Genomic DNA, 72089 nt, shown 5'->3' on the forward strand with positions numbered 1-72089 from the left:
TGTGTCTCAATTTTATTCAAGACATGGTATGGGGCAGCCCCGGTGGTGCAGTGGTTTAGCGCCGCCTGCAGCCTGGGGTGTGATCCTGGAGACCCGGGATCAAGTCCCACATCGGGCTTCCTGCATGGAGCCTGCTTCTCCGTCTGCCTGTGTCTCTGCCTCTCTCTTCGCTCTCTCTGAATGAATAAATAAATAAATCTTTAAAAAAAAAAAAAGACATGGTATGTGAAAGAACATTATAGACTAATATAAGTATTATTTAGCCCCCTCCCCCCCTCCAAAAAGCATGTCTTTTCTGTCTTGAAGCATCAATGTGGAGTGGATTGACCTAATGTGGAATTGGCTTTATTGCATTTATCACTATCTTCACATATTCTCTGACCAATACTTGTTTATCAAGGCTTAGGCTATGAGCACTGGCAACACCCCAGACTTCTCTTTGCTTTTTATACGGGCCTTTGGCCTTTGCTGTGTGCATATAAAGCAAAGTGAAGGAGGGAGAGGAGGAGGAAATCTCTCGGCCCTTCTGCCTTGACCCAGCCTGTGGAGGGTTATGTGTGGTTCTGTCTGTTGAGGACACAAGAAAAAATGGTGTGTTGAACAGACTCAGTCTTTGGCTGTAACTCCTCAGGATTCTAATCTCCCGTATCAGCCTACACCTGGATAGTACAAATTTATTAAAATTTAGGATACTTTAGCTTTACCTTTGTCTTGAGAATATTTTCCCACACCTGCCATTTCAGCAGGAAAGAAAGCATGTGTGGACTCTTCTCTCCTAGCAAAGCCTTCACACTTTCTGGAATTTGTTTTTATTATGTTTCTTGTTATCCTCAGCTCTGTGGTGGGTAGAAAAGGCTGGTGTTCCATCTGACTCTTGTTCTTAGGGTACGTAGGGCCACCGCTTGTGATGTCTAGATCTTAACTGAAGGCAGAGGGCTGTATGTTATTTTCTTAAAATCAAAATCTGAAAGATACGGAATTGTCAGCACCTAACAATTTTTTCTGTATTGTATCCCAATTTAAATTAGATACACAGACTTGTAACACATTTCCCTTTTTTTTTTTTTACACATTTCCCATTTGTAACTCTAGTTGCCATTCTTAAAAATCTGCATTGAATGACATACATGACACTTCTAGTCACCCTTATTTTATGCAAATGTCAATGACCTATCATCTGGTTCATCACTTGTGCCTGCCAGGATGTCTGAAATGGAGAAATAATGGGCTGTGCCCGGTAGAACTGAGAGAGCAGTGGCTGTTCACTGTGCTTCCATGAGTCTGCTTTTGAAATTAAAATCGTTGGTGCTCTCTTTTTTAAATCCCTGTTTGTGTGCCCATAAACTACTGAAATTAGAATTAAAAAACAAAATGTGAGCATTTAAATAGTTCACATCTCACCTGTTCTCTAGATAAACATTTTCCTTCAGTAAACAGCCAGTACACCGAAAATAATTAGACAGAGTCTATATTGTCTACTTCCTTGGAAAAAGAGGCTTTCTTTTTCTGTTTTGTTTTCATGAAAACCTTAAATGGAACTTCTTTGACAGCTTATCCACTGATACGTTTCTACGTGATTGTTTAAAGAGCGGTTACTGCAATTAGTGTCTTTGTGTACTTTGCAATTTGTGGGTAAGTCTATTGCTTCACAGGATCTGGTATTTTGGATTTTTAGCCAAGCAAATGTCAACACATTCATACTGAGGTTTTTTGTTTCTTGGTGGTTTTGTTGATGTTGTTGTTGTTTTGTTTGTTTTTGTTTTTGTTTTTTGCTTTGGAAAAGTTAACTTATTCAAATAATACCTTCATTAAAAGTAGAGTTTTTCACAGTTAACATTTCATATTTGACCTTGATTGCCTTATCCTTATAACTTTTATTTCCATTCTGGTAACAGTTAAAATTAACTATGGAGTTTCTTGAATATCAGCATATAAGAATATAACTATAAGATATTTTCCAACGAAGAATCTCAATTGTGGGCATCAAAATAGAATGAGTTATTTTTGTCTCTGCAAAACCCATCTCATATTAGGTCTGCATGAATAAACTGCTTAACTGCTATGTTAGCCAGAGAGAGTACTTAATGTTAATTTCTGTAACAATAAAAACAAAATCTCAGTGGCATAGCAAAGCAAAGATTTATTATTCAAATTGCCATCAATGTAAAGGGTGAGTCATTGCTTTAAACAATGTCTCAGTTGCTTCGGTTTTGTGGTAGTTCACAGCACCCCAGTTTACGTGGGATGAACAGAATGGCCTTTGAAGCTATTGGCATCTTTATTAGAGAAAAGCCAGAGATTTCTCTTTCATATTTGAGGGAACAGGTCTAGTTACATAATGATCCTACTGGCAAAGTAAGTTTAGGAATGGGAGAGGAGGATGTGGATGGTGATGTGTTTCTATAATTTCTGACACAAATTGGTAATCAAAGTAAAAGTGAAGTTTGAAAAGTTGCAGGGTATGGGGGTCATTCTATGATGAAATGATATTTTGTTTCATAAGAATTCAGGTGAAAATAGCACAGTCATTTTGTTCAACACCTGAAGTAGCAAGCTTTATTTCATTTTATAAATTGTCACAGGATGTCAACTATTACAAGTGGCTTCTATGCCATAAAGTAAATACTAGACAACATAGAAAAATTTACGTTCTTCTTTGATTATTGTATTGTTTTTCCAAGACTTCATGGTGCATCTAGAAAGTTCATTGTGAAACCTTATCAGATAATTCTATATTATTTTTTCACTTTTTAATATGGTCTTTTCAATATGGTTGTTAAAAATTCTTAGCAAGGGGTTTACATAAATCCATCACTCTAAATTAAAACCTACACTTTGACATTTAGTACATTCGTATATGAGAACTGCCATGATTCACTCCTATTTTAACATTATCTATGGGTGATAAGGAAGTGACACACTGCAAGAAATACTTTGAAAATTGATATGAGGGGATCCCTGGGTGGCTCAGTGAGTGGTTTGGCACCTGCCTTCAGCCCAGGGTGTGATCCTGGAATCCTGGGATCGAGTCCCACGTCGGGCTCCCTGCATGGATCGTGCTTCTCCCTCTGCCTGTGTCTCTGCCTCTCTCTCTCTCATGAATAAATAAAATCTTAAAAAAAAAAAAAAGAAAAGAAAATTGATATGAGCTGTTATTAAAACTGGAGATTTTTCTTTGTTTTATAAAATACTAAACAGAGCACAATTGCTATTAAATGATTTACCAATAACATAAACTTGCTAAAATATTATATAAAGGCATGAATAATATTGTGCATATATTTACTAGTAATATCCTCATTATTGTTATTGATCATGATTTTTGTTTTAAAATAGGTTGGAATTAACAATTCAGAGCTACTATAAGTGAAAGATGGAAAACTTTTACATTTCATGTAGAATCCTTCTCTTCAAATCATAAAGATAGATAGGATAGCACAAAGGAGAAAATTTACTATCACCTCCTTTGTGCCATAAAATAAATAAAATTTTTTACTGTTCTATATGTCAGTTTGCATCCTTGAGAGAGAGTTATATATTATTTTTCTTTTCTATATTATGCATTCATCAGTATCAGATATAGATTATTTCCTAACTTCTAAAAGTACTTGAGGATATTCTTTTGAATCAATGCATCTACATTAAAATGTATAAAAATAGATTATAATAAATATATTGTCTTAAATAGTCACTTTAGGAAAGATCAGAAAAAAATTAAGATGAAAAAGGGATATACTATGCAAATATTAAAATGCTGTAGAAAATGTTAAAAATTATGAAAGTTTAAAAAGTAGTTAAATTTAGTGGAAAGAAACAAATATTTATGAAGCAGATAAAATCTAAAAGATAGAAGTATCAATTAGAAATAAAGCAACTGAGAGTGAGGTTTAGTGTTGCTTTTAGACAAAAGGGAAAAACAGAATTTTGACTGACTACTCAGTCAATATTGAAATAGACGAGGGGCACCTGGATAGTGCAGTTGGCTGAACACATGACTCTTGGTTTTGCTTAGGTCATGATCTCAAGGTTGTGAGATCAAGCCCTGTCTCAGGCTCTGATTTCAGCACAGAGTCTGCTTGGGATTCTCTCTCTCTCCCTCTCTTTCTGCTCCCACCCACCCTCAAATAAATAAATAAACAAAATATTTAAAAATATAAAATATACTGGAATTTAAACCTTGTCTAGAACAATATTGGATCAAAATGGGAAGCCAAATTAGAGTTATGTCATGGAGATCCTGAAATATTTATTGAGTGCCTTGCATTTTCTAAGCACTGGGGTTGTCAGAGTTAACTCAAAGAGCAAAATCCTCTTTCTGTTGATGTATGTCAGAGGTTAGGGGAAATGTGGAAGAAGGATTAACAGAAAATAATTAAACAAGTAAAATGTATGCTTCTCAGGATGTAATGCTAATAATAAATCAGGAAAAGAAATGGTGATATTTGAGTCTAATGGTGAGAGGTTAGTAATTTAAAGTTGACTTGGGGATTAGGAAAGGTCTTGCTGCAGATGCTATATTTGAGCAAAGAACCAAAGGAAATGAAGTGAAACACGCAGCCATCTGTGAGTAGAGCATTGAGGTGACAGCATGCCTCCTATGGTGAACATACAACACAGGCCAACATGCCTGGGGTAGAGTGAGGGAGGAGAGAGGTAGAAGGACAGAGTAGTGGAAACTTTGGAAAAACATTGCAAGAAATTGACCTTTTATTTTACATGAAGTGAGAAAATATTGGAGTGTTTATAAAAAAGGAGTGTTGTGATCAGTTGTACAATAAAAACAACAACAACAACAACAACAACAACAACAACAACAACAACAAAAACACCTCCCTGGCTGGTGTGTATAGAGTAACTGGAGAGAAGAAACAGGGAGAAAAGGCAGGCAGAAGCAAAGAGACCATTTAGAAGGCATTTGAAATAATCAAGGTGAGAAGTATTGATAGTAGAATGGTGAAGGTCTGTGAGTATTATGGAAATAGAACTTCATATGGACTGGATGTGGATCAGAACAGAAAGAATTCTTTAGAGGTGAAGTTTCTTCATCTGAGCAGTTAATGAGGTGCAGCAGTCCTGGACTGAGATGGAGAAAATTAGAAAGCAAGACAAAAACTTGGCATGGTAGGTAGAGAATTTGATTTTGAAAGATCTTCTATATATCCAAGGGGTAATGTTAAAAGTGTATTGAAAATAGAGTCCAAGTAGTTTCAAGCTGGAGTTATAATTGGGAAACCTGTAGCACCTTTAAACTGATGGTAAGAGATGAACTCACAGAGGGAAGGAGTGGATAGAAGGTAAAGAAGATGGGTATAGATTGGCCTACTTATCTAACTTTAGAGCTTGCAGAGATGAGGTAGGAACACCAAAGGAAGTTGAACATGAATAAAAGCACAAAGAGAAGAAAATCAGGAAAATGTGTTAGCTTAGAATGCAAGTAAGGAAGGTATTTCTAGAGAAAAGAAATTAATTTGTTCAAATGCTTTTAGGGATGTTATGAAATGAAGATCACACAATTGCTATAGTTAGCAGTTCAGGCCATTGGTGGACTTTGAGAAGACCAAAGTCAGTAGAATGATGATGGTGAAAAACCAGTTGAGCAGGGTTCAAGAGAGAAGAGTAGGGAAGGGGCTGTAGACAAGGAGACCAGGGAACTCTCGAATCATATTTCTGTTTTATATGATGGAGAGGGGACAGCAAAAGAGAATTTCTCTTGCTGAGGCCACATGAAACAGTGTTTAGTACACAAGGGGAAGGTTATTATATAGGAACTGGGACCACTTTTCTAAATCAAGAGCAGTTAAAAGCAAAGGTACAGTTAGATGAGGATGTGTGGTGGTGGAAATGTGGCTTAGTCTATTTCTGAAAGCTTTTATTTTCCACATGGAAAATATAAAGCAGAGAATGCCAGGAGCAGAGGTCTTGAAATCTGGAGTAGAGAGAAGATAACAAAGTGATCTTCCATGAATGGAGAATAAATGGACTAGAGAAATGGAGTAGGATAGTGGGCAGCATTAAGAGGTCAATACAGAAAATTAGAGATTACAGATAATATGAACCTGTATTTTTCTGTGTGTTTTCTCTGAATATATTCAGCTGTGCTGTTTTAGGCACAGAGTTGGAGAAAAATTAGTCCCAACTACGGCTATTGCTTTGCTAGGCAAATAGGATGATAAAATTGGCAAGCAAGAGAGTGAATATATGCACTGCAGTCATTGACTTGGTGAACATGGAGTCTACACTGGGCTAGAAGGAAAGTGTGGTCATAAGAGTGGAGGAGAACTTTGAAAAGGAGGTAAAATGAATGGACTGCGGGTCTTACTTAAATTGAAAGGGTGTTGAAGGGTAGGAGGGGCACCTGGGTGGCTCAGTGGTTGAGCTTCTGTCTTCACCTTAGGTTGTGATCCTGGAATCCTGGGATTGAGTCCCACATCAGGCTCCCCACAAAGAGCCTGCTTCTCCCTCTGCCTGTGTCTCTGCCTCTCTCTGTGTCTCTCATGGATAAGCAAATAAAATCTTTTTTAAAATGAAGTGAAGGTCGGAGGTAGTCACCTGGAAAAACTGGAAATGGTGGTCATAGGGTGGAAGACATTACATTGTAATTATGGAGGGGACATGGCTTTCAGAAATGACTGAGGTCTAGGGCATGCCACTGGAGGTGGTGGTGAGGTATAATGGATGATACATCAACCCTCTGAGGGATGGTGATATTGGAAAATTGATGGTTAGATATTGAAATAACTACAATGGAGTAGTTCTAGACAAAAATAAATGCAGCCAGAAAATAGATTCCATTTTAATGGTCTAAAGAATTTAGTGCCTGAGTATGGGCCTTAGGAAGGACCATGAGAAGTGGCACTAGAATTTTAAAAAGAAAATAAAAACATTGCTTCCTGTTTTTCTTATACAATAGACCTTGATGACAAAAGACACAAACACGAAACTGTTGGTGATTTACTTTCTCCCTTTTCAATTCGTTCTTCCCATAGAGACCTGCAAGGTTTAGTTAATAGAACTTCGGGTTTCATTTGAGAAGAAATACACTACCCTAATGGAGTAGTTGGAATTGCCTAGTGTTTTATAAGAATCAAAGATTCTTTTGATGGTGAGATGCAGCACACTGACTCCCAGATGAAAGGCAGAGCTCTCTTATAGCTCCGAAGGAGAGGAGGCTGCTGCGCAGCATCCGTGGGGCTGGACGAGGACAAGAGAACAGCAAGCTGCAGCTCTAGGGGCATCCTAAGTGTGGCAAACAGCGTGGAGTTTGCTAGGTTTTAGTAATCTGAATAATTTTGAGGACTCCAAGAGCATAGGGGCTGCTGTCCCTAGTTGTGTGTTCCCTGGTCTCAGAGTGGCTTGGGGTGGTGTATGCAAGTTAAAGGACAGCAAGGAGGTGCTTGGATTGTAGATTTAATCAGCTATTTGAGGAGAGGAAGGGACCAGTCTCTAGCCTAGCCAGTGCCTCAAAAATTAGGTCAGTACAGCACTTAAAAAAAAAAAATGAGGAGCAGGTCATGTGGGTAGCTCAGTGGGTTGAACATCCGACTCTTGATTCTGGCTCAGATCATGATTTCAGAGTTGTGAGATCAAGCCCTGCAGCTGGCTCCTGCTCAGCCCACTCAGCAGACAGTCTGCTTGAGATTCTCTCTCCCTCTCCTTCTGCCCCTCCTCCTGCTCTCTCTGCCTCTCAAATAAATAAATCTTAAAAAAATGGAAAAAAAAAAAAACCAAAGCTAAAGTCCATACAGTTGAGACAATTGCCAATCAAAAGACTTAAGACACTTTAATCTTCAACCTCAAAAACTGACCTAGTTACATTGTTTGATACTCAAGTTAGACAGCATTATATATCTACTTTTATTATATGATCATACAGTTCCATTTAGGTAAAAATTTAGGATTACAATCTCTGCAAGTTTTTCTCAAGCTACATATCCTCCCTTAGAACTGACACAGCATAGTATTGGTACTAGATCAAAAAGCCCTGCTTTCTTCTAAGATCTCAACACTAGAGCATTACAATATTAAAGTTAAATATTTTTAGAAGATTATTTATTTCCATATTTTCATGCATCAAACTTCTAGAGCAGAAACCAAACATGAGAGATTGACTAGGCATATTTCAACACCGATCAAATGTAATTGGCAGCTACGATCGGTCACTATTTCTACAAAGTGAACATCAGAAACTGACATGTCTTTAGCTTGCTATGAAAAGTTCCTATGTGGAATAGTTGTGAATTATAATAAATCAAAAATCGTGCTTAAAAGTTAAAATGTTCAAATAGCATTTCATTTCAAATGCAACGTCTAACAGGTGTTCTTCAAAGTGATACCTGAGTACTGCTTTTTACAAGGCTCCTTAGATTGTAGCATCTGGCAATATATTATTTCTAATTTCAATTTCTCAGTGGCACACTTGGAAAGTACCAGAGTGACTGTCTTCAGATGAACATGGCCCTTGTGTCAAAATAAAAGTTCAGGCTTTAGAAAATTACAAAATTATGAAGCTCCTTATAGAAAACTGTGATCTGCCTTTTTTTGCAATGCAAATAAAGAAAGCAATCTTAGTGTAATTCATCAGCATTTGAAATCCCTTTGCATTGCAGTAAAGTGTTCTTTAATTGACTAGTAAATTATTCTATGATCAGTTTAGCAAATTGTTTCTCTCTCTCTCTCTCTTTCCTTTGCTGACTCCGAGGAGTATTGGGCTATTTTATGGCAACCAGGTTTATTATTATTATTATTTTTTTCAACCGAACTGCCATAACCCCTACATCAGATTAACAGGAAAACAATGCCTATGTGTGAGAAAACAGATGATCCTAGAATTAGTAAATATAACATCCCTACCACAGTATTATTGAATATGAGACTTATTAACAGCTGAAAAATTCAAGCTTTCAAAAAGGCTGATTCCCTCCAGAGAAATCTGAAAATAGAATGTTTGCAAATAACTAGATCTAGCTTTACAGTAATTGCTCAGACCAACCAGGGCCTACAATGTTACCAGTACAGCTGTGAAGTCAGTATTAGAAAAAACATATCAGTTACAGTACATTGATACAAAGATTTAAGAAGAGAATATTCTTTAAGCTTTTTATAATGCTACTGTGCCATTTGGTAGTTATAGCTATAGTTAATCTTATTCAGACACCTAGATCCAGGTATTATCAAGAAGTTTATCTTTGACTAATTTGCATCCTCTTCTCCCTTTGTTGATATTTTTACCAATTACCCATTCAGACATTTCCTGGGTGTGCTTTTGAGAGTGACTTTGCTTTCAATCTCTTCTGAATTGATTCTTCTAATTGTGTGATCAAAGATGATTTAGTTTCTATGAGATAATGGAAATTCCCCAAAGCCTTCCAGGCCCAAAGGGATTCCTCTTAGGGAACAACACCCTTCAGGGCTTTGCATTTGGGCAGAAAAGCTCTGATCTTATTATCCAAACAACTTTTGTGTGTACCATCTGAAAGAGTAATTCAAATCTTTTGTTTGTACTTTTTTTTTTCCCCTTCCTCTTGGTCACCTGCACATAGTTGTTTCCAAATCACTGAAAGTTTGCTTTTTCAAAGCTATTTTTAAAACACTAGTACTATAATTTTGCCAAAAGAATCAGATCTGGCATACCTTACTGCTTAATATGTTGAGCCTTTCACATCTTTTATATGCTACTTCCACAGATTCATTCTCTTTATTAATTTTATACTCACCATGTGAAGAACTCTGGCTGTGGGAGCCATTGGTATGAATGAAGCCTTATAAAATTTTATTATATTTTATTATTGCATATACTGTTATGCCAATAAACATATTGTAAGAAAACTATTGGTGTTTAACATGTAACAAATTCCCAGCATAATGTTATTTGAAACCTTCATTTAATGCATGACTAAACCTTGTTTCATAGACACAGTAGATTTGAATGAGAACCAGCTCAATTTTACTTATAATAACAAAGATGCTCTAATAAAAGAGAGACGTCCAATTTACTAGTTGGACTCATATCTGTCATTGAAATGGAAATAATAGCTCCACGCATAAAAACACAAGGAGGGAAAGCATAGCAGGGCTATAGAAATTTAATTGCATTAAAATTCATATTATTTTTGTATTTTTAAATAGATCATGTTAAATTTCTCATTTTTCTGCCTGATGTAATTCACCAAAATGAGAGAGAGAGTATTTACATGGTTCAGAGGCAAAGCTTAATTATCTAATATTTTCAATTGCTTTGAGATCACTGATCTCAGATCACTTTGATTATTGCGCTTTTGTGGTAGAAATGAATATGGAGCAATTCAATGATTCATGTCTGTGGTTAAAAAATCTTTAATCTCTTTATAGGGTTACTATAGAGAGAAGCATACAGAGATTTAATCATGTTGATCTTGCTAATATTAATGACCAAGAAAGAGTCAAACTCAAGGTAGGATAGCAAAAGATTGCTTATTAAAATGAACCAACTTCATATCAACTCACCATTTATAAACTATTACTGTGACTACTGTTTGTTTGGATGTTCCATTACAAATTGTGGGTTTTGAAATTTTGAAATACCAATTAGTTATAAGAACACTATGGATACATTATGAGAGGTTGTTATTTGCTCTGAAGGTAGTCTTTTAGCAGAGAGGAAAAGCAATTTCAATATATATTTGCATGTTTTTCTCCCTAGTTTTCTTAATTAAAAATTCCAGATTTTTACTTCCTAAGGAATGTATATGATTTCACTATAGTATCTTTATTCTTTGGGTGAACCATGGGTACAATGTACTTTACTATGATTTGAGGTATAGAAACTTTCCACAGGAAAGAAAGAACTCTATCAAAGCAGAGAATTCATAGGAGCACTCTAAAGAAAAAGGAGTTCTTGGCCTCCATGGCCAATTTAGTCTTTGAAAATGTATAGCTGTGGGGATCCCTGGGTGGCGCAGCGGTTTGGCGCCTGCCTTTGGCCCGGGGCGCGATCCTGGAGACCCGGGATCGAATCCCACGTCGGGCTCCGGGTGCATGGAGCCTGCTTCTCCCTCTGCCTATGTCTCTGTTTCTCTCTCTCTCACTGTGTGCCTATCATAAATAAATAAAATTAAAAAAAAAAATTTAAAAAAAAAAGAAAATGTATAGCTGTGAATAAGAATGGATATTTAAAAGGCCAGTGAATAATCTCCTTGGTCCTCCTGTGCCCATCTGAGGTCTGAGACATTTGGGATACAAGATACAGGAGTCAGACAAAATAAGTTAGCTATGTTGAAGATAAAACTAGATTGGAGGATATTGCTTGAATTTGATGCGATCACACAGATTTTCTAATAACTCGTCCACTGCATTAAACTCATTCACTTAATCACAGGAGATCCACGCAGACTCTGTCCTCCCTGCAGAGGCATTGCCTGTCCTGGTGAGTTTCCCTCATGCGTTAGCTGAGAATGCATTCAAAGGACACATTTACTGTGAGACACCCAGAATGGTTTGGTCAATCATGTTCCTTTCCTTCTCTGAGATTCACTTGCCAGAGTGGTGACAGTTCTTCTCTGAGAGTTGAGTAGTTGAAAGATGAAGAATGGAACTATATTTCAACTTCTTCCCATAGAAGAAGCATGAGGAAAGGGGAAAAGACACTTTTCCCTTAAAATGAGTTTTTCTTAGGCTGCATTTCTGGAACAGCCTGGGAGCGGACAATTATTAAACTATTCTTCTGACTTCAAAGCCCTCCTTCTAAAATTGGCTTTGTGATGTCAGACTTTGGCATCGCCAGTTGAGGGTATGGTCTGTCCATAGGATTTGATGAAAGGAGAAGCAAACTGAAGCAGAAAAGGAAATTGCTTCTGGCAGTTTGGTCTCCCTGACTTTCTTGCTGTCACCATCCAGTGCTCCTTTTCCGCCAAGGCAGCAAAGATTCAGGTGAAGGTATTGGAACCCACTCCATAATTTCTCCAGCATTCCCAGAGCCAGTATTTTCAGCACCAGTCTGGTCACTGGCAAACCCTCCTCAGTCCCACCTGCTTTACCTCCTCTACAGAGCCTCCTGTGTCAGCTGAGTAGCCCCCTTTTCAGAGTCCCTGTGAGTCCTTGATGCCTTATCTGAGCTCTAAGTTTTAACAGTTTCAACCTGACTCTAAGTGTGGTAGCTGTTTTCCCCTTTGCTCCTATGCTATTATCTTCATGTTCTCATTTCTCCTTCTTAGTTTCCTAGCTAATACATTTTATCCTTGATAATTCTTTAAGTTAAATTTTCTGTATTGTTTTAAAGATTTTATTTATTTATTCATGAGAGACACATAGAGAGAGGCAGAAACACAAGTAGAGGGAGAAGCAGGCTCCCCACAAGGAGCATGATGTGGGACTCATTCCTGGACCCCAGGATTACACCCTGAGCCAAAGATAGATACTCAACTGCTGAACCATCCAGGTGTCCCTAAATTTTCTCTGTTAACATAATTCTGTTTCCTGAGTAGATATAACATATATATATTGTGTGTGTGTGTGTATATATATATATATATAATTATATATCAAATATATATTATATTTCCAGTATTGAAGACAGCTATTTTTGGCTTCCTTTCCTCTAGGACTCACGTCTTGGTTTAGCATGACTATAATTTTGTGGTAAATGAATTCGTATTTGTTAATATACTTCCTTAAATGAGACGCTAACAATTGCAAACACATGGAAGGTTGGAATAATCATTGCAGAGAATTTTGGAAGCGTTGCATCCATTATATCAATCCCATACTGCCACAGGTTGGAGTCCCTAGAAGTAGAATTTGAAACACATTGATATATGTGTAAGATAGTATTAGGGAGGACCCTTGGGATCAGTATCTGGGCAAGGAAAGGGAAAGTAAGCAAGAGTGGGCAGTGGGGGAAGACAAGATGTCATGTAGGTTCTCTATCCTAGCCAGCTAGAGGAGCTCTGTATATAAATTGATCCCTTAAAATTATTCCAAATATAGGACATAGGATTTAGGACATTCCAAGAAGGGTGTGATTTTGAGAGTTGTCTCTCTGCAGCTGAGGCGATCCCTGGAGGAAGGTCAACTGAAGTTAAAGCAAATGGAAGGACGGGAGAATGGACCAGGCGGTGAAAATATTTTTTATCAGGGAACTGTCATCCTTAGGTTTTATATTTCTGAAAGTTCACTCCTATGATGGCTTAAATCATAGACTGGGTTGAACATGGGGGGTTGATGAAAGCAGAGACACTAGAGTTCCTGAGGGTTTAAATTAATGTGGGATAAAGAAGAAGGGTGGTTTTCAAAGAAGCTGTTCAGCATTTGGTGATGGATGGAGTGCATGAGAAGGGAAATTGAGACTATAAAGGTGATTGAGTTTATAGCATATGTGATATTAGCTGATGCTATATGACCAGAATAGAAATTAAAGAGGAGCAGATGTAGTTGACACTATTTGGATAGACATTTGGTATTTGAAGTGCCTGAAATAAACCCCACTGTAATCCTTAAGCATTTGTATGCTGAGGTCTGAAAATCAGATACAATTTCAAGCCATTATGTGTGGGACATATCAACATGCGATTAAGGTTGAAGGCAAGAACTAGATGACAATACTCCAAAAATATATGCAAGACAACATTAAAGATAGAATGTGATATATAATTTTATTGACTCATTTGACCAGGATGTTAGCTAAAATCTTCTTATATATTTTTCAAAAGAAGATCAATTTCACTTGACATATACTTTTTTTTTCTTTTGGGAGGAAAATGATGTGGGGGTAGAGGTAGGGATGGAATAAGAGTAATAACCAGACACTGATTCTTTTTAGCTTTCTTCTCATGAGATTCAACTTAACTATCCATCCTGTCAAAATATTTATTTATTTATTTGAAAGAGAGAGAACATGAGTGTAAGCTGTAGGGAGGGGCAGAAAGAGAGAAAGAGAGAATCCCGAAGCAGACTCCCACTGAGCACAGAGCACAGAGCCCAAGGCTCCACCCCAACCCTGAGATCATACCTGAGCTGACATCAAGAGTCAGACACCTAACTGATGGAACCACCCAGGTGCCCCTCAAAATATTTTTGAATTTTGATTTTTGTCATCTAGAATTTTCACAATCTCTTCAAGTTTGTAAAACCTAAATTTGATGGTATTCATCTCTCATTAAATACCTGATAAAAATATCATAGATAAATGCCAAGGTCAGAACCATGCAGATTGACATTCACTTTATATTATTATATTATTATTATTATTGTTATTATTATTATTATTTTATTATTACTGATGAAATGTTGGAATTGGAAATAATCACCTGTTATGAAACTTTCTTCCATCCAATATACACATAGCCATTTATCCCACAATCTATTATAGAAGGCTTTACTACATAAGGTATTAAAGTATAGCCACAAAATAGAAACAATATATCCTTATCTACAATTATTTGTTCCTTGTGAAAATATGTTGAAACCAATGATCTGAAAGCCTGCTACATTCTTTCCGCAATAAGCATACACTATACATATACACTTAACTAGAGCTCTGAATATTTGTTATGCTTGCTTTTTAGATAAGGCTTATTATGTTAAATGGCATGCACACTTGAACATTCTTTAACACAGTCAAATTTTAATCCAGAAAAGTACATTGATTGGTACTGAGAGTCCCAGTCTCATTACATGTGTGCATGCAATTTGGTTGTAAGGCATAGCAATTAAAAGCAAGGGCTCTAAAGTTAGACTTCCTGCATTCTTATCATATTTGTTAGTTTTATAACCTTAGAAAGTTGCTTAAGCACTGTATACCTTGATTTGGATTATGCATCAAACGGGGATAATATCACTTTCCTTTTATACTTGCTGTAGATCCCAATGAGCTAATAAATGCAAGTCCTTAGTAGGATACTTAGAAAGAACTCAGTAAATACTCTATATTATTAGCTACCTTAACATTTATAAAACAAGATTCTACTGTCTTGAATATGGCAAAATCTATTCTAATTTTGGTGAACATTTGAATAATTATCAATATGGGGTCTTTAAAAATCATGCAGCTCCATGCTCCTTTATACAAATTTCTCTAAAGTATGTATCTATAAACAAAATAAATTGGTTATAGGCTATAAATATCTTTGATTTTGTTTAAAATTATTTTCTGAACAAAAAAGAAAATAAAATTATTTTCTGAAGTAGTTTCATTTCACAGCAATAAGTGAGAATTTTTATTTACATCCTCAAAAACATTTCCTTTTTATTCAGACTCTTAAATTTTGCCAATCTACAGGGTGTGCAAAGATATATCCTTGGGGATTCACCACTCTGATTCTCAGAAAACTGAGCATCTGTTCATAATGTATTGCCCATTTGGATTTCTTCTTTTGTGAAGTATGTGTCTAAATATTTGTGTATATTTCTCTGAGGCTGTCTGTCATCTTGTTTTTGGATAGTAGGAGTTCTTTAAATATTCTGGATCCAAGTATTTTTGATTGTATATGTAGCAAATATCTTTTCTCAGTCTGCAGTTTGTATTGTGGGAGGCTGTCTTTTGATAAAAGATTTGCTTATTTTAGAGCTTAATAAATTTATTAAAGTTTATTCAAATAAATACGGGTTTCATATTTCACTCTATTATTCTAGGAAACGGGGTTTATATGTAGTTTGAAATAAAGGCCCAATACATTTTTTTCATATAACCAATTGTTCCAGGATCATTTATTGAAATGACCAAAGAAAATAAGCAGGCCACAGCTTCATGCAATAACTTGTGCTCCCAAGAGGAGCAAAAACATAAACAAAACTTATAATTTATACACTTAAGTTTGCTGTAGATAAATAAAGTTTCGAGTTTTAAAATTTAAGTTTTTACTTTTAAGTTTTAGAATTTGTATCTTGGGGCACTTGGGTGGTGCATTCTGTTAAGCGTGGGACTCTTGGTTTTGGCTCAGGTCAGGATCCTAGGGCCATGATGGGATCAAGCCGAGCATGGGGCTCTGAGCTCACAGAGTCTGCTTGAGACGTTTTCTCTTCGCTCTGCTTTGACCCCTGTGCTCCCCTGCACTGTCTCTCTAAAATAAATAAATCTTTTTTAAAAAAATTTAAAAAATAAAATTTACATTTGGTTTTGTTGGGGAGCAAAATAATGAGGTATAAAACCGACCATTAAAATCTCTAGTATTTTGAGATTTGAGTGCATTTTATAAAAGAATAAAATTTTGAATCTATTGTGATTTTAAGGGGGATTTTTTTGTTTTCATGTTTTATTTAAAGATATTTTTATATTAGTATGCAGGGAAAAATACTTTTTCTGTTTCTTGTGTATCCTTACACTTTACAGCACCTATAGTTCTCAAAGTTTGCATTTCTTTTCTTGAATTTTTCTGGGTATATTATCTTCAGATAATGACACTTTTTGGAGCCTACTTGTCTACTCTGTGACTTTTTTCATACCTGCCTTTATATTTTCATCAGTCAACTGTCTTCTTTGGACACCCATCTTTAAATCCTTGTATCATCTTTCATTGTGAAGAGAAGGAGAGTCAAACTCAGTTTTTTAAAGGCGCCTTATATGTATTTTTATTGACAAATGTTAGTTAGAATTAATATGTCTTTCAAGAAATTTTAAAAAGTTAGCATAGTCTCATATTCAGTTTTTCATTCATTTATATGCTAATATGTATTTTATTTAGCAACATTTAAATATGTATGGGATATTTATAGTATTTATTTTTAGAATTCACATGTAGTTGTAGAAACACTGTTTACACTGTAGAAATTCTAAAATCATCATCAAAAGCTAAAAAGTGCAGGTACTAATATTTATCTTTTAGATGCAAGTGTAACCAATTATTGTATGATCTAATTTGTATGAAAATTTTAAAAATTATCATATATTGCCTTTTCTTGAGGATGTTTTACATATCTTCATCCAATGTTAACATTTACTGATGAATAAATGAATATGAATAAAGTATTTTTTAAAGTATTTATTTATTTATTTATTTATTTATTTATTTATTTAAGAGAACAAGTCAGGAGGGTAAGGTAGAGGGAAAGGGAGAAGCAGATTTCCCACTGGGCAGAGAGCCTGATTTGGTGCTCAATCCCAGGACACTGAGATCATGATCTGAGCCCAAGGCAGACCCTTAACTGACTGAACCACCCAGTGCCTCACAAATAAAGTATTATTATTCAGACTAGATATATTTATGTTAGAAAAATAAGGTATTTAAATTATTTTTTGGAAAATTTGCATCTTTATATTATATATACATTTGGGGCCATAATTTCCACTTCTAGAGCTATTGTGAGCCCTGAGCCTTGAAAACTGTCAAGCTTTTCCTAACTATGCTGTCACACATACTGTTCTCTCTAATTGGAAAGTTATTCCCAGAAATCTTCATATAACTTAAACCTCTTCTGGTTTCAAATTTCCCATAATTTATATCTTTTCAGAAAAGCTTTTCTAACAAACATAGCTAGGCTTTCTGTCTCCACCCTGTTATTATCCTTTTATTATGTATTTATTAAAAAGAAAAACAGGTTTTGTATTAGATTTCCTGAGGTCCTCCTCTTCTTATCTTATAGCTCAAGCTTTTCTTTTGAAGTGCTTTCTAAAGTAAGAAAAACTCCCCTGTCTGAGAAAGGAACTGTAATGGTGACTGACCTTTATCCAGAATGGCCCGTGAGGTAATTACTAGGTACAGAGGGATAAATGAAAGGGGAGGATTTAAACGGGAGGTTGATTTCCAGGGTCAGCTGGTTCTGGAATCTTGGCTTTTACAGTGTTGTACTCTAACTGCAAGATAAACACAATACACATGTGCAAAATTTCCACTCAAACTTGTGATTTTTAACTCCTTAACTTAAAAGAGTAGACATCAAGAAGCTTTTCTCTGTTTTCTCCAGAAGTTTTACAGTTTAAGGGCTCATATTTAAGTCCTTCATATATTTTGAGGTAAGTTTTTGTGAATAGTGAAAGGTAGGGATCTGTTTTTATTTTTTTGCATGCGCATACCAAGACCAATTGTCAAAGAAATATGCTTTTTCTGTTGTGTATATTCTTGGCACCCTTGTCAAAGGTCTGTATATGAATGGTTTGTTTTTTGGCTTTCTTTCAGTTCCATTGCTCTCTCTCTTTAAGCCTGTACCATACTGTTTTAATTACTGAAGCTTTGTTACGTATTTTGAAATCAAGGGGTATGATGCTTCCAGCTTTGCTCTATCTCAAGATTGTATTAGCTATGAGGTCTTTTGTGGTTCCATATAAATTTTAGGGTTATATTCATACATATGTAAAAAATGCCATTGGGAATTTGATGAGGGTGACTTTGAATTTGTAGATGGCTTTGGGTAGTATGGACATTTTAACAATATTAGTTCCAATCCATGAAGACACATGCCTTTCAATTGGCCACATCTCTGCCCTGAAGTCTTCTTAGGCTTTCTATTTCACTCAGAATAGGGGTTAAGAATCTATGTCTTTTACAACACAGCTAGTCCAAATAGCAAAGTGTTGAAAATTTAGTGAAAAAAAATATAAAAAATATAAGAAGTATATAAAATATATATAAAGTATCTCATTAATAATATTTTGACTCAATTACATGTTGAAATTTTCTTTGTGCTACATTATGCTTAATAAAATGTATTATTAAAATTAATTGATCTTATTTTGATTACTTAATGTCAACACTAGAAGTTTAAACTTAATGCATATTACTCACATATCTACTGGACATCACTACTCTTCACAATTGCTCCCCATTCATATGTTACCACTTCCCTCCCTGTTTATTCTGCTATGCCCATATTGGCCTCCTTGCTGCTCCTCAGATATTTCAAGACTGCTATTCAGAGTCATCGAACATACTAGGGACTATCTTTAAAAAGCATTTAAAAATAAAAAAAACTAAAAAGTTTCTAAATATTTGTTAGACAAACAGTGCTATAGGAATTACGAAATTTAGTCTATAATCTAGGATTGATTGTTATGAATAATCCAAGAATTTCAGCATGTCTTTATTTATTTTTTTTTTAATTTTTATTTATTTATTTATTTATGATAGTCACAGAGAGAGAGAGAGAGGCAGAGACACAGGCAGAGGAAGAAGCAGGCTCCATGCACCGGGAGCCTGATGTGGGATTCGATCCCGGGTCTCCAGGATCGCGCCCTGGGCCAAAGGCAGGCGCCAAACCGCTGCGCCACCCAGGGATCCCTCAGCATGTCTTTAAACACTATAGTATTTTCACTTTTTTTTGAATTATGAAATATATTCCTGGGATTTCAGAACACTAAGTTTTATGAGGTATAATGCATTTTGCCCAAATATTGCTTAGAAAGTAATATCTGTTAGATGTGTGACCAATAAAACATACATGAACTATGTATCAACTGAAATAAATTCAAGGTCATTGTATAATTATAGACTTTTGAGCATGTTCTGTACCTAGGTCAAAATGAAAGCAAAATAAAGGGTATCTAAACAAGGCTTTTTTGCTTTGCCTCAAATAAATTCCTCTAAATACACTTTTAATGCAATGGTCAGAAAAATGTTGATTACATTCCATACTGAAAGATGAATTAAAACCTCCCATGGATGCACACTGATTTAGGAAAAAAGAAGAGGCTTCCAAAAATAATTTGATATGCAAATAATGAAGTCTTTCAAATTCCTTATTTATAAAATAAAGATTAAAAGAGCACTTCCAGGACACTTCTCAATTAATGAGTTCTTAAAAGTATTATTAAAATTATTATTATCAACAACATAATCCTCATTAAATTGAACTTTTCTTTCAATAAAAGCAAATAGAGAAATCATGCTAATTTGCAATGAGAAAAGTAAGTAGAACAACAAACCATTTAAAAAAACAAGATTCTTGGACTGCTTTGACTTGACTTTGAAGAAAGTAAAATCATTCTAGCAATTATAGAATTATTTTAAGTTAAATCCCCAAGGGTTTTATAGAATGTACCTAAATATTTTGCAAATTTGAACAATGGCAATTTTTGAAATTAATAATGGCATGACACATTAAATAAAATATGAAAATTAAATACTGTAATATAAGAAAGTAAATATTGTGTTTCATTTCTCACGATCTTTATGTGAAAATATGTACTTATTCATTGCACTTCTTAGGAAAATCATTTTAAATTTTTAATTCAAAAGATGTAGAATATTCACTTATATCACAATCTTAATACATATTATTTAATAATATAAAAGAAATGTATGTGTGGAAAGTTTAAAAAGCACAGTAGCAAATTTATTGAAGAACTTAAAACTCTACTATTTCACAAATCAAAAATAATCACTGTTAATATTCCAATTACTGAAAGAGACAGACACAGAGATTATATAGTGAAATATTTCATATTTGTATAATTTGGATGCATTGTATCCATAGATTTATGTAGAATTTATACTATATTCCTTTTTATTTCCACTATATAAATTTAAAAATCTATCTATATATAAAAACATTCAGGTATACCTCGTTTTATTGCTCTTTGTTGACTCTGCTTCACAGATACTTTATTTATTTATTTTTTTACAAACTGAAGGTTTGTAGCAACCCTGAGCGGAGAAAGTCTGTAAGTGTCATTTTTCTGGTAGCATTTGCTCACTTTGTGTCCCTGTCACATTTTGTTAATTCTTGAAATATTTCAGACTTTTTTATTGCTTTTATATTTGTTATGGTCATCTATGAATTTTGACGTCACTATTGTAATTATTTTGGGGCACCAGGAACAGCTCTCATATAGGACATAGAAGACAGCATAGAAGAACACAAATTTAATGGACAAGTGTTATGTGTGTTCTGACTGCTTCATCGACTGGCCTTGCCCCATCTATCTCTCTTCCCTCAGGTCTCCCTGTTCCCTGAAGTACAATATTGAAAATAGGCCAGCTAATAATCTTATTTTGGTTTCTAAGTGTTCATGTGAAAGGAAGAATCACATGTCTCTCACTTTAAATCAAAAGCTAGAAATGATTAAACTTAGTGAGAAAGGTATGTCAAAAGTGGAGATAGCCCCCAAATTAGACCTTTCATGCCAAACAGTTAGTAGAGTTGTGATGCAAATGGAAAGTCCTTGAAGGAAATTAAGAATGCTAGTACCATGAACACATGAAAGAGAAGAAAATGAAACAGGCTTATCGTTGATAGGGAGAAAGTTGTAGTGGTCTGGATAGAATATCAGCCTGCCACAACACTCCTTAAGCCAAAACCTAGTCCAGAGGAGGCCCTAAATTTCTTCAATTCTGTGAAGGCTGACAGGTGAAGTAGCTGCAGGAGAAAAGTTTGAAGCTAGCAGAAGTTGGTCCATGAAGAAGGAAAGAAGCTGTCTCCATAACATAAAAAAGCACAAGGTGAAGCAGTAAGTGCTGATGCAGAAGCTATCTCATGTCATCTTAGAAGATCTAGCTGATATAATAAATGAATGCAGCTACGCTAAATAGCAGATTTTCAGTGTAGATGAAACATCTTTATATTGGAAGAAGTTGCTATCTGAGACTCTCATACCTAGAGAAGAGAAAGCAATGCGTGTCTACAAAGCTTCAAAAAACAGGCTGACTTTCTTGTTGGGGCTAGTTCAGCTGGTGACTTTAAGTTGAAACCAGTGCTCATTTACTATTTGAAAATCCAGGGCCCTTAAGAATTATGCTAGATCTACTCTTCCTGTGCTGTATACATGGTACCATAAAGCCTGGATGATGGCACATCTGTTTACAATATGGTTTACTGAGTATTTTAAGCCCACTATTGAGACTCAATGCTCAGAAAATAAGATTCCTTTTAAAATATTACTGACAATTGACAATATACTTGGTCACCCAAGAGTTCTAATGGAGATGTACAATGAGATTAATGTTGTTTTCATGGCTGCTAACACAACATCCATTCTGCAGCCCATGGATCAAGGAGTAATTTCAGTGATAGCTGCCATAGATAGTGATTCCTCTGATAGATCTGGGTAAAGTAAATTAAAAACCTTCTGGAAAAGATTCACCTTTCTAGATGTCATAAGAGCACTCATGATTCATGGGAAGAAGCCAAACTATCAACATTAGCAGGAGTTTAGAAGAAGTTGATTCCATCCTTCATGAATGACTAAGGGATTTAAGACTTCAGTGGAGGAAATCACTACAGATGTGGTGGGGATAGAAAGAGAACTAGAATCAGAAGTGATGCTTAAGATGGGACTGAATTACTGTAAGCTCATGATAAAACTTGAACAGATGAGGAGTTGCTTCCTATGGATGAGCAAAGAAATTTCTTGACATGGAATATACTCCTGGTAAAAATTGTTGAAATGACAACAAAGGATTCCCTATATACTTAGTTGGTAAAGTAGCAGCAAGGTTTAAGAGAATTGACTTCCGATTTTAAAAGAAGTTCTACTGTGGGTAAAATGCTATCAAACAGCATCACATGCTACAGACAAATATTCATAAAAGGAAGACTTAATGCAGTAAATTTCATTATTGCCTTATTTTAAGAAATTGTCATAGATAACCCCCAACCTTCAACAACCACCACCCTGACTAGTTATCAGGAGCCATCAACATCTAGACAAGACCCTCCACCAGCAAAAGACTTGCTGAAAACTCAGATTATGGGTAGTTTTTTTTTTCCAATCAAATATCTTTAAATTAAGCTCTGTACATGTTTAAACATAATGCTCTTGCATGCTTAATAAAGTATAGTGTAAACATAATCTTTACATGCACTGGGAAACCAAAAAATTCATTTGACTGGCTTTATTGTGATATTTGCTTTATTGTGGTGTCCAGAACTGAACCCGCAGTATTCTGAGGTAGCCTGTAAATCTTCCATTTAGCATTTTTTAAAAATCTCTACTTATAGGAGCAAAGTAAGTTAGAGAAAACCTTCTGGTAAAACTTAGGAAGAAAACTTACTTTTTGTCAGACAGATGGAAATGATTTCATATCTGCAAGATTAAATTTGGTACCTTTGCAATAAAACAACCAGAAAAAGCAACAGCTTTTTAAAAAGTGCAAAAGGATTTGCTTGACAGTTTATGAATTATAGTGCAGGTGTATGAAGAAAAATGTATACTTCCTTTAAAAAAATCAGAAACTAAACAGGAAAAATGGCCATCTCAGATTTTTAAAAAATACTTTATGAGAAAAAAATAGCATTTTAAGACACGGTTTGGTTCTTAAACTTAATTGAGACATTCTTGACTCTTGGTTATTTGATGATACTGGTGATCATCATAGTAATTATGATAACAATAAAATAGGAGGAGGGGAAGGAAAAAGAAGAAAAGAAAACGAAGACAAAATATGGACACTGTTAAGAGAGAATATTTTTCTAGGCATGGATTTTTGAAATGTAAAACTAGGTTTTACCAATTTATCCTGGTCACTAATTTTAATCATTACAAAGTCAGTGCACAGTCAACTTGTCAGGTGTTCAAAGCAAGCTGCTGGTGGTGTCTACAAAGAAGTCTAAATATAAAATTGCCATGTTATCATATTGCTAATGGATACCACTGAATAATTCAGCACCGATAATAAAAAGGAATAAAAATCTGCCCTATATTTCTACATTATGATTCAGGATAGTAATTTACTTCTAATAACCAAGGTAAATGCCTTTTATTTTTCTCTGGAAGATTTTTTAAATCTTCGGCTTTTGCTTTACTTGTCATGTCAGGAAAAAAGTAGGACTGGGGGTAACAGGAGGGGAATTAAGCTGGAAGCTCAAGATTTATCAAGTGGTTGATGCTCTGTGTCACTCAGTTTCAGGAGAGAGCTGTGAACTTAAGATAGAATTTAATGTCTATTTTCTGTTATAGATAAAAAATCTGGAAGGCTAAAGAAAGTAGCTTGGACAAAATATGATTGAGTTCTCAGATGTCATCACAACTATTTTTGTTTTTCTGTTTCTCTGGTTTCCTTTTATTTTAGCCTGTAGTGAGAATCAAGTTGAGGAAGAAGTGGAAGGCATATCAAGGTAAAACTGTGATAACCTATCATCTCAAAAGTATTTTCCAGAAAGTAGGAAGTATTCCCAAGATAGTATTTAGAGCTCCTTAAATGATTTGTTAGTTAAACCTGGCTGTTGCAAATAGAACTTTTATTTTTTATGTAAGCTGTATTAATACAGTGTATATATATTTTAAATATATGCAAAGCTTATAGGAAGCATTTTGACAGACCAGTTAAAAAATATTATAATCACAAATGGCTCATGGTAAATAGTGGCTTAGTGATATTAATATGTATCTATATCAATATTGTTATATGCTTATCTCTCCATATGTTTAAATTTCCCACTTTTTATAATGACATAGTCAGTTTGGATTAGGGCCTGCCCTAATGATTTCAGCTTAATGTGACCATCTGCAAAAACCCTATATCTAAATAAGGTCCCACACATAAACACTGAGGGATAGGACTTCAACGTGTTTTGGGGATACAGTTCAACTCATAACACATGTTGATGTGTCAGAGTCTCTTCTCATTAAATTTCTGGTCAAGGTGTTGTTGTGAGTTAACACTTTGAGGATCCCTCTCTGACCTAGTCACTAAGTAATAATATATTCATTATCAAAATAACAGCAAAATGATAAAAAACAAAAGGAAAATGGGATAGCAAAATCAAAAACAGGATAGTTGTCTCTTTGGACCACAAGAGGAAGCATAAACATGAAATGGTTTGGGAGAATCTCTGAAGGCTGATTCATCTCTGGCAATAGCATTTAAGTAGAATAAATCTCCAGTCAAGAATTCAACATAGATTAGATACAGCTAAAGAGATAATTAATATTTTGGATGGTGGAACTCATGATATTATCACCAGTGAAAAAGATTTAGTATAGTATCAGATTAAGAGATAAAAATTATCTTCAATGTATTTATCATATATAATTTATATAATATGTATTGAATTATATATGAAATTAAATGTACATAATTCAACTTATATACATGATGATCAGAAAGAAGAGGTCCAATATGCATATAACGGTAATTTGGAGGCCAGCACTATATTAATAGTTAGTGGATATAAATTATCTTAAAGATAGTTGCTCAGATTTAAAATGCATAGATGAAAGGATTTTTTAAAACTCAAATTACTATTTTCTGAAGCCATGCCATTTCTCTATACATACACATACATACATGTACACATACAGTAGATTCATGATCTTCTATGTAGAAACCTTAGGGAATCCATTCAGTAAATATTTAATGAGTACTTATTATAGCTAAATATTATTTTCAACAGTAGGAATTAATAGTTCCATTAAACATATTAGTTATCTGTGATCATCTTACATTGTGACATTAAAAGGAAAAATAAATAACAGGGCATTTGGAAGTGATTATGAGAATGCTGTTGTTGGGTGTGGGAATGAGAAGGCAGGTTGGGTGGTATTGGCTGGCATGGGAAGCTCCACCAGGTAGGTGACATCTGAGCTGAGAGCATGGATGTAGTCAGACTGTATTTTAGAGTCAGCTGATGGTGTATGGGGTGAGGAAAGAGATGTGTCAAACAAAGGGAAGTCTTCAGTATTCTACTTGACCTAAGTGTACCAAGTAATGGGGCACCTCAGTGGCTCAGTTAGTTAAGCATCCAACCCTTGGTTTCAACTCAAGTCATAACCTCAGGGTCTTGAGATTGAGCCCTGCCTGAAGCTCTGTGCTCAGTGGGAAAGTCTGTTCAGGATTTTCTCCTTATCTCTCCCTCCCACTCTGCCCTTCTCTCTCTCTCTCTCAAATAAATAAATAAAATCTAAAAAGTATTGAATAATGATCAGTTCACTGACTTGAAAAGCAGTATGGGTGGGACAAATTGTGAGAGAAATCAAGAGAGTGAGAGTTAAAAAAAACAGAAGCAAAAAAATCAGTATTATTTATATATATAATGAATATATGATATATATATAAATAATATATATATTTATTTATTTATTCATGGAGCCTACAACAATAAGGATAGGATACCACACGGCCGACGAGTTAAAGACTTACAGTTCAGTATATATATTCAAGGCATCATAAATGAGAGCTAAAATTTCTCCAAACTTATTTAAGGAAAAAAAAAAAAACACTTCCCAACTGATGAGAAGTTAATATTTATGATACAAAGATAGTGGGGGTAGATCAACCATAAAGTAAGATGAACAATGTCCATGAATTGGCAAATCACTGTTCAATAATTTTAAATGCCCAGTCAAAATGAGTAAAACATTCAAGTGATTTAGTAATTCAGCAAAAGCAAATCAGAATATATAAAATTGATCAATAAGGAAAAATTTTGTAGCATCCATTGCTTCTCATATTCTTTCTAAAGGAAGTGTGAATTACTACTGCTATTTGGGAAAATTGCATTGCAATTCTTTTAAAATTAAAAGCTCATCTTGTAAAATAAACTTCATGTTGTGATCAAAGTTTTGTGACTGCCTTGTACAAAAATAATAGCCCCCGTATGTAAGTGAATTTGTATATGGAAATTTATTTTAGTGTTGTTTGTGTGACTGACAACAAACAAATCAATGAAATGAACCAAAGGAAACTACACAGACAAGTGAAAAAAAATTAATTTGGCCAAAAAAAGAGGAAAAGAAAGAAGAGAAGGGAGAGGAAAAAAGAGAAACTATTTCTAAAAAGAAGAAAAAAGGGTAAGTTTATCAATAGAGAACTTGAAGAAAAAGACATGTTGTATGATTATAAAGAAACAAATTTACACATATTAAAGTTGAGAAAGACTCATAGTTACATAATTTACACAGAACATAGGATATATATATATATATATGACATATACTTCAGTAGTGTTTTGCTAATTACAGTATGAATTTATTTTTATATTTGAAAGAAATGTATGTATAGCTTTTCTTCAACCAAGCTCTAAGAGGCAAACCAAATAGACCTAAGGAAGAAAGTCTTTTCAAGTTCCACAATTTATTTTTCCCTGGCCTCATTTACCTCAGAGAACCCAGAGGAGGAAAACCTTAATCTTCACTTCCCCTTAAGGAATAGACATTCTTCATAGCTATGACAAAGCATTTTAACTGAAATAAAACTTCATAATTTCCAGTAACAAGGTTAGTTAATCTGTATTTTTCCTTGTTATAAATTGATCAAATGTTTTAGTGTGGGACACCTGAAGCCCATATGTGAATTTTAAAGAGGGTATGTAAGGTTTATCATTTACCATAGTTCTCTGATGAGTTCTGCAAGTAGGAGAGGTTGTAGATAAATGTCAGTGGCTTTACTTAGGAAGTTTCCAGTTACTAGATTAAGACAAATGAGAACCAACATCAGCATTCTCTCAAGTCTGTGAATGTTCTGAGTCCAATACCCTGTGGAATTGTAGCTCATATCATGCCCCACTTATCAGTACACTAGTGTAAGCTTCAACTAATTTCACACAATTTAAGTTCCTCTGCATATTCAGTAGGGCGCCTTTCATAGACTTCCCAAATCTACCTGTTAAATCTCACTTTACTTAAATGTTGTTTTGAAACTGTACTGAAATTGTCACTCTCTCTCAAAAAAATCCATGTTAGGGCGTGATCCTGGAGTCCTGGGATTGAGTCCCACGTCAGGCTCCCTGAATGGAGCCTGCTTCTCCCTCTGCCTGTGTCTCTGCCTCTCTCTCTCAGTCCGTGCCTCCCATGAATAAATAAATAAAATATTAAAAAAAATCCATGTTAACCATTTGACCTGAATGCCTTATCACTCAGCTGCCTAGTGTTTCCATAGTTAGCAAAACCCAATTTTTCTTTTGTTTCATTTTTTCCCTTTGTTGGACATTTCCAGGCAAATTTGGAAAGAGATATACACCCTCCTTTGTGAAATGACTCTCCACTCATAGCATTATTGTAGTAAACTACTTAAAACACTCAATTGTACATTTCTCTTTTCACTTATTTGTGAAATCCTGGTTGCCAGAAAATACCTCGCATCCGTTTCTACGTGCACCTAGTACATATGTGTACCTGAGTGGCTCAGTTGGTTAAACCACCAACTTTTGATTTCCGCTCAGGTCCTGATCTCAGGATTTGCTTGTACCTCTCCCTCTGCTCTTCCCTCTGGTCCCTCTCTCTCTTTTCTCTCTCTCTCTCTCAAATAAATAAATAAAAAAAGAGAGATTGCTCAGTATGTATAGTAAATCAATATATAACCACTCAATCATTGACTAAAGAAGTAATCACAATGTGCATTGAAATAATCATTTTCTCCTTATAAAAACCTGGAAAGTTGTAGTTTAAAAAACCAACTTTAAATATATTATCTGTGATGATTTAAATTTTTATCACAGGACCTGAAGATATGCTGAAAGAGAAAAATCTCAACAAGTAGCATGTCTGCACTTTGTGTTTTAAAAAAAAAAAATTCTGGCACATCCTGACCAAGAAATTTGAAGCAAAAGACTAAACAAAAATTTCAAGAAGCTATGTATCCTGACATATCATTATTTAAGCTAATTTCTGCTTATGTTTAAAAATATCTAGTTTTCTTGGAATACAGACCATGTAATTATATTCTTTTGTCTTTTTTCTGAATCAAAGGCTTTATATTGGATAGAAAGATCCCAGCTTGCTCTAGTCCACCATCATTATTAGTCAAAGTATAAATAATAAGTACTGGTAATAGAAGCACTCTGGCTCAGTTGCCAAATTCCTTGTGCTCAGAGTAGAAAATATAGGTTTGCATTTTGAGATGAGATCATGCAAGGTATCAGATATGTAATTTAAAAAATTGAATGACTGGAAAAAAGTAGCTAGAGTCATGGAGAAAATTTATACCTAAATTTTCCTTGCATGGATATAAGAATTTGGAAACAGGAGAAACATTGTTTTCTATTTTTTTCCTTCACAAAAAAAGTTCTAGGTACGCATGCATTCACATGCACAAAAACAGATATATATAAAAGGAAATTGTGCCTGTTTATAAAGGTTTGTATCTCTAAGATGAGTGAGCTATCTCATCTTCTAAAATTTTATCATAACCCTCTAGGAACCACATTTGAAGTTGAATAGGGCAAGAAAATAATGAAAATCATATTCCTAGAGTACTATACCCTAAGCTGATCTGGGAGGTAAAAGGAAGAGTGATAGAAGGAGGCAGAAAAAGAGTGTTCTTCATCATCTCCATTCCTGTCCTCACCAACAAACATAAACATTGTGTGCTCTCTTCTTGTTCTATTGTAGATGTTAGAAACTGGCATATGAATAAGCACAATTTGCTTTCGTAAGAATGTCTGACCCACCCCACTCTCCATATATACACTCCACGCACAAGCAAACATCACCACGTATTAATTGAAACCAGCTGAAAAATATATAAATGAGTGAAACTAAAAAAAAAAAAAAACATTTGTACCATGACAAGCTAACATAAACCAACATTTAGAAGAATAAATACATAAGAAAAAATGAGTTAAAAATTTTTCCACAAACCATAGTTTTAATTTGCTTAAGAATAAGAATTATTATTATTTTTTTAAATTAATTTTTATTGGTGTTCAATTTACCAACATACAGAACAACACCCAGTGCTCATCCCATCAAGTGTCCACCTCAGTGCCCGTCACCCATTCCCCTCCAACACCCGCCCTCCTCCCCTTCCACCACCCCTAGTTGGTTTCCCCGAGTTAGGAGTCTCTATGTTCTGTCTCCCTTCCTGATATTTCCCAACATTAAGAATAAGAATTATTTTTATAGAGTTTGAGGTATTTCTGCAGTTTCTGATATCCATTTGTTAGAATGGTTAAAGTTAATAACACAGAAAACAACAGATGTTGGTGTGGATGTGGAGAAAAGGGAACCTTCTTATACCATTAATGGGAATGCAAACTGGTACAGCCACTGCCAAAAACAGCGTGGAGGTTTCTCAAAAAGTTAGAAATAGGGATCCCTGCGTGGCTCAGCGGTTTGGCACCTGCCTTTGGCCCGGGGCACGATCCTGAAGTCCTGGGATCAAGTCCCACATCAGGCTCGTGGCATGGAGCCTGCTTCTCCCTCCTCCTGTGTCTCTGCCTCTCTATGTCTATCATAAATAAATACATAAATAAATCTTTAAAAAAAAGTTAGAAATAGAACTACCGTATGATCCAGCAATTGTACTACTAGGTATTTACCCAAAGGATATTTAAAAAATAATTTGAAGGGGTACATGCACCCTTGATGTTTATAACATTAACAGTAGCCAAATTATGGAGGGAGCCCAGGTGCCCATTGACTAATGAATGGATAAAGAAGAGGTGGTGTATTTATATATGGTTAAACACACACACACACACACACACACACACACACTCACACAGAGGCATATGACTCAGCTATCAAAAGGAATGAAATCTTGCCATTTGCAAAGACATGGATGCAGCTAGAGTGTATTATGCCAAGTAGAGTCAGTCAGAGGAAGACAAATACCATATGATTTCACTTATAGGTGAAATTTAAGAAATAAAACAGATGAACATAGGAGAAAGGAAAGAGAGAGAGAGGGAGAGAGAGAGAGAGAGAGAGAGAGAGAGAGAAAGGCAACCATAACAGACTCAACTAGAGAACAACCTGAGGGTTGCCGGAGATGAGGTGGGGGGGCTGGGGATGAAGGAGGGCATTTGTTGGGATGAGCACTAGGTCAACACCTATGTGAGTGATGAATCACTAAATTCTACTCCTGAGACTAATATTACACCATATGTTAACTCATTAGAATTTAAATAAAACCTTGAAACATTAAAAATACATAAATATATACACATACACAAATAATTTTGGCTGAATAACTTATAAATATTAAAATATGCATAATTTTAACTGGTTTTATTAGAAATATCTGATTTGGAGATACAGTTCCACTGAATAGCTATTGCCTGGGAATTCTTCTTACTTTAAGTAGGTTAGTAAGCACCATTATTTTCTGGCTCAAATATCCCACTTTGTCTCAAATTATTGTTTTAATTCTTCAAACAATCTTTTCAGAGAGGTTGTTTGAGAATTAAAATTTCTGTAAGCTTGGATATATTTTTTATATTTTCATTAGATATGGAATGTTGGGAAAATTGTTGTTACTATAGTAATACAAGTATGTCATGTAAAACCATATTATTTATTGTGATCATGGAATTATCCCCTAGAAAAATAAGCAACAGAATAAAACTCAATCAAAACACTTTAAATGCTGTTTGCTACATCATGTCTTGGTCATATTGGAAAATTTTAAAATCAGAATTAATAAAATAATAAAGATGACCAGAGTGAAAGATTCTTAAACTGGATTTATTGAATTCTATAGAATTTTACAGGGTCTAAGCATAAAGCATACTATGTATTGGGTGTTTTTTTTCTTTCATGGTTTGCAAAAATAGTTTCCATTGTATCTCAGGGGGCTCTGTATCTGCCAGTAGTTTGTATCATTTTTTATAGTATAAATAAATCATAATATGGTACATTCAAAATTCTATACAACCTCAATGAGATAACTGGGATCTCTTTAAAAAGTTACTTGTTGTAAACTGTAAATGTTCATCTGTACTACCTTTACTTAATTTGTTTACTTTAGAGAGAAACAAAAGAAATCAGTGCATAGTCAAAAAGAAATTTTTATAGAAAAGTATTTTTAAAAAATCATATTTTTATTTTGAAATTCTGTCTTCTCCAAATTTTGTTCTGTGCATCTTTCAACTTTTACTTTACTTCATGGGTACAAACCTATAACCATTTTGATGATACTTTTTTCAAATATGTGCCAGCTTTTCAATTTCTTCCTCAAAAAATGGCACTACATAATGGGTTGTATGCTACAGAAGAAATTGTGTTTATCACCTTACCTGTCTGTTCTATCTTATGCAGTTAAAAAAAAGAATTTTATTTTTTGTATCTTTATATCATTGGCTTATATTGAGCTATAAAACTAAGAAGTGTACTCTTTTCCCCCCTCACATTCTGCTATGTAAAATATTTAACAATTATTTAATAATTTCTATTGCCTGGGATCTCACAAAGCATTTTTTTAAGATTTATTTATTTTAGATCTAGAGAGCACAAACAGAAGGAGCAGAGGGAGAAGGAGAGAGAATCTCAAGCAGACTCCATGCTGAGTGAGGAGACCCACGTGGGGCTTGATCTCAAGACTATGAGATCATGACCTGAGCCAAGACCAAGAGTCCAACGCTTAACCAACTGTGCCACCCAGGCACCCCTCACAAAGTATTTTATAGAATATATCTCCTTTATTTCTCAAAATAACCCAAGAAGAATATTGTTACTCATTCTAACAGGGGATAAATAATTTGTCAGAGAGTAAATCTTTCCTCCCTCGAGGATCCTTGAACTTCTTTATTGGAATATTTAGATACAAGTCCAGCAATATGCATTTTTATCCACATAATTTCATCTTAATAGATTTGTGCCATGATTGGAAGTTATTTATTTTCAGATTTTTCTTGTTTCTGTTGTATATAATTAAATCATTTGATAGCAATGGCTTATTCAGTAGGTAAGCCCCATAGGATATGCTAAACAGCAGGATTAATAAAACATGTAAGATGGACAATTGACTCAGGTCATTAGCAAATTTCCTCTAGTTGATATTAATTCATTAATCGTTATCCTTTGGGTATAGCTGCATAATTAGGTACACATTCACTAATCAAATTACCATTTATCCCATATATTCCTATCTTATTCACAAATATATTCTGAAATAATTTATCTTCTTTTTGATCTTATTCTTATAATGGCTTTAGAGTGCTCTCTTTCACTATGCTTACTGATTAGAGAGATTTTTACCTAAAATGCAAATATCCATGTTGAAATTCTCTGCCAGATATTTCTTGTGTTATAAGTCAGCTAAAAATATTTAAGTTTAGTGATTCTGTTCTTTCTGTAAATGGCTAGATATTTTATCCTGTGTTAAATAATACTGCAAATAATGAAAATAACAGCTAATATTTGTTGGCTGTAAATTTGTGCCAGATAATGAGACATTTATATGGATTATCTCACTTAATCCTCACCATAATGTATGAGACAAATCCAACTATTATTCCTATTTCACAAACTGGAGACAATAAATGGAGGATCTCTACAGGATTGGTGTTAAACACAGGAGACTTGGTGCTAAAAAAGCTACTTATATGAAAAGTACATTCATTCAGTAAGTGGTGAACTTTATGATTGTGTCTTATTTTATCTTGTTTACCATCACTTAATGTTGGCTCCTAGTAAATTCTGTATGAATGAATGAATGAAAGCATAATTCCCAACAATGTTGGTTTTGCTTCAGGATACATCTATTTTATTTTAGTGTACATCACATGTAGAGTCAAACGACCTCTCTCTGCTAATGAGTAGGAAAAAAAATCATTATACCCTGTTCATGGCTAAGCCAGCCTTCCTGCAGATGGCATCATCCAGTGTGATGATGCACACATGTTGTGTCATTGAGTATGACTTTTTCAAAATGTCTCTGAATGTGAATACTTGGACTTGACTCCCACAGCTCTTGAATTGATAATAGCTCTTTTTCTAATGACTCTTTTTCATAACCAAGGGGAAACAGTAGACAAGAAGAATCTTTTATTGTCACAAGACTGATGTGAGGAGCAAAATGAAATGGTTCCAAAAGCTACAGACTCTGTTTTAATAAAAAGCTATACTTTTATCTGTTTTTCAAGATTGTGATAAAATTTATATAACATAAAATTTACCATTTTAACTTTTTTAAGTGTACAGTCTAGTGGCCTTAAGTGCATCCACATTACTGAGCAACTATCATCACAGTCCATCTCCAGAACTTTATCATCTTTCCAAATTGAGACCCTGTGCTCATTAAACCATAATTCCTCCTTCCTCCATGAAGGAACTGTTGAAAAGAAATCTCACTTGGAAGATCACGAAAACTGAGTAAAATTAAATCACACTATATTAAAGGGTCACTTCTAAAGTCCAACCCACCTGTGTGTGTGTGTATATATATATATATATATATATATATATATATATATATATATACTGTGAAAAACTGCCTGAAAATATAAGTATTTTCCTTTTATTCTATATAATTCATGAATTAATTTACTTTATTTTCATGCTCAAAATTTTTTACCATAATTTTATCTGTTATAGTTAATTCTGTTCAAAGAGGGTTAGTACCAAAATCAATAATGGTTGTTAGGATACATGTAGGAGGACAGGCTCTACTTCTGTAACTAACGATAGAAATGTAGGTACAGGAGATTAAGGGTGTGTCATTTATATTGTGAAGGGTACAGTGGCATGGAAGAAGAATTACTCTTGATAATGGAAATGCATTTGTGGAGAACTGAGCTTCTTTGGTGATAAAAGCAGCTCTACAAATCTGGTATAATCCTGATTCTAGCGAGGAAAGTCTTAAAATTGCACATCAAAGGAACACCTGGAAATATATTATTTGACTCAAATAAAATGATTTTATATTTAAGATTTTATATATCTCTTTAAAACATATTATATTTATTCATGAGAGACACAGAGAGAGAGGCAGAGACATAGGCAAAGGGAGAAGCAAGCTCCCCACAGGGAGCCTGATGGGGGACTCCATCCCAGGACTCCAGTGCACACCCTGAGCCTAAGGCTCAACCACTAAGCCACCCATGTGCTTCGATTTTTTAATAGTACTTTGAATATCATTTATAATTCTTTAAATAAATACTCCTGTTTTAGAAATATAGTCAGGTATCTCCATTAGATGTCCTCGGAAATTCTATGAACAAAGCTTGGCAATACATTAATTTTACAAGTACCAAATGTATAGAGTCGATGATCTTTTTTAAATTCTTATTTCCACTTGCTAAAATGGCAAAAGGAAACAAATCAATTTATTTTGATTTATGAAATGCCATGACCTATTTGAGATCAATGCCTTGAATTCCTGAAAACTTCTTATAACCTAGGCACCTTTTTTCACTCTTGAGTTCCCCATCAACCTCTTTTGCATTTCATTTAAATAGTAAAAGCAGTTGAGCTGCATCATTTAGTAACTCTTATTTCACCCTCCATAAACTCCACTTTCTGCCTTCAAGGATACAATAGCATTAGCAGTTGGCCTTTTTTTTTTTTTTTTTTTTTTTTGAGACCCAAAAATGTCTTAGGTTTCAGGACTAAGCAAGTTGTCCATAAATGTATTTTCTAGTCCATTTGTTACATCTGCAGTAATAAATGTCCACATTTGGCAATTCTCAGTAATAAAATGTTTGTATAAGCATATGAGACATTTAAATCAGCAGAAGAACTTTCTCACACGCTATGTACAATGTTCTTACTATATATGGTCTAGTACTAACATGCCCCAGATTTTAATGGGTTTCACTTATGGTATTCCTGCCCTAAAAAACAAACCTTGCAAGAGAAATAAATATGTTTTGATTTATGAAGGTTCATATGGCCATTTTTATTAGCTTTTTAGCCTTGCGGTCAGGTGTGTTTTATAACAGAAACAAGCATTCACAATAACTTGCCATCTGGAACACTGGTTTTAGCTTTTCTTCCTTTGGAAACCTAAATATCCCCATTAATAGCTAGCTCTGACAATACTCTTGTATCAAGTATGTCTTGGGCCTGGCCCCTAAAGAATACCCATTATGAAATTTGCGAGGCATATTTTCTATAAAGTTGGGCTAGGTTTTAGCTTTTTTCTGAATTTATGTAACAAACACTTTCTGACCTCAGCAACTTTTTAAAAATATTGTCTGTGTGACAGAATGAAAGTCCAACTCTGAAATCTTGTGAGACTTATATTGAGTTTGTCATTTAATTACTCTTTTTATAAACAACAACATTCTCATTTGAGTTTTCTTCAACATATTGCTTCTTGATTATTTTTGTTGTCCCGGGAAACTAGATATCTGGATTTTTAATCACTTGAACTATTTTAGAGTGAGGTGAGTATCTATATCTCACTTTTTATGTGTCTACATAAACAATATGAAAATAGTTGATTTGAACTAATTATTTTTAGGGGAACTCCAGAAATTTAAACATTTTTTTAAAGTAAATATTTATTTTAGATGCACCGAAAACAATACATCAGTTTCCTTGCCTTGATGTTTCTTGGGAGGAAGGAGTTAATGAATGGATATGTTAATTTTTAACTACAGAGTGCTTTTAAATTGTTCTACATACACATGTAGGAAATACAGAGTTTATCTTTCTCACCTCAATTGAGGAAAATATTAGGATTTAGATTAAAGCTCTTTAATCTCCAGAAAACTCCTACATCCAGAAATCTATAAAACTACATGATATAGGATCTACGACAATTTTCAGGAAACAAAGTTTATTTAGGAATATATCATTTGGAAAGAGTAACCATTCCATTATTGTTGATTTAAAAATGATAATAGACAAAAGAAAGATAAAAATTATATGAATTAAAAATTGGTCATTTTAAGCTAGTTCCTGTAACTAGGATGATGAGGATAATAACCACTAATAGTGGAAATAGTATTTACTGAATTCATATCATATGTGAATTATGCATTTTCTAATTTAATTCAGCATTTGAGTCCCTGATGTAAAATAACTGATCAGAATCCCTGTCATTCTGCTTCAATATTCTTGTATCGGTTGGAGTCCTGTCAGGAAAACAAAAACTACTTTAGATTCTTCTAATCCAGGGAATTTTCACAAAGGAATTGGTTGCAGCTGGGTTGGAAAGGCTGGAGGAGCTAAAGAGAAGAAAAAGTTGTTATCAAAAATCATGAGGCTTTTATAGCTTGAATGGAAACAGCCCACACAGACCATTTAACTGCTGGAGGTCCCAGTTTCCAGCATAGTTGCTATTAGAAGAGCATCACCCGTGATCAGAAGAATGGGGGTCCGCTCTCCTGCTGAGAGCCCAGATCCCTGGAGTCACCCTCAGGTCCCTTAGTGCTTCTGTTATTAACACAGGAATCACTAGGAACCAAAAAACAAATGATGCTTTCTTTCTTACTCCTTCCTTTTGTTGACTTCCATTGGCAGGATGTGTTAGAGAGGCAGCTCACTCATGGGAGGGAGTATGGAGAAAGAGTTTGGTTATTGTTGCTCTTCGTTTTGTTTGCTTGTGCGTTGGGTTTTGCTTTTTGGTAGACTTATAATCTTGATGTTATGGAGAATCATATGCAGAAGGAGAACGTAAAGCTGAGAGATAATAGATAGAACCCAGCACAGATGTTACCATGCTATGTAAAAGAAGGAAATCTTGTCATTTATGAATGAATCTGGAGTATGTTATGCTAATTGAAATAAGCCAGACACAGAAAGACAAATACTGTATGATCCCACCTATATGTGGTGGTTGTAAGAGTTTGAGTGGGGTGGGGTGGGGTGGAGAATTTGGCAAAAGGGTACAGACTTTCAATTATAAGATATAGAAGTTTTAGAGATCTAATGTGTAGCAAAGTGACTGTACTTAACGTATTCTTGACGTTTGCTATATTTAATAATGTATACTTGAAATTTAATGAGAGTAGATATCAAGTGTTCTCACACACATATATATACACACTCACATATTTTTTATACACCCACACACACATATATAAAACTATGAGGTAGTAGATATATTAATTAGCTCAACCCTTTCATTATGTATACATGTATCAAAACATCATGTTGTATACTATATATATATATATATATACATATATATATTTATATATATACATAAAATTTTGTCATAGTTAAATCTGGTACAAAAAAAATAATAGAAAACAAAAGATCTTACACAGATCTTTGAATAGATTAGAAAACCCAAATTCCGGGGCACCTGGGGGGCTCAGTGGTTGAGCCTTTCCCTGTAGTTCAGAGCATTGATCCCAGGATCCTGAGATCAAGTCCTGCATTAGGCAAGCCTGCTTCTCCCTCTGCCTATGTCTCTGCCTCTCTGTGTCTCTCATGAATAAAAAAATAAAAATCTTTAAAAACAACAACAAAACAAATTCTGAGTCACCTTTCCTAGTGAACTTTGAACAAAATGCAAAAGTCATGTTTATCTGAGTAATTTTTGGTGGACAACAATTTAGCCTACTAGCCGTTTTACCTTTGTATCATGAAATACTACATGTAAAAAAGTGTATTGCCTCTTTTGGGCAGAGAGCAGTTAAGATGCTCTTTTACTCTTGTGCTTTTATTTTTCTCACTTACATACTTTTCTTGGATTAATCTCATTCACTTCCATGTCTTAAACTACCATCTATATATACCAATTCTTAAATTTGTCCCAATTAATTCACTAATCAATGATTCACAGAATTTTTTAGTGGTATCTTCCTTAAAAATCATATCTAAATATTCATCTGCCTAAAGAAGCTTTACGGAAGGTAGACTGATACTCCATATGATGTCATGATTTTGAAAAATTCTATCTTCGTCTATTAAGACTGCTATAACAAAAATACCATAAACTGGATGTTTAAGCAACAATAAGCGTTTATTTCTCACAGTTCTCAAGACTGGGATGTCCAAAGTGCTGCCAGATTCAATGTCTAGTGAGGATATAGGACTAGGGGAGCTCTGTAGGATCTTTTTAAGATTACCATCCCATTCATGAAAGCTCCAACCTCATGACCTAAGCACTTGTCAGAGACTTCCCTTCCTAATGCTATTGCATTGAGAACATTGGGTTTCAACATATAATTTTGGGGGACACAAACATTCACTTCATAGCAAATTTGATTTTTTTTTGGTAGTAATATTCCTAGCTTTATTTAAAAAAAAACAACAAACATATCAACTATAGTTTTTTCTTCATGATTGCCATGATATTTCATAAAAATTCTCTGTCTTTAACTTTGGACAATTCAAAGATAATTTAGATGTGATATATCAAGATCTTTTTAGTTCACTAATTATTGTTATATAATTTGTTTGGATTTTCTCTGTATCCAATCATAACCACACCGAATATATTGTTTCTTCCTTCCTGTGCTTTTCTTCTATTTCTTTTATCTTTATTTCACTGGCCAAGATAGCCAGTACCATGCTAAATAGAAACAGCAATAGGATGCAGGGGTTTTGTGTTTTGTTTTTCGTTTTTTCCCTAAGGGAAAATAATTTAAATAATCTTTTATTATGGATCATTGAATTAATTTTTTTGTTTTTCTTTTTCAGAGGCTTATTTATTAAAGAAGTTCCCTATGGTAAATACTAACAGCAGCACTTCTGTTAAGATAAGAATATATTTTTTTTCCTTTTTTCCTAGTAATGTGGAGAATTTATCAATTGATTTTCAAATGTTAAAATATTTTTCTATTCCTGTAAAATACTCCCAATTTGTCATGATGGATTTTGAGTTTCTACATCACTGGATTTGATTTGCTAATATTTTGGTCAAGATTTTACATCTATGTTTATAACAAGGAGGGATTTGCCCTTTGTTTTTGTTGCAATATCCTTGTCAGGATTTGATATTAAAGTTAAAACTTGTGATACAAAATGAATTAGAAAATATCCTCTTCTTCTGTTCTCTTCAGATATTTAACTGATATTGGATTACTTTTTGAAAATTAGTAAAATTACTGATGAAATTACCCGAGCATGAACTTTTCACCATAAGAAAGTTTTTAATAACCAATTTTATTTCATTAATAGATATTAAATTATTTCGAATTCTATTTATTCTTTTATCAAGTTATAAATTATGTTTTTCAAGGCATTTTTCATTTTATTTTCACTTTCAAACTTGTTAATTGAAAGTTGATCATTGTATTTTCTTTGCATATGTAGTGATGCCTGATGTTTGGGTTTTCTTCTCTATTGAGTCTCAGGCTCTTCCAGCTGAGCTAGCTGAGTGCTCTTGGTTTCTTTTGATTTTATACTTGAACAGTATTAGTTGGGTTTATCAAGTTAATTAATATTTACAAACACTATTCTTAATTTTCTCCTATTTTATGATGTAAATTTTATTTATTTCTGTTATTATTTTGCAATTATTATGTTATTATTTTGTTAGTATTTAAGTAATAAGGCTTAGATGCTACTCTCCTATTCTTGAGTTTCTTAAAATGAAATTTTAGATCATTGCTCTTAAAATTTTTTGACAAGGCTATAAATTTCTCTGTAAGCAACCCTTTACCTGCATATTATAGGTTTTAATGTATTTTTATTAACATCCAGGTTAAAAAATATATTTCTAGGGGCAGTATGGGTGGCTCAGTGGTTTAGCGCTGTCTTTGGCTCAGGGCATGACCCTGGAAACCCGGGATGGAGTCCCACGTCGGGCTTCCTGCATGGAGCCTGCTTCTCCCTCTGCCTGTGTGTCTTCCTCTCTCTCTCTCTCTCTGTCTCCCATGATTAAATAAAATCTTTAAAAAAATGTTTAAAAAATATATTTCTAGTTTTATTTGTGACTCATTTAATTTTGTTCTTTTGGTCATTTAGAACTAACTTACTTTGTTTCTAAAGTGCTTTGAGATCCACCCCCCACCCTTTTTGTAACTAATTATTCTATCAGGGTCAGCGAGCAAACACTGAATAATGGCAATCCTTTCTAATTTACTGAAGCTTTATTAACTAAATTGTGGCCAATTATGGAGAAAGTGACATATGCTCTCGAAAAGTATGTGAGCTATGTTTTTTAAATGACCCTGATAATCATAGGGATCAAAATTAGCACTACATTATCTACCTTATTAGTAGTTTTATATTGTTTCTTACTCTGTTTTGTGTATTTTGTGTTTGTCTCTTTATTAACCACTTTTTTATTTTGCTATTTTCCTCAATACTAATTCTGTACATATAAATACATTTACATTCTATAAGAGATTATAAAATATATCCTTGACTTAGCCTAGTCATCTGGAGATGGAGTATTTTTTTATTATTCACATTCATATTAAATTACTCTGTGCTTCCAGTAGCTCAACTTAGACCTGCCCTAATTTTTAGATGTTATCTCACAAAATTTATTACCTGAATCTTACAGATTTTGTTCACAGTGACTGCTATCAAATTTAATTTTGTGGGGTCTTTTGTTTTATTTTCTTTAAATAATAATTTCTTAAATGGTGTAGAGTCAGTTGCAAATATAGAAACCTGCCCTGACTACCTTGAATCTAAAAGGGCAGAGATTGGGAGAAGTGGGTCACTGGAACGGATGACTTTCAGCTCAGTTACTCTCTGATAGTTACTTCTCAGCTTAGCTGTTTGAGTCCAGTTGCTTTGTAAGTGCACCTCCAATCTCTCTGCACACTCACAGGTTTGCCAGACTTAGTAGGCATGCAGTAGTCAGAGTATTGCAGTGAAAATGACCAAAACTGACCCAAAGTCATGAGGACATTTCAGGTTCAGTAGTCGCCACCAACTAATCAAAATTGGTGTCTGTAACATCTAGGTTAGCCTCTGGTTGGCCCCATATGGCTCCCCATTCCATTCTTGATATAGTGACAGGAGGTCAGAACATGCAAGGTTATCCAGACTATACAAAACAGTGTGTGATGTTTCAGAATTTTAGAACAAATTGGGAGAAAGGAGGAGACAATGAGGACTTTGTATTTGACCGTGTTAAATTTTACATCTTATTTAAGATTATTTTCACATTATTTTAAGAGTTTAGAATATCTTATTTTGGCTTTCTTCTTGTTTACATTGCATATTTGAACATTATGATACCTGCAAAATTGATATAGAAAATTTTATTTACTAGGCAATGAAATATTACTTAATAGAAAGTAATTTATTTCCATACTCAATGAAATGTTCCATTTTATACGTAAATGAGAAGACAAATTTAAGAGGTATCCTGTAAATGAAAATGAATTTCCCTAATATTTTCAGTACCTCCTCTGTTATGTTCTTTCTCTGCGGGCACTCACTTTAATATGTCTTGCTATTAGTGTCACCCAGTTAAGGGAGTAGAAAAATTTATTTGACTTAATATAAATTGTTATATATGTAACATATACCTATGAATATTAAGTATTAAGAGTGTCATATTCATTAAACACCTATTATTCACATTTTTCCTTCGAATAGTAAGATTGTATGTGAGAAATGACTGTCTTTAGAGGTGTCTTAAGTACTTCATGTTTGATATAAATTAAAATATACCTCCAATAGTCTACAATCTATAATTTTCAAGGACATCTAACTGCTAATCTTTAAATTCAGTCCATATATCTGACTATTTTATACTTATTATAATAAGACAGGCATTTCAGAGAAGTAAATAATAATATTACTATGAAAATATTTGCTGATAGAGCATATTGTGTTAAACTAAATTATCATAAGTAATTATGCTTCAAAATAGTCAATTTCATTTTCATTGTTCCCAATTGCATATTCTACTCAGCTCTCATTTTCTTCAGGCATTAGAAGATTTCATCAGGTGAATACATTTTAATAAAATCACTTGTTCACAAGTGTCTTTAATTGGCCTGTGGTTATTTGTATAAGCATCCGGGTAGAGAGCCGCATTAAGTACAATCATTGGTCTCAGGCACAGTGTAAAGGAGGCAGAATTTGTCTTCAGTATTTAATTCTCCTTATTTTGTCAGTTCTTATGTCCTTTTCAGAATTTAGTTGTCAAAAAGCCCGGTTCTTACTTACTTTCCTTCTTCCAGTTTCTCTCTGTGTCAGCTGCAGGACCGGTCTATGGTTAGGTAGGAAGGGATGGCATCATACGGTTACTTGGCCTTAAGTAGCTGATGATTCTAAGCTCTGTTCCTCAACCATGTAACCTTGGGAAAATATTCCAGCTCTTGAATGTCCATCTGTAAAATGGACATCAGAGTGATACCAAACACATAATTTTGTTTTGGGAACGAGATGATGCATATTAAGATTTTAACATAGCACTTGGAACAAAAGAATCACTCACTGAATGTTTACTGCTGTAGTGTCACAGGGTGTGCCCTGCTCTAACAATGGTCTCAATTGTGTTCCTGCTCAAACACAAGCCTGTTGTTTTCTCAAATAACGGTGCAAAGTGGATGTCACAGTGTGAAAGGTGGGCTTTGCTTTCTGCAGTCATTCAGAGACCCAGGCTTCTTTCTTTCTCCCCCTCTTCCTCTTCCTCCTTCAACCCAATGTCTTCTTCCCAGTGATAATGATCCCTCTTTATAGGTATTGTTGAAATTTACTCTTCAGTGTCTTTATTCCTTCCAGAATTCTGCCCCATTGGAGTACTATTCATCTGATAATATACTCAGACTAACTTAGGCCTGCCTCACGACAGTTATATGTCCTACCTTTTGGTGTTTACCTTTTAAGTGAAACTTAATGATCCTTATACAAATGAGTAACAGATAAGGCCAAGCATCACCTAGGAAGTGCTGGTTGGAATGGCCTGTGAGAGGAGAGATGTTCTCCTGGTCAAATCTTAATTCCCTATCAGTCTCACTCTGTTTTTGGGTTCTACTTCTCCAAGGTACATATGTGACTTTTCAGTCATTCTCTATTCTTAAGTGACTATACTAATAGAACAAGGAGAATTGAAGCAAATTTTAGTTTGTTAAGAAAGCTCTGAGAAATTCAGTACTTTTTTATTCATTCATTATTACTTCCTTTACCAATCGTTATTGCATTGGAAAATAGCTGAAATAATGAGAAAACAAACCTCCACAGGTTTTTTTTTAAGATTTTATTTATTTATTCATGACACATACACACACACAGAGGCAAAGACACAGGCAGAGGGAGAAACAGGCTCCATGCAGGGAGCCTGATGTGGGACTCGATCCTGGGACTCCAGGATCACACCCTGGGCCAAAGGCAGGCGTTAAACCGCTGAGCCACCCAGGAATCCCCCTCCACGGGTTTTTAACTGCTACATATGCTAACCTATGCACATATTTAGCCATGTATTCTCCACGGTCCCTGTTATAATGGGTGAATGCACCGCTGTCCTACCCGGGGCCTCATCTATGCTGGAATCCAACCCCTTCTGAGGGACAGATATGCTCATGTGGTTTCGAATCCACTTTGTGTAAGTATGTTTGTAATGTATGGACTCTTCAGAGCATGGATCTCGGTGCCGGTGCCCTCTTGCCCAAGTATTCAAGGAGGTCCTGTCTGCATAATGAGATTGTTTTTGACTTGAGTCAGTTCAGTCAGCATAGAATGTTGCTCTCATGTCCTCTGACCTAACAGTAAAATCAGCCCTTTCTTCTACATTTAACTTCTGGGATATAGTTTTTCTTGTTTTGTTGTGTTGTGTTTTAAAATGTTTTAAAAAGTTTTGTTTTTTCCTCTTCCTTAGTGTGTGATCCTTCTGTCCTTCCATAGCTGCTTGCTAGACTTATCTTCTGGTCCATTCTTTCACTGTAACCTGCGTTAAGTATTTCCTTATACCTTTTCTGAAAGGCCAACATGTATTTGATGGCACAAAAAGGGACGTTCACACACTGTTCACTCTGCAAATGATCATTAAATCAATGGTTAGACCACTGGTGCTCAAAGAGGAATTATGTGAAGATATTTTATAGTTTACTGGTATCTGGGCATCTCAGAGATTAAACTTGGAAACCAGTGTGCCCAGGTGCTGATAGATTTTATCACCAGGTGATTCTAATTTAAAATGAGTATTGAGAATCAGTGGATTAGACTTAAGACACATACTCTTGATTATATGTATATATATATTTAAGAAAAGTAGGTTATGATATCCTAGAAAGTCAGGTCCTTAAAAAAGAAAAAAAAAACAATAGTAAAACAGCAAAATAATAATAAAATCTTATCTGTCCTACTAAGCGGTTTACCTTCCAATTTCCGTCACTGATTAGAAGGAAACCACCCAGAAGTTTTCTCATTCAAGCAATCAGCAGACTGTACTCTATTCACAAACACTTGGAGAAATCACTTGATTGGTCTAGTAGATACGCATCACTATTCAGTGAAGTAGCAGTAGGAGGCTGAGTTCAAAAGTGAAAACCTAGCCCTTGTGTGCAACTGTCTAAGAAAACATTTGTAATGAAAAGGCTTACGGGAGGATTCTAATGCAACTGACTCCCTTTGATCTATTTTAAATGTAAAAAAAAAAAAAAACAAAAAAAATATGTTTTGCTTTTTCAGAGTTTTGTTTACGCTTATTTAGACTTTACATATGGTTTTACAGAACTTCCCAGAATAGCACCTGCTATTTCCAAGTTTAAAACTGGGAAAATGGTTCTAGTTCCTTACGTTTAGAGTCTATTTATTATTCTCGTTAACATACTTGCTTCCCTGCAATTCATCATCACATTGGTCCTAAGAGTTAAAATGAGTTTCTACTTTTAGGTAGAAAATCTACTGACAGTACTTAGCATATAAAAGACATTCCATCAGTGTCATTTCTCTTGGTCAAAGTTATGTGATTACTAATGTTTTAGGATTAGATAAAATCCTAAAGCTCCTGCCAGTCAGGGCTCTTTCAAGTGTATTTTGGGATATTTGTTCACTTTCTTAATGCATATTTACACAAGGTAAAAATAAGGAAGTAGCCAGTAAAATGCTAAATACCGTCTTATCTCAGAAGTATAATGTACACACAAAAAATGCATCAGCAGTGTTTTCTTAAGCCATTGTTTCTTCATAAGATAGAATACAAAATTGTGAAAATACATTTGAAAGCAGCTCTGTTGTGGAAACCTTGCATTGGTTCCCTCATTAAATGACAACCAGGAAATTTTAAAGTGAGAAAAATGTTTGCCTTCAAGCCTGGGCTTTGTTAGTAGAAATGCAAACCACAAGTGTGGTTTCATCATATTTTCTCGCATAGGGTAGAATGTAATCAGATAAAATAAGCTCTGTAAGAGATTTTATATATCTGAGAGTGAACTGTTCTCACAGTTCTCAGGTAAAGAATGTATCTGTTCCTCTGTCACCTGCAGAAAATCTGACATGAAGTCAGTCCAATCCCCATTTGCACAATTAGACTGCAATTAAAGGTCCTGAGGCTGGAATAGAAGTAGATGACCAGATGCTTCAGTGAATTGTCTCTCCTGATCTCGTCTCATTTCAGCTCCCAACCTGTGTCTATAAATCAAAGTCATTTAAAGAAATATTTCAAAATATAAGTCCCTGCCATAATCTATACAGACTTTTAATTAAAACTTTTAAAATAAAGAAATATCAGTCTCGCTGGAGAGTTGTGTTCATGCATTTGTTTTCTATATGCAGTTTTATTCTTTTAGGTGATATCTGTAGGATATTTCAGAGGCAAGTAGGACAGTATGTACTGATATAGGTGACAATGTTTCACAAATAGTTTCATTTTAAAATGATTGGTTTTATAATATTTATAAGGATTTTTTTAATAAAGCAGCAGTGACAAAAACCTCTGAATTATGTCTCAATAACCCTGCTTTTAAAAACATAGCAACATATTACTGTACACCAATCAGAATGGATAAAATAAAAACAGTGACCACACTAAAAGCTGGGGAAAACTGTTTAACTCGTACATTGATAGTGGTAAGAAAATGGTACAGCCTCTTTGGAAGTAGTTTGGAAGCTTCTCACAAAATAAACATACATGTAACCATATGTCCAAGCACTCTTGGGCCTTTATCCCAGGGAAATGGAAACTCAGGTTCATGAAATAACCTGTAAATGAATGTTTATGGTGGCTTTATTCATAATAGTTCTGAACCAGAAAACTCCCATATATCCTCTAGTAGGTGAATGGGTAAACCAACCAGGATACAGCCATACAGGGAAATGTAGTGTTGGATAGCTCTCAAGAAAATGATGCTCAGTAAAAAACACTATCTCAAAAGGTTACAGTATGACTCCACTTCCACAGCATTCCTGAAATCACTAAACTACAGAAGTAGAGAACAGATTGAGTGGTTGCCAGGGGTGAGGAAGAGGGATAGACAGGGAGCAAGGGAGATTGGTGTAGTGACTGAAGGGTGATAGAAGGGATTTTTGCACTGATAGAGTCATTCTGTATCTTGGTGGCACTTGTAAATGCACAAACCCACACAGATTTATGCACACATATAAATGACAATTAAACTGGAGAAGTAGGAAAATAGGAATAAGATCAGTGGCTTTTAAGTAGGATATTATCTTGTATGTGATACTATATTAAAGTTTTGCAGAATGTTAATAGTGGAAGACTTAGGTGAAGGGATGACAAGATCTCTTGCATTATTACTAATAATTGCATGTGAATCAGCTCTTATTTAAAAATAAAAATTTAACTTCTAAAATAAGCAAAACATGTTACGTTTTGTCTGAAAAAGCCTTAAGTGTTTTCCTATTTCACTTGGAATGCAAGTCTAAATTCTTACAAGAGCCCTATTTGATTAGGACCCTATTTGTAGGGCCCTATTCTGGCTTCACAAATCATAAGTCCAACCTCACTAGACCCTCTGCTCTTGCTCAAAAAGGTTAAAACATTTGTGCAGCCTCTTATCTCCAACTGGAATGCTCTTACTCTGCATGTGGATATAACTCTCTCTCTTTCCTAATCGAAGCCTTTGATCACATCTCATTGTTCAGTGAGACATACATAAAACCATCATATTTAAATCCCAGCCTCCACAGCCCTTGTGTGTTGGGCGTGACCTCAGATTCTTGTGCCCCCTCCTCCTTTTACTCCAGCCGTTGCTGTGGCAACCCAATTCTGTGCAGCTGTATATTTTTTTTTTTTCCCCTCAGCTGTATATTCTGATAGCACCATGTATCTGCCACGTTCACTCTGGTGCTTGACCCTCACTTCATCCTGGGATGCCGGCAGAACCCAGCTCACCTGTAGCATAGACTTACAGGTGTAGGACATTACATCTCAGGGATCGTCCCTTTCTAATGTGCGATGAGAGCCAGTGTGGAAGCGTTCCCTCCACTGGCTTCTTGAGTGGACAGTGCTGAGACACACTCCATAGGACTATTTGGAAGGTACTTGCATCTCCATTGGATTTCCTTCCCTCCATGCTTTATCCTTCCCGTTGCTGTTCTTAGCATCACTTGCCAAAATAAGTTGTCCTCAAACATGATTTGTCTGATTATTCTTCATTTAGAAAGCTACAATATCTGGGCTCTGTAGAGACTTAATCAGATCTATTTTTTCTTTTTTTTTTTTCTACAATGATTATATTATGATGTACAACTGATTCATCCTTTCTTAATTTCAGTGATCTGCCTTCACCTGTATAGAATGTAGGTTCCATGACAATAGGGATATTTGTTTTATTCACCAGTGCATCCTAAGTACTTACAAAAGTGCCTGTTATACTATATAAACTTTGCAAATATGTATTTAATAAAATAACTGGATGTGAATCTCTCATTTTTAAAGAGAAAGGTTTTTGAAGGATATCTGAAAGAATCCTACATGGCTCTCAGTGTAAGCAGAGCTACACTGAGAAGGGAAGGTCATTGGTAAGGTCTTTGGGAAGCTGCTGATGCGTAGCTCTTCTCAGGCACAGTTGTTAGATTATTCAGAGACATCGTTTTTGATATGCATATCGTATTCTCCTAATAGATTATCTCAAAGGGAGTCAATGAAAGATCATTTTGGAAGATTGGGAGTTGGCAAAAGGAAGAATAGTTTAATGGAGAGCTAAAATCCAGTAAACAAGCAGCAACAGAAGTTGGAGACAATGTAAAAGAAGTTCCTACTCTCCCTCAGGTGAATTACAACTTTCTGAGGTTCCCTGGCAATTTCAGAAAGTACCCACTTACATAATAGCTCCAATCAGCTGGAGCAGCCCCAAACCTGGAAATAACTCAAAAGCTTCCCTCAGCCACACAAAGAGATTTAATCTAAACCTCAGAAATTACAGGAAATGAATGTGACTGGTGACTTTTTCAGCCTTAAAGAAAGAAATTCGTGCACAGACCAGTGGCACAGGTCAGTGCTAAAAACAACAGCAGTAAAAATTGGGCATGCCAAGAGTTTAAGGAAAAGAGACGCAAGAAAAAGGAGAGAGATGCAAACACCAGAAAGGCTAACAGGCACCTAGATGATGACAAGGAACTGTGCACATATTGATTAGAAGCGAATAATTGAGAGCAGGAACAAAAACATCAGAAATGGTCAAGAGAGAAGAGAAAGCACAAAGAACAATGGGACAGCAGTGGCTTCCTGGGTGTGGTGGGGGGAGGCGATGCTCTGCCCTTTCCATGCCCCCCCAACCCTAGTGGGTGGTGCTTCACTGAAAGAGACGAGTAGTAGGTCAGGGCAGGGGTGGTAGGGGCATATGTGGAGGATAGGGTGAGTGGCCGTGAAGGGCAAACCAAGTAAATCCTCCAGATCTTGATTGCCTGGAAGGGTTGCTTGCTTGTGCACCTGAGAGCGAAGGCTGAGGGCCAGCCGGTGTGAATGGTAACAGGGTGGGAACTTTCTCTGAGCCCTTGCACAGACGGAGACACACTGCTTTGATTCCCTGGCTCTCTGCTGCTGCTGGAAACTTCCTTCACTGTCTTCTGTCCTCCACCACGTGGCCCTAATCTGCATTTCCAAAACCATCTCCCATTCTTCTTCTAAACTCTCAAACATTTCACTGACCACTCCTAAAACACAGCCTTTGGTTCTTGTTTCTCTTGTCGGTATCACATTCATATAATTTCTTTTCCATATCAAATATTTTCCTTGATGGTTTCTATTTCAAAACTCATTCCTTCCTCCAGATGACCAGATGTATTATCTTGAAAAGTCTGCTCTGATCCTGAGCTGCATGTGAAATGATTAGTATCTAATCCACTGGGCACTCCATTTGCCTCCCTCTCTTACATATGATTTTTGTGATTATTTGGTCATATGTCCTCTCATTTTATTATTAGTCCCTTGAAAGCACAAAATATGGAATTGAGTTCTTCAGACTTCTCTCGAACTCATGCATCCTAGGGTTTGATTATCTAAAAACCAACAAGTGATTGAGAAAATAGAAATCCATATTTAGCCTGAATGGGTGATCTGGGAAGTTTTGATGTATTTGTAAATTATTTGTTTAGAGGTCATAAATCAAGTAGCTTTGTACACATTCTTCAAATTTAGAGGTAATTATCTTGAAACTAATACTAGGAAATTATGCACAAACTAAATAAATAATGCACATTGTTTACATCACTGTTTCCAAGAATGATAATCTTTAGTCTCTTTATTTTTTGTCTTTACACTTAGTTTCTTCAGTTTCCAAATAAAGGTAGCATAATACTTTGGGTAATGAATGAGCTCTTTTTAACATGTTGATAACTTTTAACTGTTGTATTTCTTAGGACCCTTTGTCCTAATCATTTAGAAGACAGTTACAATTATCATGTTATCCCTAACCCAAATATATATCTTGTCTCATCTATATTTGCATTATCCTCCATATAAACTCTTTCACAAACAGACCAGCATTTCCTCTAACCCTATAGCTACTCTCAAGTCACAGAAGAAATATTTCATGTGCTCTTCTTCCTTACCTCCCATCACCCCTGGGTTTTGCTGTCACAAGCACGGTGATACTACTTTTAATAGAATCATTAATGATGCTCTAGTGTCAAAACTCCAGGACGCAGATCATCATTATCTAACTAGACAATGTTTTTCCATGTTTCCTTCCCTCTCTCCTTTTCTTCCTTCCCTTCTTTTAATTCTTTTTGTGAATTTAATTTTGGTTTGACCTCTTGGTATAAAACAATTTATTTTACTTTAAAAATTTTTTTTGTTTCAAACCTATAAAAAAAGTTGCAAGAACAGTACAAAAAAAGACCACATTTTCTTCACCAACATTCCCAACTGTTAACAGTTTATCACATTGCTCCATCACTGTTTCTCTTCCTGTGTGTGCTTAGACACACATACCACACTGCCCCATCAGCCCTAACTCCTCCAATATGTATCTCCCCAAACATGAACTCTTACTAACATTACACAACCCACTCGTGCAGAAAATAAAGTGATAAAATGCTACAGTTCAACCAACATTTCTCACTCAAGTTTTGCTGACTTTGCCGACAACATTTCATTTTCTTTTACGGACTTTATCCAGGAACAGATATTTCAGTTGTCTTTTCTATCAGTGGCCCTAAGTCGGGAACAGGCTTTCCATCCTTCTCTTATCTTTGATGGTCGTTAAGAGTATGGATCTTTCATTCTGTGGGATGGTCCTCAAATTTACTCAGATGAATTTTTCTCTTGTTTGGACTCAGATCATTTGTTCTTGGAAGGAACCTATGCTCAAATGATGTGGTGCTCTTCTCAGCATATCACATCAGTAGGCACACTATTTTGACCTATCTTTGCTGATTTTTAAATTACCGGAGCAAGTTGGTGTCTGCCACATTGTCGTCAATATAAATTTGCCATGTTCCTCCTTTACCCTCTTCTAAAAGTATGCCATTATACTTAGCATCAATGTGCCATCTGTCTAATCTTCTATTCATTCATAGGCATTAACTTCAAGGAATATTTGTGACCCCTTGACCCCGTTAATTTTAAAATTTATTTTTTTATATTATGGTTGTTTAAATGGACTTATATTCAGTATGTTATAATCCAAAGCTCTCATTATTCATTTCTATACTTGAATTGATCTAGTTGGACCAGCATAGCTTTCCCCAAGCTGGGCTCCTGAGTCTTTTGACATATACTCATCTTTTTTTGTACAATTATTTTCCTTTATGCCGAAAAAGAAAGTTTTCGATCATCTTCTACTTTCCAGTTCCCTGATTGAGAATCAGCCTTCTCCCCAGGGAGCTCTGGTGGAACAAAGTATTTAGAAGTCAAGATCTGTGTGCTGGTGTTCTAATTTAAAAGGCCATTCCGTAAGATTACCACTTTCTGGATGACATAATATTGGTAGGACCAGTGGATCCCATGGTCATGGGATTGCTCTGTTGGCTTTTAGGTCAAAGAAAATATTATATAGTAGCCCATGTTGCTGATTTAGAAACTGTGACCTCTTGAATGATGGTGCTGTCAAAGGTTCTGAGTCAGTAAATCAAGCCATATCAGAAATAGGTGGCAATCTTTATCAGTAAATACAACTGCCCCTTTTTAGGTGGAACTATCTTGTATAATCAACACTAAAGTGTCTGGTTGGTCTTCTTGACAAATAGTACCATGTCAGTTACTAATATTTGTTGCTTTATGTAGTAAAACTCAAACAAGGCATTTCCTATTCTGCTTACTTTCTTGGACCCTTTTCTGTTTTCTTCATACTTTTTTTTTTTTTTGATGATTATCATGCTTTGCTCTTCCATTGGTTTCTTAATATATTCCATTCCAAGTTGGCCTTTTATTGTCAGGCACCATGATGTTATTTCCAAAAGTTCTACACAATTAGGTTTGACTTTGATTTCACTATTTATGAAGTATATTGTCTATAATTTTGGGAAAGAACCCTAGTTGAACTCCCAATTCATCTATTCTCTGTTCCTTCGAAAACAGTTGCAGATCAAATGACATCATGGAGGACATATAAATGCTTTGCTTTGCATATTGTTAAAGGATATAAAAACACCTATTAGGCATTATAATCCTTTTCAACTACAAAATGGTGTATTGATATTAGATGGTAACAAATGTTGAGAAGGAAATCAGTTCTAAGAACCAGAATAGTAAAACACACATTTAACAAATCAATTTAAAACAATTTGCCATTGCCATAATACTTTTGCCAATGACATAAATATTGTCATTTTTTCAATCATATATGATGGTCATCAAGTAACAATTTGATGTTAGAGCTCACCATTTTAGTCAAATAATCTTTTCTACTACCATACACACTGATGTCGGAAAGCTTAAAATCAGAGGAGGATAAGATTTATATTCTGTAATATCAAAAATGTGTTGACCCACATGTTTTTATTTATGCATGTGTCTACAGAAAGGCTGAAAACTTAAAAATCATAGTAAAAAATAACAAAAAGGTAAATGACACTCTATCCTCATGTTAGCTCTTGGGTAATCGACATCTCTTTGCAATATGAACAGGTGATTATGGTGTCAATGACAATGTTACTGACGCCTGAATATTTCTCACATTAGTGACTAAAAATACCACAGAGACCCTAAAGAACATATACTTGCAAGGTTACATATGAACTGTGTTATATGACAAACTTTGATTGTTGTCTTAAAACAATAGAACAATAAAGCTGTGAAGAAATTCAGCAAAGAAGCATGAATTTATATTTCACACAGCTACAAATTCTCCACATATATGAAAAACCATATTTATTTCCTGTTAAGGAGATTATCATGTCTTTCCTAACGTAACTTCTTTCTCTTTTTCCCCTACTCCTTCATTACCACGTATTTTTTCTTTTACTTAATGCCTCTTTTCTTGCTGTGATTTCTCCTAACAATGCAACATTGCCCAATTTGCTAAAACTTTCCTCATCTGCCGAAAATGTCCAAAATCAGTCCCCTCTTTTCTTCTAGTCATCATTTCTGAGAAAAGGAAGGATCAATAAGAAAGTCAAGTATGTGATATTTCACTCTTTTTAATGTGGTTTAATATCTTATATATAATTTTTATTGATATACTATTGCTTCTGAGTTCTGTTTTATTTTAGTATCTACTGGGCAGTAGGGATATTTTTAAATATCTCTAATGATATAAAAATCAGATAAATATGTTTAAGTGAAGTCAAGAAGAAAGAAAAACATGGAAGATGTTTAATATGTAAATCTTATTTAAGCATGACAAGTAATTAGTCTGTCTTCAGATTAGATTGGCTAATCCCATTTGTCAGTATTTCTCAGCTTTCTCTGTACTATTCTCATTCCATATTAAGAAGTTTGGTAGATATCACAATAATAGTCAGGAAGTTGCAAATAAACTATTTTCCATCCCATCAGCATAAAACCAAACAACATATCTATGGCATGCTACATCATTTAAAAGGAAAACAAAAAGTAGGTATCCATTTCCTTATTTTCTTATGGTGAGAGTTCATTATCCCAAAAGATTAACTATACTTCTAAATAATTCAGTTTATTAGTAGAAGTACTCCTTATATTTGAATTAAATATTGTTTTTCTTAAATATAAATTAAAACTGCAAAATTTTATCTTTAATTTACACTTATATAATTTACACTTATATATAATTTACACTTATATATAGGTACTTTTATATTGATATGCAATTATGTAACTGATATGTAAAATATTAATAAATTTAATTATGTAATATAAAATTGTATGTCAACATACATTATATAGGACTTAATATGTATTAATGTGTGTGAAACAACATATTTAAAGTGTCTTAAACACAAAAGGGACCTAGGGAATAGCCTATAGATCTAATACCAGAAGTGCCACTTGTCTCAAAAGGAAATAGAACAATTTCCAGGGACTAAGAAAATGTCCTCACTTTGTCACCCTATCCACACTTTTAATGTTTGTTATCCAGTTTGCTTGTCTGCCCATCTCTTTTTCCCCACCCTTCTATTTTTCTCTCTGTTCATGGGAGGAAGCATATCTATCCTTATATTTCTCGATGGGAACAAACAACAGAGTCTGATGAGTTTTCTTTTAACCTTCCTGATTTTGTGGAGATTTGATGGTTCACTTGCAGTCAGGGTCTTAACTCATTTAATTATAACAACATCCGGAGTTGGATATAATCATTACTCCTATTTTAAAGAAAATAATTGTTTTACACAGTTTAACTATGAATATATATATATATATATATATATATAAACTATATATTAACTAACTATATCAATATATATTAACTATAACATATATAACTATGAATATATATATATACATATATATATATACACACACACACACACATATATATATATATCCCACTGCATTCTCAAATTCACTAAATTAGTAGAATTCTGTACTGGAGACCATAACACAAATTCTAGTTATTTCCTCCAAACAGGTATAAACAAAACTTAATGTTGCATTTCATACTTGAGGTATTTGATATTGAAGCTAATGTACTGAAAGCCCTGTGTGAGAGAACTAGTGTGCCTTTCTGTGCTCCATCTCAAGTGTATGACAAAATATTGATGCTTACAAGAGTTTTTTAAGGCTTACCAAACAATGAGAAAAAATATTTTACCTTTGAGAGAGAGAGAGGCAGAGATACAGGCAGAGGGAGAAGCAGGCTCCATGCAGAGAGCCCGATGTGGGACTCGATCCCCGGTCTCCAGAATCAAGCCCTGGGCTGAAGGCAGGCGCTAAACCACTGAGCCACCCGGGCTACCCTAAATAAGATCTTTAAAAAACAAAAAAACAAAAACAAAACAAAACAAAACAAAAAAAACAGAAAGAATGTTCAGTTTTCTATGAATATTAAAACTAATATAGTTTAAAATTTAAAATTTCTTAAGATTAAAGAGATGGCTGAAAGAGAAAAAAATATAGGAAAGATATCATCCTTTTACTTCTCTCCTATTAAGCATGTAGTTAAAAGTACTTGATATTTTAACAGAAATTAAAATTAGACATTCAAAAAAAGAAAACATTTCCTGAGATCCCATTTCCTGGTTGACAGATTATACAATTTCAGGTCATTTTTATTCCTATATAATTTAGGTATAATTATTGTGTGGGAAAAAGAGATAGTGCACATTTGGGAAATTTGTTAAAGAGCAAAAGAAACGATCAAAGTACTCACGGCCTTCTGCAATGGGGTCAGGAGAGATTGTGACTAAACAGTTTCAAATAATAATGTTGACTTTGATGGATATAGTTGTAAAACTGAGTGAAGGACTGTTGTTTTCTTTTGTTTTGCTTCTTTGTATTGTTGGTTAGTTAAAATAACAATCGTACTCGAGGCATATTTATACCTGGACAGGAATATCATACCCATAATATGTAATATAACATACTATAAGTAGAAAGACTATTTGAAGATTATCTGGAAGGTATAATTAGCTCATTCACAATCCACTGTTGATTAAAGTACCAGGCTTAGTGACATCACCAATCATCTTGTGCATGTGTGTGTGTGAGATGTATATTCAGTAATGATGCAAATGTTTTTAGTCCAGAGGGACAAGTAATTCCAGAAACCATGGTTTGTAGCCCTGTTGATATTAGTTAGCTTTTTCCCCACTCAACCCAGCAATCCTATCTTTCTATTAATGCTCAAGCTTCTTCCTTTCTTGTTGAACTTCCTGTTCTTGTTGAACACTTTGCTGGTTCCCTTATTTATCATCAGCTAATGAGATAATGAGAATTTTGTGTCATGGTTTGAGCCTTTGATGATCTCCAAAGTCAAATGAATGACAGAGATTTATTCCTTAGTATATGAAGCATGACAGAGAATCTGACTTGCTAGTCTTTTTATTGGTTTATCTGTCTCACTACTTTTGAACTCAATTAAGAAATCTATGCCAATGGGAAGGAGAGCAACTCTTTGAGATTTGATCTAGTAATCTCGAAATTTCCTTGGCTCTTCTATTAATTTATGCATTTAGTTTGCTAAGATTTTATTTACATTAAATCAAATATACTAATTTAACAGGTAGTTTCTTGAGTTTTGGTAACTGTACATAGTAAGGCAGCCATTATAATAAGGAATACATCAAGTTTCACAATATGTGTAAACATCAAAATTGGATCCACCATGATCTTTTACAGGTAAGTTTTATTAATTCCTGCCCTCAGATTTAACTTTCAATAGACTCTCAATTTATTCTAAATAACATCTCCCTTCAAACTTGATATTTAGAATAAATATTGTCAAAATATGGATTGTGGTATTTTTCAGTTGTTTGTAAAACATTACAAAAATTCAGTGGTAGTGTCACACATAATTTATTTAATGTGTTCATTTTTCATAGAGTTCTTCAGAACCTTTGTTTATGGGAAATATTAATATTTCCAAATTTAGAGAATATAAAATTCTATTCACATAATTTGAGAACTGAGGAGGCTTACTCAAAATATTTGCTCAGGGTAGAGTAATGGTACTAATAGAACACAGGTGTTATTGCTTCACACCTTAGGTTTTATTTAGCAAAGAGACATAAAAAACAACAATAACAAAAAACCCCAAGAAACAAAAATCCAAAACCTGCATTGTTGACAGGTTCCAGTCAGAAAACATTGTTGTACACTATTTAAGGTAAAAATCATCAATAGCATTGATTTACCATGATAACATTCAGGTCAGTAAATGTTAAGGACTATTGAATAAAATAATGCTAATGAAGTAACCAATATTACTGCAATCTATAGAGGTAATGACATTCCATTTGTCATTGAATTAAGATCATATCTTGAAATGTGGCTTCTTTTCTCTGCATATAAAGCATAGTTTTTATGAATTAAATAGCGTTGTGGAATTGGTTTGATTTTGTCACTGCATTTAGGGACCTACCTTTCACACAATAGAAAACCCATTTATTTTCTCTTTTGAAGCACTTATTTAATGCTAGGTAATCATTACACCTCTGTTGTGAGGTGTGTCTCAAAAGTGTACTCCATTATTGATATATTTAGTCACAAAAGAAAAGTACGTTGAAAGGAGTATAAATAAAAACCATGCACACACAAATATTTCAAAAGATTCAATTTATTTTCTGTATGTTTTTATTTTAATCTTCCAACATGCTGTCATCAACTGTATCAAAGATAAAAAAGCACTTGGAAATGTCTTCAGCATGCAAATGGATGCACTGTTGAATTTGCAAAAGAAATTTATTTTTTCCTATTTTAACATAGAGAAACAATTCTCATTTTTTGTGGAAGTTATACACTGGGGATCTAAAGATACAACATTGCATTCAGATCAAAAACTGTTAAAAATTAAGGCTTTAAATTGCGGGGTATTTTGTATTTAAAAATATTTTATGTCACTGTAAGGTATATCTATACTTTAGATAAGCTTTTGCAAGTTAAGTATTTAATGGATTGAAAATTTTTATCACTAATGAATGTAAGTGAAATTTCTTGTTTAAATAGTTTTCTTCCCAAAATCCAATTGCTTTTTCCATTTATATTGCTGTAGTACCTGAATTAGTAATTTTACTAGAAATAATTTATTGCTGACAAGAAGAGATACTTTGCTGTATTTTCCCAGAGCTACTTACAAACTCTTGAAATTATAATATTTAACTGTATATTCTACTATAATTTAGTTTAATACTTTAATTGTAATTTAATATTTAATGGGATTTCTGTATAATATAGGACAATACCTTGATGCTGTTTATACAGTTCATTTAAATAAGCTCTCAGACTAATGAGTTTTTGTGCCAACATTATTCCTAAAAAATAAAAGATACTTATTCTGGCTAATTAAACAGAAAAAGGAATTTTGGAAAGACATCTGTGAGCTCACAAAATCAGTTAGAAACTAGAGAACTAAGCTTGAAAAAGAAAAGGAAGAGAAAGGAAAGAAAAGAAAGAAAGAAAGAAAGAAAGAAAGAAAGAAAGAAAGAAAGAAAGGAAGGAAGGAAGGAAGGAAGGAAGGAAGGAAGGAAGGAAGGAAGGAAGGAAGGAAGGAGGAGGGGAGGGAATAACTATTTTGAAACAGGTTTTTGAAATGAAACATTCTGGGTTTACAAATAATAGTTTTATTATTTGACCCATGGATTACTCAGAAGTGTTCTTTTGGGGCACATGGGTGGCTCAGTTAGTGGAGTGTCTAGCTATTGATTTTGGCTCAGACGGTCATGAGATGAACCCTCAGAGCCCTGGTGGGGCTCCATGCTGGGTATGGAGTCTGCACATGATTCTCTCCCTCTGCTGCACCCCCAGGCCCACCTGTGTCTGTCTCTCTTAAAAAAAATTAGAAAGTGTTCTATTTTATTTCAAAATATTTGGAAATTTTCCAACTATTTTCTTGTTATTGGTTTCTAATTTAATCCCACATGGTCAGAGGACACACTTTGCATGATGTGAATCCTTTTAAATTTACTAAGGTTTATTTTATGATGCAGAATATTTTCTCCTGGTAAATCTTCCCTATACACTTGAATGTGGATGTATTCTTGAAGGATGGAAGGTTTTGTGTATGTTAATTAGGTCACGTAGGTTGATAGTGTTATTCAAGTCTTCCATATCCTTAATGGTTTTTCTGCTAGTTCTATTAATTAATGAGAGAGGTGCATTGAACCAACAAATATAACTGTTAATTTGTCTATATTTCTATAAATTTTTATCAGTTTTAGCTTCATGCATTTTGACCTTCTATTATTAAGTGCATACATATTTGGAATTGTTATGTGTTTCTAATAAATTTATCCTTTTTTCTCAAGGGATGAAGGAAGGGATCCATCCTATGGAACCAGCCAGCTCTTACCTCCTCCTGGTTGTTTTCTTTCCCACCCGTTTGTTTTTTGTCTCTCCAGCCCCCGCCACCCTCCACCCCACCCAGCCCCTGTCTCTGAACCCATTTTATGAACCACCTGAGCCACCTGAGCCTCCAGTAAAAACAAAAAACAGGCTTTCAAAAAAAGAAAAAGGCTTTTTATTTTCAGCAATATCTTTTCCTCTAATGTCTACTGGGTTGAGATTAATATAGCCCCTCCAACTTAAAGAAAATAAATTAGCATGCTAACATCTTACTGTTTTTAAGACTTCACTTTTTTAGAGAAGTTTTAGGTTTACAACAAAATTGAGAGGACCATACAGAGATTTCCCATATACCCCCATCCCCACATAAACATTCCCTCCTATTATCAATATTTCTCACCAGATCAGTGCTTCTTGTTTTTTTGTTTTTTTTTTTCCCTTTACCCAAGGATGAACCTACATGGACACATCATAATCACCCAAAGTCTGTAGCTTACCTTAGGGCTCAGTCTTGGTGTTGTACATTCTTTGGGTTGGGGCAAACATATAATGCCATGGACCCATCATTGTGATGTCATACAGAACATTTCACCACCCCACCAAGTTCTTTGTCCTGTGTGTATTCATTTCTCTCCTTCTGCAACTCCCTCCACCAGGACATTAATAACCATATATTTTTTAGTTATCTTTGTGGTTTTGTCTTTTCTAGAATGTCATATAGTTGGAATTATACAGTGTGTAGCCTTTTCAGATTGACCTCTTTCACTTAGTACAATGCATTTAAGGTTCCTCCATGTCGTAACATGGCTTGATGGCTCATTTCTGGTTTAGCTCAGAATAGTATTGCATGGTCTGGATGGACCATAGTTGTTAATCTCTTCACCTACTAAAGGACATTTTAGTTGTCCTTTTTTCATCCTTTTCCTTTTAACTTATTTAAGTGGGTTTCTTGAAGACACCATAAAAGTGGGCATTGCTTTTTTCCCCAAATGTAAATCTCTTCATTTTATTTTTTATTATTGATACAATACCATCATAGTTTTTGTTTATCTCATTTGTTCTTACTTCCTTTTTAATCTTTTTTTCCCAATTTTTTTAGAGTAGTTTTGTGATTTATTTTCATCTTGAGTCTGCTTTATTACTTACACCTCTCTTGATTTGTTTGGGTTACTACTGTAAGTATTGTAACATATGTCTTTAATTTATCACAATTGAACTTTAAAAAATTAACAATATGCCATTTAAAATATAAAGACTTTTAAAACAGCATTCTATTGGCTTTCTCCTGTCCTTTATACTAAACCTGTACATGGCTTGCAATAAACCTGTACATGGCTTTTAAACAAACAAAAACACATTGTTATTATTTTTGCTTAATCATGAGCTTCCATTGTCATCTAGCTTATATAACCTGTCTGCTCCTCTCTCATCTTGTTCCGGTATACATGTTGTGTTTATTCTCTGTGTGCTCTTAAAATTCTCCTTATTATTGGTTTTTGACAATTCACCGTTGAATTAGAATGTGTTTAGTTTGTTGTTGTTGCTGTTTTTCCTTTTTTTTTTTTTTAAGATTTGATTTACTTATTCATGAGAGACCCACAGAGAGAGGCAGAGACATAGGCATGTGTGACACCATCCAGGACCCGGGATCCTGCCCTGAGCCGAAAGCAGATGCTCAACCACTGAGACACCCAGGTGCCCCTGTTTTCGTTTTCCCCTTAAGGACTTCTCTAATCAATTGAGCTTTTGGCACTTTGGGATTTTACATTTTTATTTTTTTGTCAAATTTGGAAAATTAAAGACCAATGAGTTTTCAATACTTTCTAATCACCTTCTTTTTCCTCCTTTACCTTCAGTTGCACATTTATTATACCACTTGATATCATCTCACAGGTCATTGATTTTGTCCACAGATTTTTCTAGACTTTTTCTGAGTCATTTTGGATAATTTCTATTGCTGTACATTCAAATTCATTGATCTTTCCTCTGTGTCATCAAATCTGCTATTGACCCAGATAAGGTAATTTTCACGTCACATATTGCATTTTAATCTCTGGAAGTGTGATTTGGATTTTTAAAAATTTGATTGTTCTCATCAAGCCCATGGTTTCTTTTACTTCCATGTATATATGGAGCAAACAGAAGACAATGCTCATTTAATTCTCATGCCTGTTATTTTTATTTTTTGTACCAACTCATGGTCTGTTTGTATTGATTATTTCCTCTTTGTTCTATGGGTTGTATTTTCCTGCTGTTTTGTGTTCCTGGAAATATATTATTGGTTGTCAAATTTTGTGTTTTTAGATAATCAGGTGATGGATTTTGTTATGTTCCTATATATACTTTTGACTTTTGTCCTCAACGACAGTTAAACTAGCAGTAATCAGTTATATTCTTTTTGAAATTGCTTTTATGATCTGTTAGGGGGAATTTTAAAGCAGCCTTTAATATAAGGTTAATTTTGAGAAAGAGGCAGAAACACAGGTAGAGGGAGAAACAGGCTTCATGAAGGGAGCCCCACATGGGATTCGATCCTAAGTCTCAGGATCACACCTGGGCCTAAGGTAGCACTAAACCGCTGAGCTACCCAGGCTTCCCTATAACTGTGTTAATAAAAAAATGATGGGGCACCTAAATGATGCACAGTTGGTTAAGCATCACACTCTTGGTTTCAGCACAAGTCTTGATCTCAGAGTCATGAAATTGATCCCTGGGTCAGATCCACAGTCAGTGTGGAGTCTGCTTGAGATTCTCCTTTTCCTTCTGCCCCTCCCACTTGTGCTCTCTCTCTCTCTCTCATGTAAATAAATAAATCTTTAAAAAAATGGTGATTACTCTGATTACCTCAAGAAAACTTCAAATAATCACTGTGTATAACCACCCTGTAGGTGAGTATTCTTATTTTCTTTATATAATAATTGAGGAACTGATGTGCAGATATGAGATTTTTTAAAAGATTTTATTTATTAGAGAAGAGAGAGCACAAGTGGGAGGAGGTACAGAGAGAGAGAGAGGGACAAGCAGACTCCCCACTGAGCAGTGAGCCTGATGACACCATGTGGGCTCATTCCCAGGACCCTGAGATCATGACCTGAACCAAAGGCAGATGCTTACATGCAGTCACCCAGATGCCCTGAGAAAATCAGAGTTTTGTCCCAGGTCAAACTACTGGTAAGTGTACAGCTGGCTTTTGAAACTACTCAGCATTTGTGTAGCACTTCAAGTCCATTTTGATGTAATACCGAGGACCAAATTAGCTTCTAGGAAGACACCTCCTCACATTGTCTCTGTTGTCTAAGATATGAGAGTTTAGAGCTGAGATTTCTGACTCTCCAGTGACCCATCTTCTTTTCTACCTGTAGAAATCACTTAAATATGTTTCTTTGAGTTTCTGCTGCTGTGAAAGTCATCACATGAAAACCATAACTGGGATTTTTAAAAGATTTTATTTATTTATTCATGAGAGACACGCAAAGAGAAAGAGGCAGAAACACAGGTAGAGGGAGAAACAGGCTTCATGAAGGGAGCCCCACATGGGATTCGATCCTAAGTCTCAGGATCACACCTGGGCCTAAGGTAGCACTAAACCGCTGAGCTACCCAGGCTTCCCTATAACTGTGTTAATAAAAAAATGATGGGGCACCTAAATGATGCACAGTTGGTTAAGCATCACACTCTTGGTTTCAGCACAAGTCTTGATCTCAGAGTCATGAAATTGATCCCTGGGTCAGATCCACAGTCAGTGTGGAGTCTGCTTGAGATTCTCCTTTTCCTTCTGCCCCTCCCACTTGTGCTCTCTCTCTCTCTCTCATGTAAATAAATAAATCTTTAAAAAAATGGTGATTACTCTGATTACCTCAAGAAAACTTCAAATAATCACTGTGTATAACCACCCTGTAGGTGAGTATTCTTATTTTCTTTATATAATAATTGAGGAACTGATGTGCAGATATGAGATTTTTTAAAAGATTTTATTTATTTATTCATGAGAGACACGCAAAGAGAAAGAGGCAGAAACACAGGTAGAGGGAGAAACAGGCTTCATGAAGGGAGCCCCACATGGGATTCGATCCTAAGTCTCAGGATCACACCTGGGCCTAAGGTAGCACTAAACCGCTGAGCTACCCAGGCTTCCCTATAACTGTGTTAATAAAAAAATGATGGGGCACCTAAATGATGCACAGTTGGTTAAGCATCACACTCTTGGTTTCAGCACAAGTCTTGATCTCAGAGTCATTGAAATTGATCCCTGGGTCAGATCCACAGTCAGTGTGGAGTCTGCTTGAGATTCTCCTTTTCCTTCTGCCCCTCCCACTTGTGCTCTCTCTCTCTCTCTCTCTCTCTCTCTCTCTCTCTCTCTCTCTCTCTCTCTCTCTCTCATGTAAATAAATAATTAAGTATTGAACATTCTTCTAATTTTAATATGGCCAATAAATCCTCCCAATTGATATATTAATTTGTCTTTCTGCAGCAAATCTGATAATGTTTATATGCAAAGCAAAATATAATAAAAGGGAAATTTTATTTTCCAAGCTCAGGAAATTTAGAAAGATATATTCTCATTGGAAGGAAAGATTTGAAAAGGATAAAGAGGAACATATTTGTTGAATTCTTGTTAGCAAACCCAGGTCTTTTCTTAATCATTTAATCTATCTTCTATATTTTTCACTATTTCAGTTTATAGATAATAGACCCAGTATCACCAAGTACCAAAGGAATGAAGAATTTAGTCATTTGTTAACTGTGTCTTCAAAGAGTGGATCATTCAACTACATTTGCCATGCTCATACAAATATGTAAATGCACGTTGGAATAAACATTTTAAATACTTAGGAGTGCCTAGGTTGCTCAGCTGGTTAAGTGTCCAACTCTTGATTTCAGCTCAGGTCATGGTCTCAGGCTTATGGGATCAAGCCCTGCTCTGCACGGGTGTGAAGCCTGTGAGATTCTCTTTATCCCTCTGCCTCTCTCTCTCTTTCTCTCTTCCTCTCTAAAAAAAATTTACTTGAGTTTGGTTCATTTTTAATGTACATCTCATGAACATTAAGACAATAAAAGATAAGTTTTCCCTTTTAATAGCCACATAATATTCCTACCATGGATATTCAATTTAGTTTTACTGGGAAAAATTCAAGTTGTTTCCAATATTTTTTACTATGAAAATTTCTGGAAGAAATGTCTTGATACCCATTCATATATTTACTGATGCTTTTTAAAATATAGCACAGTAAGGATGATTGGTGGCTCGGTGGTTGAGCTTTCGGCTCAGGGCATTGATCCTGGAGTCCCAAGATTGAGTGCCACATTGGGATCCTTGCAGGGAGCCTGCTTCTCCCTCTTCTTGTGTCTCTGCCTCCTGCTCTGTATCTTTCATGAATAAATAAATAAAATATTTTTTAAAATAATAAAATATAGCACATTAAATGCCATATTATTCCCATATTAATGTATGGTTCATTTCACCTGTTCATTTTACTTAACAGTCCTGATATTGTCAACTTTTATTGAATATATATAATGTGTTAAAATTGTATATAATCACGTGACAAATTTGTATCTCCATTTGTATTGTTCCAGATATACAAAACAAAACAAAACATCCAGGATTGCACCTACTTTTTTTCTACTTGAAATGATCTGTCACAAAAATTTTCATCTACATGTTATATAAAGGGGAATCTACAGGCACATTTGTTCATGTAAATATTAAGAAACCAAGATTATAATTATGTGGGTCCTTATCTTATAATCCAAACACAGATATATACCTACTATTGAATTTGGGCAAACTCCACAACTGAGAACAATATATAAAGTGGGAGAGAGCATGGACTAGAAGACTAGTTCTTTAGGCTAAACACACCAATAGTTTGCTATGTATTCCTGAACAAGTCAAACTCTAAAAAAAGCCAGTTTTATTCTTGCAACAATTACAGAGTTGGGTTAAATGAATCTAAATTCCTTCATAGACCTTTAACATCCTGTCCTATATTTTCACAGATTGCTTCGATAGAAGTATCTTTCCCTAATCTCCCAAATGACTGGAGAGTACTTAAATTAGTTTGATAAGGCTGCCATAACTAGGTACCCAAAACTGGCAGCTTCAACAAACAAATTGTTTTCCCACCGTCCTAGAGACTGGAAGTCCAGGAGAAAGGAAGGTAACAACAGGAGTGTCCCTTCTGAGCCCGTCAAGTCAGATCTGTTCAAACCTCTCTTCTTGGCTGGTAGATAATTTACATTCTCTCCGTGTCTTCACATCATATTTCTTCTATACCTTCTTCTATACGTGTCTGTGTCCAAATGACCTCTTCTTATAGGGACTCCAGTTGCACTGGATTAGAGCTCACCCTCATGACCTCATTTTAACTTAATTATTTCTATAAAGACTGTGTCCAAGTACATTCACATTCTGAGTTAGGCAGAATGGCCGTGAGGATTTCAATATATGAAGTTTGTGGGGGACCCGATTCAGCCTATAACATCCGCTGACCTACCAAAGCACATTTGTCACACACCAGATGTTCAGATACATGAAGATCATTTTTCTCTGCTCTGTTTGCCTATTACACATAGCTTTTTGTCAAAACTACCTTATAATTATTATAGCTGTATAGCAAGTCTTGATACTTTGCATGTAAGGTCTATATTCTCTTTCCAAGTGTGTCTCAGCTATTCTTATCTAATTAAAATCTTTTATTAGTGGTCAAACCACTTAGCAATTTGGGGGATCTGGACCAATTATGAGGAAAACTTTGGGAAGTAAATTTTTTTGATTATTCAAATTATACAAGATTAGATTTGCATACAGTTAGAGATACATTAAAACATTAGAATATCTCATCTAGAAATAATGAGAGTATGACCAGGTAAATCAGTTTGTTATTGAATCACACAGAGTAGGGAGAAATGAAGAATCTTGAAATCATCTTAGAGGAAGCTAAAGAATGCTCTGTTTATCTCAAGATAGAGTGGTAATAGAATTTACAGTTCCAGGATTTATTATTCAGTTTGCAACTGTACAAATCACGAGAAGTCGAAATAATTTCCTGAATAATTGTCATAACGTCTACGCTTAAGGGGAGCTATCTCCCACCTTGAACAATAATGCATACACAATTTGCCACAGAACATCCTTTTGTGGCACATTGTAACAGAATCGTAATATTCTAAGCCATTTCTTACAAATGGTGTAACATAATTTCCTTGACATCTATTATTTCTAGGTATATACTCTGTATGCAAAATTACACGCTATGTTTCCATCTTTCTACGAGGCGATTATTTCTCTATATTTTTAACCTTTTCATTATATGATATCATGTTGAATGGATAGGTTGCTCTCTGCAAATAATTTCCTTTTTAAGATCTTATTAAATTTTTTTGTTTTTTGAGATTGTCGAGATTTTTGTTTTTTGTTTGGATCATTATGACCAGAGAGTATTTTCACTGAAAAATCATGGCTGGGATTGAAATGACAGAAAGTTAAGTACTTTTTGAAAATCCAAGATTAAAAGGCATGACTCAGTTTTAAGTTTTACAGATAAAAGTTGTTTTGTAAGAAAGATGACATGGAAATTGGTAGAGGTAGTGTGGGAAGGAGAGATTAGATTATTTAAAGGTATATTTTTAAAAGTTTGTACTAAGGGCATAAATCTCTCATTTGTGTGTTAACAAAAGCATTATAGACTAAAATGACAAACCTCAGAGCAATATAGTACAGCACATATATAAATATGCAAGTAAAAATGAGTAGTGGATATTTTCAAAAATACTGTTTTTAAATTGAAACCCTATGTGTTTATAACATAAGTAGAAAGATATCAAGTCATATGAGTGTGTGTGTGTGTGTGTGCATGTATAAAAATTATAACTCTCACCTAAATACTATTATGGTTGTTGTTATTGCTTTTGGGCTGCTCTTTTGGCTGTTTGTAGCCTACTCTGATTCTAATGACCAAAGCAGCCACCTATCACTGTTTTTTTGTGCTCAAACTCACAGTAATTCAGATTTTGCCTTTTTCTGATGTCTTCTATTCATATATTTTACTCCAGACTCTCTGAGCTGAAGACTGTGGCAGAACATGATAAGCTGTTTAGGAAGATATATATCTCTTCACTCCTTTGTCAGCCCTCATTTATCATATAGCTGCACTTGGCACTTGACATACATGTTCTAATTTAATCCTCTCAACAATAGTCTGAGGCAGGAGTTCCTCTTTTTTTTTTTCCTCCTTTTGATAAAGGTGAGATTTTCACTAATGAAGGAATTTTATAAGGAAACACGCTTCATCAGCATCACAGTGTTAGCAGGTTGATTGAACATAGAGAGTTTGTTCATTTCTACTGCCCTTCCCTTAAATTATTTTTGAAAGTTTCCTTTACCCAACCCTGAACATCACTCCTGCTGTGTCTCTGTCAAATTTTATCCCTTCCAATTTTAAGATTGTTTAAATTTTCTGTGATTACCCACTAATTTCTATGAAACTAGGTGAGTCAGCTTACATATAAAATGACTGAAATTAATCAACTATTTTAAAGTTTTCTTCAATGGACCTAGATAGACTTTAAGAATAGTTTAGGTTTTTCACCATCTTTATGTTTTTATTTGGGACTATTTCCTTGTTTTATTTGGGTCTATTTTCCCTATAAAAAATAAGGAAAAAAATTCTCTATTTTTTTTTAAAAAAGGTTTTATTTATTTATTTGACAGCAAAAGAGAGATAAAGTACCTGGCAGGCAGAGGCAGAGAGAGAAGCCAACTCCCCACTGAGCAGGATAGATGCAGGTGCTCAATCCCAGGACCCCGGGATCATGACCTGAGACGCTTAACCTATTGAGTCACCCAGGCACCCCTCCCTATTTATTTTTGAAATAAGACTCCATGATAATTCTTTTTGAAATATAGGCATGAAAGTATGAACAGAAACTACATTTGAAAATAATGTGGTGGAATTGATCAGAAGAATTTGGAAATGTAGCCTTAAAGACACAAACACAATTTTTGTTTTTCTGCTATATATGTATGGATACTTTATGTTGAACTTTATTTTTTCCATAGTCAAAACAGACTTTAAAGTATGTGTATTTATAGGTATATCTTAACACTTGTAAGATGATAATAATAAAAGTTATAATTATATGATCAAGATATTCTTCATAGTCAGTATCTGGACAGCTAATGAGATTCATCGTTTCCTCCAGAGGAAATGCACAGGCTTATTTTCTCCACATTAGATGCTGTGTTCTGTGAAACCACAAGGAAATTGACCAGTGGTAATAATTGTGCATCATCGAATGCCCTGGGTTACATGTATCTATCACTCCCATAGTCACTTAAATGTAGTGTAATTTTTTTTAAGTGTAGTTGTCATGCTAAGAAAAGCAAGAAAACTGAATCATAAAATGCTCACATAAGACCAGTGAAGCCAAAAGGAGTGGGCAAGAAATATAAAGTAACAAAGAGTAAATATAATAAATGGAAAGTAGTTACAAATATGTTAGATACTCATTCAGTGGCATAGATAAGTCCTTTAAATCTAAATATTAGATAGAGGAACACCTAGGAGGCTCAGTGGTTGAGTATCTGCCTTAGGGTCAGAGCGTGATCCTGGAGATCCGGGATTGAGTTCCACATCAGGATCCCTGCATGGAGCATGCTTCTCCTGCCTTTGCCTCTGCCCCTCATTCTGTGTCTCTCATAAATAAATAAATAAATAAATAAATAAATAAATAAATAAATAAAATATTAAAAATATATTAAATAGAGGAAGAGTTATAAATATATTCATAACAATAAGACATCTAAAACTGATAAAATATACATGATTAACCACCATAGAAATAACATATATTTGGCCTTGAAGGTATAGAATTAAGTCATATTTATACATTTAATTATTATACTGATATTAAAAAGTCACCTTAGTGAACTGAAACAAACAAGACTGACTGATGACTTTACCTGTTAGTAGTGACTATATAATTGGGTTATATTATTTAGGATGAACCTGAAATAAGTTTCCATTAGATATTAAGATTTCCAGTTTACTTCACAATTTCCCTATTGTAAAGACAGTTTGACATTAAAAATTGTTCTTCTCACATCACCCTTAAATGCCTTCAGTACATAAAATCCTTCTCTGGATGTTCACTTATCTAAATATCACATTTACATAATACCCAAAATAAAATATATTGTTTTTATATACATATGTGGCTTCTGCTACCTTTCTCCAGTAAAGGAAGCATCTGTCTACCTATTATCTCTCTCTCTCTCTCTCTCTCTCTCTCTCTCTGTCTCTCATGCTGTTAGAATTTGTATTACTCTAGTTAGTGTATATTTTTTTTTTTAAATTTTTTATTTATTTATGATAGTCACAGAGAGAGAGAGAGAGAGAGGCAGAGACATAGGCAGAGGGAGAAGCCGGCTCCATGCACCGGGAGCCCGACGTGGGATTCGATCCCGGGTCTCCAGGATCGCGCCCTGGGCCAAAGGCAGGCGCTAAACCGCTGCGCCACCCAGGGATCCCCTAGTTAGTGTATATTAAATAATATTACCTTTGGAAATGTTATAATTTTTAATATGTGGTATAGGTAATTAGATGAAATTTGCATGAGAATGCAGAACATGGGGGAGTTGACAATCCATTTGTCTATTAGCTTATATTATTAGAATATATCTTAAACCTTTACCGGATATCCTATCGTAGACAGTCCATGACTTTGACATGAATTCTTCATTTTCTGTCCTGTTGCGCATGTGGGGAAGGTACAGAAGTCTTCCAAGGTGGCTTGTTGGAGCTGAATCTGCCCATTCCAGGGGCTCTGGGTGGCAGCGGGGAGTCTCAGGTTATGTGGCTAAATAGTTTCCTAGCCAATTGTTGCTGTGGATTCCCTGTTGATCTCCATGTCAGCGACACCAAGCTGTCCTGATGTTGTCATAGGGACTCTCATTTAATCCAGGGGAGGAGTAAGCTTGTCTGGGTTGTGTTCTGGGCTTACATTGGACTCTACCTTCAGTCTGGGTCTCTTCCTTTGGTTGAGTGGAGATGTAAAATGCCCTGCCACTTTGCTTTAAGCCAATTTGTCTTCTTCTGCCTTTCAGAGACCTCCTTGGCTATCTCCTGTATTATTTTCAGGGAGTATAGTTGTGTTTAGCACGATGAGTGGACAGAAACAGATCTGTGTTATCCTGTCTGGGCCCAGGTTTGTTAGTTCTTTGCTGTAATATTTTTTCTCTAAAATATATATATATATATATATATATATATATATATATATGGATATACAACTTGTATGCACTTGTATCTGTGTATGTGTGTGTGTGCAGACATGCACATTTGAAACAGGGGATCCTACATTAAATCACCCATTACTATTGCACTTATATAGTTTTTCATGATATTTCCAGTAGTTTTAGAACTACCTATGTTGATCAAATGCTATTTGCATCAAAAAAGATTTACAATAATCTTATCTTTCTATCGATGGAAATTATTACCAAGATATTCTCTTTTCTTGCTTAACACTTTAACTTTGAAAATTACTTTACTTGGCATTTTACTCTAAATTTACCCTCTACCACTGTTGTTATCCATTTGATCTTGGATAATTTGCTCAATTTTTACTGCTTCAGTTTATAACAGTATAAAGTCAAGGCTTTGGAATAAATGACACATGGGTAAAAATGTTACAGTCATTCTACATTGACTGTAATGTCAGGCAATAGACTTTACCCCTCTTCATCTCCATTTGCCATATTTAAAGTTGCATTGTAATAGAAACTACCACATAGGTTTCTATGATGAGTGAATATGTAAACACCTGGTTTCATGGCAAGATTCTCATATGTTAGTCATGATGATTATTATTAATAGAAAATAATTACTAATAGTTTTATTTTAAAGTTTGTTTTATTTTAGTCAGCATCTGTAATAACCTAATGGCTATGTTTGTCATTATATTTTATTTGTTGATATATTTATATGAGCCCACACAAGAATTCATTTCCATACATATTACTTAAAGAGGGGGTCATATTTTATTTCAAATTAACTCCGGTTTAATTTATTGCTACTGTTCAGAATGCACAATCTACTCATTCTTAATTTCTTTCTTTATTTGTTAATTAATTTTGGCATTAAAACCTTTGGCTTCTAAATTTAATAGGCGCCAACTCTGTGAATGGTTGTCCAGGAGAGATATCTGGTCTGGTGCTCAGGTTGAAATTTAACTTGAACAAGAAAATGATGTCTAGCGAGGAGATGCAGAGAAAAAAATGAGCACATTTCAAGGAGTAATTCACAAAATTGAACATTAAATTTCTAAATGTTTAATAGGCATTGTGCTAATATGTTATTTTACATTATATTTCTCAGAAAATTTTCATGAGAAGTGGTATTATTACTATGTGTTGAACAATTTGTTCTCTTTTACATTCTGTAGATTCCCTAAGAAGCTTGTATGAAGCACATCTTTGAGATTATTAGTAATATTTCTCTTTAGTGCTTTCTCCCTCATTTGTCTGAGTTTCTTGAGAGCAGGATCCATGCCATTTTGATTTTTTTTTTCCTAGTCATATAGCCCACCATCCAGCACATATTTGGTTAAACAAGTAAGTGAATAAATTATATGAGCTTTAAAAATTGAAGAGACTATATCAGTGGCCTTCCTAGCTAGAATTTCTCACAGAGACTATTTTTTGTAGCAAACTTTTATTGGTGATATTTAGTTTAAATAGACAGTCAGCTTGTATTTTAACATCATAAGCACTGAGCTGTCCTACTATGAGGATGTTTATTCACTCAATTGAATTTGTAGCATGAGTGGGGGATATGGTATGGTGTGCATTTGAGAATCAATATGTGTATGTGTGTTGGTGTGTCTCCCTTTGGGAAAAATAGGGCTGTTATAGGTGTTTTTGTTTGTTTGTTTTTTAGAGAGAGAAGTTGAGGGAGG

The sequence above is a fragment of the Vulpes lagopus genome, chromosome 24, assembly GCF_018345385.1.
Source record: "Vulpes lagopus strain Blue_001 chromosome 24, ASM1834538v1, whole genome shotgun sequence".
NCBI classification, from domain to species: Eukaryota; Metazoa; Chordata; class Mammalia; order Carnivora; family Canidae; genus Vulpes; species Vulpes lagopus.